At 41.3% G+C, this 54,888-nt stretch overlaps 1 protein-coding gene across 1 annotated transcript; it reads left to right on the top strand.

The window, feature by feature from the left end:
* The first annotated feature begins 16,443 nt into the window (after positions 1-16,443).
* On the top strand, positions 16,444-54,502 carry STEEP1 (STING1 ER exit protein 1). Its single transcript, XM_003414783.4, has 7 exons — positions 16,444-16,604; positions 21,763-21,880; positions 39,555-39,596; positions 41,588-41,726; positions 49,112-49,201; positions 49,771-49,863; positions 51,092-54,502. Exons 1-7 carry the CDS (start codon positions 16,481-16,483, stop codon positions 51,152-51,154), a joined length of 669 nt encoding a protein of 222 aa, XP_003414831.1. The 5' UTR covers positions 16,444-16,480; the 3' UTR covers positions 51,155-54,502.
* Positions 54,503-54,888: the final 386 nt, after the last annotated feature.

Below are 54,888 nucleotides of genomic sequence, written 5' to 3'. Positions count from 1 at the left end.
AACAGCCTTTTCCCCTTATCTAGGAATGAAATCAAGAAAAGCAAGAGCTCTGAAAGGAAGCTCATTAGTTTTCTCTTGCTGTACAACAAATAACCACAAGTTGTTGGCCAAATTCAGTTTCTTGCTGTTGTAGGGCTGAGGTCCCCATTTCCTTGCTGGCTGTCAACCGAGGGCCATTTGCAACTCCAGAGGCCACCCACATTCCTTGCCATCCAGCCCCCTCCATCTTCAAAGTCAGTAACAGAGAATTTCTCTCTTCTTGAATCCCTCTCACACTTTGATTCTCTTTCTTCAAAAAGAGCCCAGTTCTTTTTAAAGGCTTATCTGATTAGGTCAGGCCCACCCCTGGTAATCTCCTTATCTAAAATTGTCTGACCTGGAACCTTAATTGTTGTTGTGGTGTGCCTTCGAGTCAATTCTGACTCATAGAGACCCTATTAAAAAAAAACCCCATTGTCGTCAAGTCAATTCCAACTCATCGTGACCCTATAGGACAGAGTAGAACTGCCCCATACAGTTCCCTGGTGGATTTGAACTGCCAACCTTTTGGTTAAGCAGCCGTAGCTCTTAACTGTTATGCCATCAGGGTAGGGACCCCTAGTTACATCTGCTAAATTCCTTCACAGCTCCATCTAGGTTAGTGTTTGATTGAATAACTGGGAGAAAGTGTGTGTATACCAGGGGCTGGGCCAGGTAGAGAGAGAGAGAGAGAGAGAGAGAGTGTGTGTGTGTGTGTGTGTGTGTGTGTGTGTGTGTTGCGGGGGGATCTTAGACTTCTGCCTACAAGCAAGATACACTGTAGAAGCCTGTGAATCCACAAATGCTGAGCAATGGCACAGCAGATTAATCATAGTCTGGTGGGGTCAGGACAAGTTTCCTGAAACAGGTCTATTTGAATTTTGTTTCAGAAGAGTTGAAAGCAGGGATTCAGAGAGGAACTCAGGTAGTTTGTATGATAGGGCCATGGCATGAGCAAGGACATAAAACTAAACCATGTTCTGGGGATGCTGACATTAGCTTGGCCAATGAAGAGGTTCTAAACTGGGAAATAATGAGACCTCTGCTTGCAAAAGAGAGAGCAATGGAAGTTGATTAAATGCGCTCAAATGCAAGGATGAGGAATTTAGGCTTAATAGGCAGTGTGATTCCAATCGCCAGTGATTATCAATGCATCTTGATTGCATGTTCAATCAATTTCCGACTGTAGCAGCTGATAAAAATCTATTTCTTCATCTTTGGCCCTAGTAGTTGGTGCGTAAATTTGAATAATAGTCGTATTAACTGGTCTTCCTTCCAGGTGTATGGATATTATCCTATCACTGACAGCGTTGTACTTCAGGATAGATCTTGAAACGTTCTTTTTGACGATGAATATGACACCAGTCCTCTTCAAGCTGTCATTCCCAGCATAGTAGACTCTATGATTGTCCGATTCAAAATGGCCAATACCAGTCCATTTCAGCTCACTAATGCCTAGGATATCAATGTTTATGCATTCCATTTCATTTTTGATGATTTCCAGTTTTCCTAGATTCATACTTCGTACATTACAGGTTCTGATTATTAATGGATGCTTGCAGCTGTTTCTTCTCATTTTGAGTCGTGCCACGTCAGCAAATGAAGGTCCCAAAAGCTTGACTCCATCCACCTCATTAAGGTCGACTCTACTTTGAGGAAGCAGCTCTTCCCCAGTCATCTTTTGAGTGTCTTCCAACCTGGGAGGCTCATCTTCCAGCACTATATAAGACAACGTTCCGCAGCTATTCATAAGGTTTTCAACGGCTAATACTTTTCAGAACTAGACTGCTGGGTCCTTCTTCCTAGTCTGTCTTAATCTGGAAGCTCAGCTGAAGTGACCCTGCTGGTATCTGAACACCGGTGGCATAGCTTTCAGCATCACAGCAACGCGCGAGCCCCCACAGTATGACAAACTGACAGACACGTGGGGCTCCAGGAATTGATGGAATATCAATTGAGATGTTTCAACAAACAGATGCAGCGCTGGAGGTGCTCACTCGTCTATGCCAAGATATATAGAAGACAGCTTCCTGACCAACTGACTGGAAGAGATCCATATTTGTGCCCATTCCCAAGAAAGGTGATCCAACCAAACGTGCAAATTATAGAACAATATCATTAATATCACACCCAAGCAAAATTCTGCTGAAGATCATTCAAAAACAGATGCAGCAGTATATCGACAGGGAACTGCCAGAAATTCAGGCTGGTTTCAGAAGAGGATGTGGAACCAGGGATATCATTGCTGATGTCAGATGGATCCTGGCTGAAAGCAGAGAATACCAGAAGGATGTTTACCTGTGTTTCATGGACTATGCAAAGGCATTCAACTGTGTGGATCATAACAAACTATGGATAACGTTGCGAAGGATGGGAACTCCAGAACACTTAATTGTGCTCATGAGGAACCTTTACATAGATCAAGAGGCGGTTGTTCAGACAGAACAAGGGGATACTGAGTGGTTTATTGTCAGGAAAGCTGTGCGTCAGGGTTGTATTCTTTCACCATACCTATTCAATCTGCATGCTGAGCAAATAATACGAGAAGCTGGACTATATGAAGAAGAATGGGGCATCAGGATTGGAGAAAGACTCATTAACAACTAGCGTTATGCAGATGACACAACCTTGCTTGCTGAAAGTGAAGAGGACTTGAAGCACTTACTAATGAAGATCAAAGATCACAGCCTTCGGTATGGATTACACCTCAACATAAAGAAAACAAAAATCCTCACAACTGAACCAATGAGCAACATCATGATAAATGGAGAAAAGATGGAAGTTGTCAAGGGTTTCATTTTACTTGGATCCACAATCAACAGCCATGGAAGCAGCAGTCAAGAAATCAAAAGATGCGTTGCATTGGGTAAATCTGCTGCAAAGGACCTCTTCAAAGCGTTGTGGAACAAAGATGTCATCTTGAAGACTAAGGTGCACCTGACCCAAGCCATGGTATTTTCAATCGCATCATATGCATGTGAAAGCTGGACAATGTATAAGGAAGAGTGAAGAAGAATTGATGCCTTTGAACTGTGGTGTTGGTGAAGAATATTGAATATACCATGGACTGCCAAAAGAACAAACAAATCTGTCTTAGAAGGAGTACAGCCAGAATGCTTCTTTAAGGCAAGCATGTTGAGACTGCATCTTACATACTTTGGACATGTTGTCAGGAGGGATCAGTCCCTGGAGAAGGACATCATGCTTGGCAGAGTACAGGGTCAGCAGAAAAGAGGAAGACCCTCAATGAGGTCTATTGACACAGTGGCTGCAACAATGAGCTCAAGCATTACAACGATTGTAAGGATGGCACAGGACTGGGCAGTGTTTTGTTCTGTTGTGCTTAGGGTCGCTATGAGTCGGAACCGACTCGACGGCACCTAACAACAACAACAACAACAACAAGGCAGTGTGATGGTTAAGGTTATGTGTCAACTTGGCTAGGCCATGATTTCCAGTGGTTTGGCAGAATTATGTAATCATCCTCCATTCTGTGATCTGATGGGAGCAGCCAATCAGTTGAAAGGGTAGTTTCCTTGGGGGCGTGGCCTGCATCCAATACATATGGATATTCTTGCAAAGCTCGCCCTCTCTGGATACTGCATCTGACTTATCATCCTCTGACCTCTGGTTCTTGGGATGTGAGCCAGCAGCCTGGCATCTGACCTGCTGATTTTGGGTTTATCAGCCCCTGCAACCTCATGAGTCAGGACAATCCTCCAGCCTGATGTCTGACCCCATGGATTTGGGACTTGCCAGCTGTCACAACTGCACAAGCCATTTCCTTAAAATAATTCTCTCTCTCTCCACACACACAAACACACACACAACCACGCAATCGCCTCATATGCATGTGAAAGCTGGATGATGCATAAGGAAGACCAAAGAAGAATTGATGCTTTTGAATCGTGGTGTTGGTGAAGAATATTGAATATACCATGGACTGCCAAAAAAATGAACAAATCTGTCTTGGAAGAGGTACTACTGGAATGCTCCTTAGAAGCAAGGATGGCAAGACTACGTCTCACATACAGCGGGCATATTATCATCAAGAGAGATCAGTCCCTGGAGAAGGACGTCGTGTGAAAAAGAGGAAGACCCTCAACAAGATGAATTGACACAGTGGCTGCAACAATAGGCTCAAGCATGACAACAATTGTGAGGATGGCACAGAACCAGGCAATGTTTCGTTCTGTTGTACATAGGGTGACTATGAGTAAGAACCAGCTCAACAGCACCTAACAACAGCATATACACACATATTAAGGCTTCACTGATTTTGCTCCTCTGGAGAACCCAGCCTAGCTTTATAGGTCTTTGAGCATGAGATGTAAATGTCTGCAATGCAATGAAAGATGTGGATGTGTTTGAGTTTGTTGGGGTTGTCTGTGTTCCAAAATCCCTTTTCTCTTCCTTCCTTGGATGACTCAATCAAGAAAACTCAAGAGCATGAACCAAAGCAGTTTGGAAGCCCCATGAAACCTTTATGGGGATAGCATACCCTGACTTCAGAATGGAATTGCATTGCAGGAGCTCTGTGCCCCCCACATTCCTCATCAGACACAGGGGTGTCATAGCAAGCAGGAATACAGAAGACCATTCTCCAGCACAGACAATTATCAGGCTAGAACATACTAACTGTGGCACAACTGGCCAAGGATTCCCTCCATCCCCTCCGCATCTTGACATCTTGAAGAAATAACCCTCTTCACAGCTAAGCACCCCCTTAAGAGCAGGAATCAAGAAATGAGAGGTCCTTTTCTATTTAAAGAAAAGGGTATTGGCGATGCATCTGTGCATTTTAATAGGTCTTGGGAAACCCAGGGAAGATACGAAATTCCAAATTGTCCATAGGCAAAGAGTTGATAATTGTCCTAAAAGGGAGGACTATGAAATATGGGAAAATAGACGAAGGAAGTTGTGGAATTTTATTCATGAAGATTTCAAAATGCAGAATAGATTCTGATTTTCTGGAACTATTTTGAGTTGGGGGGAGAGACTGAATAAACTATCATTTCCTGCCTTATGAGACTGTAAGTTTGTATTTCTGTTACCCAGTGAAGGCAAAAGAATTTTACTTTCCTATAGTTTCCACTTTTATTGATAAAATTTAGTAGAAATGGCAACTGTGATCATTAAGGTTGTGTGTCAACTTGGCTGAGCCATAATCCTCAGTGGTTTGGTAGTTATGTAATGATGTCATTTGACAGTTATGTAATGGCGTAATTTGGAAATTGTGTAATGATGTAATCATTCTCCATGACATGATCTTATGTGATCAGCCAATCAGTTTTATATGAAGTTTTCTTAGGGATATGGCCTGTATCTAATATATATATGGATGTTGTGGCAAAGCTCACTTGTTATGGATCCTGCATTCAGCTCACTATCTGACCTCTGGTTCTTGGGACTTGAGCCAGCAGCCTACCATAATGCCTGCTGATCTTGGATTTGTCAACCTCTGTAGCCCGTGAGCCAGCAACCTGCTGTCTGACCTGCCCATCTTGGGTTTGTCAGTCCCTGCAGCTACAGGAGTCAGGAAAAGCCTCCAGCCTGACATCTGAACCATGGACTCGAGACTTGCTAGCCTCTACAGCCATGTTAGCCATTTCCTTGAGATAAATCTCTCTCTCTATATATATATATATATTTGTACAGTTAAGAGTTCAGCTGCTAACCAAAAGGTAAGCAGTAGGAATCCACCAGCCTCTCCTCGGAAACCCTATTGGGCAGTTCTACTCTGTCCTTTAGGGTTGCTATGAGCTGGAGTCGACGCAATGGCATGGGTTTGGTTTGTTTGTATATATATATATATTTATTTACTTATACATATATATATATCTCTTAGGCTGGGTTCTCTAGGGAAGCAAAGCCAGTAAAGCTTATAAATACATAGAAAGAGAGAGAGAGAGAGATTTATATCAAGGAAACAGCTCACGCGATTATGGAGGTTGGAATGTCCCAAGCCCCTGGATCAGGATAGAGGCCTCTCCCAATTCATGCAGCTGTAGAAGCTGGCGAACCCAGGATCAGCAGGTCGGAGAGCGGGGCTCCCCCTCACAGGCTATGAAGGTTGAGGAATTCCAAGATTGCAGGCAAGACCGTGAGGTTTCTCCTGATTCACGTAGCTGCAGGAGCTGGTGAACCCAAGATTGGCAGGTTGGGGAGCAGGCAGGCTGTGAAGATTGATGAATCCCAAGATCAACAGGTAAGCTGCTAGCTCAAGTTCCAAGAACTAGAGGCCAAACAAAAGGTAGCTGCTGGATCCAGAACAAGCCAAAAACCTTGGCAAGGCAGAAGCAGGAAGGAAGTAGGCAGCGGAGGGTGGAGAGATGAAGGCTGAGGGGGCAGTGAGCCGCCACAGACCCCCGCCCCACCAGTACCACTCAGTAGATTCCATCATGGGGATGGTCACATACCAGATTTCAACCGGGAAGTGGTCACACCATTATACAACTGCCATGAACTTAGAATCATGGCCCAGCCAAGTTGACACACAATCTTAAGCATCTATACATATATATATATTCACTGGTTTTGCTTCTCTAGAGAACTCAGCCTAAGAAAATTGGTACTGAGAGTGGTTCTAGAGAAACAAAATTGTAAGGAAGAGTTTTCTAAATTGGTTCTCAATCCGACTAGTCTTAAAGGTGCTGAAGACTATGCTTCAGTAGTAAAGAGGGCACTGCTAATCCATGGCATGAGATGGCAATATTAATATGCAAAGTATCACCACCAATAGATCAAGTATTGGTGAGAAACGAGGCTCTGGATGACTGCATGTTTGATACTTTTCTATAGTTTTTTCAGAATGAGAAGTATAGGGAAGCTGGATGGTTGGTCCTACTTTCGCTAGACAAAGAAAGAAAGAGATGAGCTCAGGGCTTCAGAGTCACAGCTCAAGCACTACATAAAGACTGCAAAGTTGCCACTTGTGCCCTGAAAGAAAACCTTATTACTTGTAGTAAGAGAGCTGGAGAGTCTTATTGTTAAGAGTAGCTGAATTACAACATCAATGAATTCCCAACATCAACGGTGTCTGAAGTTAAAGTGAGGGCATTGATTGGGAAGAAATGGGATACTGAAACTTGGGATGGGGACATATGGGCAGATAATCAGGAAGCTGTGGACACTGAGGCCCTAAATTCTGTTGAATCAATCCTGCCAAAAGAACCAGTCCACTTACTCCCATCTGAAGAAATCACTCCATTTTTTTCTGCTGAGCCACCCTCACCAGTAAAACCATTATCCCTTTGACCTCCATCTGATGGGATTAACCCAGCTGTACCTGAAGAGTCTTTGTCTGAACTATCACCTGAGGCGGTGTGTGAGTCATCACCTGGGGCGGCATCCGAGTCATTGCCTGGGTCATCGCTTGGGGTAGATGCTTTATAAGACATTGAATGTTCACAGGACCCAGCCCCACCACACGTTCTTGCTTCTAGACCTAGAAATAGACTAAATCACGGAGAGCCCCAAAAGGTGAAGTACAAAGTGTGACCCAGGAGGAGGTATATTACAGTCCAAAAGAACTGCTTTACTTTTCTAATATGTACAAACAGAAACCTGAGGAATATGTGTGGGAATGGCTGTTAAGGGTGTGGGATAATGGTGAAAGGAACATAAAGTTGGATCAGTCTGAGTTTATTGATAGGAGCTCACTAAGCACAGATTCTTCATTCAATGTTTCAACTAAAGAGGTTAGAAAAGGATCTAATGGTTTATTTGGTTGGTTCACTGAAGCACGGATTATGAGGTGGCATACACTAAATCAACTGAAGTACCAGACCTGCCTTGCTATACTGTAGAAGAAGGTATCCAAAGGCTTAGGGGATTGGCATCCTAGAGCAGATTAATCAGGTTAGACCCACAGACCCATACATAGAGTGCCCAGAGGACACAACTTTTACCAGAATGGTGAGGAACAAATTTATGAAGGGAGCCCCAGCATCCTTGAAGACTGCCGTGATTGCTTTTTTATATAAGTCAGATTTGGCAGTGGGAACTGCCCTAACTGAATTAAGACACCTAACTACAGTGGGGCTGATTGGATCCCATGGTGGTAGGGGCCAAGTGGAGGCACTCAATCAGTGAAGACAAGGTGGGCATGGATACCATAATGGACAGCAGAGTCAAAGCAGTAATCAGAGTAGTCTGACTTGTATGGATTTATGGTGTTGGCTACTTAGTCATGGTGTTCCTAGGAGTGAAATAGAAGGGAAATCTACTAAATATTTGCTTGATCTGTACAAGCAGAAGAATTCTAGGTCAAGTGAATGGCCGTCTAACTAGAATCACCAGAATAGAGAGTCACAGCCCCTCAATCAGTCCCCAGATTCGAGCCAGTTTACAGACCCACAACCCCTTAAATGAAGAGGAGGCTGGGTCTTCTTGAGAAAGGACCCCAGTACACTGCCAAATATTTATACTGTTAATCTGTTAATCTTTCTCCCAGTCTTCCCCAAAGGGATCTGTGGCCTTTTATAAGAGTGACTATTCATTGGGAAAAGGAAATAATCAGACTTTTGGGGGATTATTGGATACTGGCTCTGAACTGACACTAATTCCAGGAGACCAAAAACATCACTGTGGCCCACCAGTCAGAGTGGGGGTATATGGAGGTCAGGTTATTTTATGGAGTCTTAGCTCAGGTTTGGCTCACAGTGGGTCCAGTGGGTTCCTGAACCCATCCTGTAGTGATTTCTCCAGCTCCAGAATGCATAATTGGAATAGATATGCTCAGCAACTGGCAGAACCCCCACATTGGAACCCTGACAAGTGGAGTAAGGGCTATTATGGTAGGAAAAACTAAATGGAAGCCATTAGAACTGCCCCTACCTAGGAAAATAGTAAACCAAAAGCAACACCACATTCCTGGAGGGATTGCAGAGATTACTGCCACCATCAAAGACTTGAAGGATGCAGGGGTGGTGATTCCCACCACATTCCCATTCAACTCGCCTATTTGGCCTGTGCAAAAAACAGATGGATCTTGGAGAAGAACAGTGGCTGATTTCAGTTAACATAATGTTTTCAAGATTGATCCATATTGTGGCATGCTTCAGAACTTCATTTCTCTTTACAACTGCATAATATTCCATTGTATGCATATACTACATTGTGTTTAACCATTCATCTTTTGATGGGCATTTAGATTGTTTCCACCTCTTGGCTATTGTGAATAGTGCTGCTAGGAACATTTGTGTACAAGTATTTGAATACCTGTTTTCAATTTTCTTGGGTAAAAAAAAAAAAATTTTTTTTATGTACCTAGGAGTATAATTGCTGGGTCAGATGGTAGTTCTATATTTAACTTTTTAAGAATCCTCCAAAATGTTTTTCACCATTGTTGCACCATTTTACATTTCCACTAGCAATGTATGAGTGTTCTATTTTCTCTACATTCTCGGTAAAGCATTTTGTTTTTTATTACTAGTGCATACTCATCATGTCAAAACTAGCAAAGAAAAGTGGACTTTGAATATCATGCTTTTAAGGAAAAGTAGAGTGTGGATTATTTTGTAATTGTTGTTGTTGTTGTTGTTAGGTGCCGTCGAGTGGGTTCCGACTCATAGCGACCCTATGCACAACAGAACGAAACACTGCCCAGTCCCGAGCCATCCTTACAATCATTGTTATGCTTGAGCCCATTGTTGCAGCCACTGTGTCAATCCACCTCGTTGAGAGTCTTCCTCTTTTCCGCTGACCCTGTACTCTGCCAAGCATGATGTCCTTCTCCAGGGATTGATCCCTCTTGATAACATGTCCAAAGTATGTCAGACGCAGTCTTGCCATCCTTGTCTCTAAGGAGCATTCTGGCCGCAGTTCTTCCAAGACAGATTTGTTCGTTCTTTTGGGAGTCCATGGTATATTCAATATTCTTCGCCAACACCAGAATTCAAAGGCGTCAACTCTTCTTCGATCTTCCTTATTCATTGTCCAGCTTTCACACGCATATGATGTGATTGAAAATACCATGGCCTGGGTCAGGCGCACCTTAGTCTTCAGGGTGACATCTTTGCTCTTCAACGCTTTGAAGAGGTCCTTTGCAGCAGATTTGCCCAACGCAATGTGTCTTTTGATTTCTTGACTGCTGTTTCCGTGGCTGTTGATTGTGGATTCAAGTAAAATGAAATCCTTGACAACTTTGATCTTTTCTCCGTTTAATCATGATGTTGCTCATTGGTCCAGTTGTGAGGATTTTTGTTTTATTTATGTTGAGCTGTAATTCATACTGAAGACTGTGATCTTTGATCTTCATTAGTAAGTATTTCAAGTCCTCTTCACTTTCAGCAAGCAAGGTTGTGTCACCTGCATAACGCAGGTTGTTAATGAGTCTTCCTCCAATCCTGATGCCCCGTTCTTCTTCATATAGTCCAGTTTCTCGGATTAATTGTTCAGCATACAGATTGAATAGGTATGGTGAAAGAATACAACCCTGACGCACACCTTTCCTGACTTTAAACCAATCAGTATCCCCTTGTTCTGTCCAAACAACTGCCTCTTGATCTATGTAAAGGTTCCTTATGAGCACAATTAAGTGTTCTGGAATTCCCACTCTTCGCAGTGTTATCCATAGTTTGTTATGATCCACACAGTCGAATGCCTTTGCATAGTCCATGAAACACAGGCAAACATCCTTCTGGTATTCTCTGCTTTCAGCCAGGATCCATCTGACATCAGCAATGATATCCCTGGTTCCACATCCTCTTCTGAAACCAGCCTGAATTTCTGGCAGGTCCCTGTTGATATACTGCTGCATCTGTTTTTGAATGATCTTCAGCAGAATTTTGCTTGGGTGTGATATTAATGATATTGTTCTATAATTTCCACATTCGGTTGGATCACCTTTCTTGGGAATAGGCATAAATATGGATCTTTTGCAGTCAGTTGGCCAGGAAGCTGTCTTCCATATTTCTTGGAAGGATCAGTATTTGGAAAATACGGCCTTGGTGATAGAAACAATGCCGGAGATCGAATGATAGAATTTTATGAGACCAATGACTTCTTCATTGCAAATACCTTCTTTCAGCAACATAAACGGCAACTATACACATGGACCTCGCCAGATGGAACACACAGAAATCAAATCGACTACATCTGTGGAAAGAGACGATGGAAAAGCTCAATATCATCAGTCAGAACAAGGCCAGGGGCCGACTGTGGAACAGACCATCAATTCCTTATATGCAAGTTCAAGCTGAAATTGAGGAAACTCAGAGCAAGTCCACAAGAGCCAAAATATGACCTTGAGGATATCCCACCTGAATTTAGAGACCATCTCAAGAATGGATTTGATGCATTGAACACTAGTGACCGAAGACCAGATGAGTTGTGGAATGACATCAAGGACATCATCCATGAAGAAAGCAAGAGGTCACTGAAAAGACAGGAAAGAAAGAAAAGACCAAGATGGATGTCAGAGGAGACTCTGAAACTTGCTCTTGAACGTCGAGCAGCTAAAGCGAAAGGAAGAATTGATGAAGTTAAAGAACTGAACAGAAGATTTCAAAGGGCCTCTCGAGAAGACAAAGTATTATAATGACATGTGCAAAGAGCTGGAGATGGAAAACCAAAAGGGAAGAACACGCTCAGTATTTCTCAAGCTGAAAGAGCTGAAGAAAAAATTCAAGCCTCGAGTTGCAATAGTGAAGGATTCTCTGGGGAAGATATTAAACGATGCAGGAACAATGAAAAGAAGATGGAAGGAGTACACAGAGTCATTATACCAAAAAGAATTAGTTGATATTCAACCGTTTCAAGAGGTGGCATATGATCAGGAACCGATGGTACTGAAGGAAGAAGTCCAAGCTGCTCTGAAGGCATTGGCGAAAAGCAAGGCTCCAGGAATTGATGGAATATCAGTTGAGATGTTTCAACAAACAGATGCACTGCTGGAGGTGCTCACTGGTCTATGCCAAGAAATGTGGAAGACAGCTTCCTGGCCAACTGACTGGAAGAGATCCATATTTATGCCTATTTTGTAATTAGAGAGCAAAAAATTGTGTTTATTACCCAGTGGTGCTATATCTCTGCTAAAAGAATACAATATATATCACATTACCAGACTAAGTGCTCATCATTATATTTCCAACTCACAGGAAAGCAGTGGTCAAAAAACAAGAATATTTGAAAGAGATTATCTTATCCCAGCAGAATTCTTCGCAAAAATAAAAAAGGAAAATGAGGCTACAACCAAAGTAAGTTTCTGACTGGCTTATTTTTTAGCCAAGCAAGGAAAGCCATTCACTGATGGCAAGTTAATTAAAGCATATTTGACTGCAGCACCCAAAGAAATGTGCCCACGGAAAACAAACTTGTTTAAGACTATTAGCCTTTTTGCTGAGAACAATAGCTCAAAGAGTTGAGGAGATTGGAAGCAATATCAGTAGTTTAAAAACAAGGCAAATTATTTCAAGTAGTTTTCCTTGGCTCTTGACGAGTTGACAGATGTTACTAATACTGCTCAGTTGTCATTGTTTTACTTAAGGACTCAATGCAGAGTTTAAAGTGACTGAAGAATTGACCTCTTTGTAAAATTTTGTATGGTCTGTGTGGAATAACTACAGATGAGAATATTTTCAAAGAAGTTGGAAAATACTAATTCAGAACAACCTGAAGTAGAATCTGCTAAGATGTGTCACAAATATTTATGGAGTAGAAAAAGGCTGAGCTGGACAAATGTACAAAGCTTGTAAAAATGTAAGTTGTTTGAATCCTATGCTTATTCACTGTATTAGTAATCAGGCAGTATTTTGCAGGGAAATATTTGAATCTATCATGGGCTATTGAACCAGTAGTGTCAGTACTGAACTTCATTTTTCTCATGGATTTAGCCTTGTCGGTTCCGTGCATTTTTGTCAGAAATAGAAGCTGAATATTCTGACCTGCCCTACCAATAGTAGTTCAGTGGCTTAGCAGCAGTAAAGTTTTATTGAGATTTTTAAAAACTCAGGGCTGAGTTTGACATTTTTCTGAATGAGAAGAACCACTGTCAATCACTATTATTGAACAGTGAATGGCTTTTACAATTAGCTTTTGCTGCAGACTTGACAATGTTTTGTAATGAATTGAACCTAAAATTATAAGACAAACAGCATTTATATGTGAAACGTACACTGGGATAAAGTCATTTTGATGACTACTGACATTTGAATCGCAAGTGATGTCACCCTGCTTTAATCGCTTCCAAGGCTGCCAAAAGTTAAAACAAAAAACAAGATTACAATTCCCACATAAATTTGCAATGGATATATTTTCTGAGCTCAAACTACATACAGTTCAAACAACATTTTTTGGACCTTGATGAAAGTGCAAAGGAAATTTCTAGATTTCAAAATCAATTTAACTGTGTAATTGAGGAGCTTCCACCAAAAGTTCAACTGGAAATACTTAACCTGCAATGTAATAACATGCTAAAAGACAAATATCAAGAGAAGAATCTAAAAGCATTCTATAAATGCCTTCCAAGAGATGAATGTGCTCAACTTAAATCATATGCTTGTGGAATGATATCATTATTTGTTAGTACTTGTCTGTGAGAAAAAACATTTTCAAAGATGAAATACACGTCATTACAGATCAACGTTAACAGATGAATATTTGCAACAAATTTTAATGATAGGGAACATTCACTTTGAACCCCAATTAAGTAAAATTGAATGCCATTCCTCTCATTACTGGACCTGTAGTATAAAAAATTGTGCTCAGTTATTAATATTATATTTCAAAATTTATCAATAAAACATTTGTGGAAATTTGTTTTCTTGTTACATAACAAAAAAAAATTTTTTCTTTATTTAAGTACCTATATAATATCCTTGATTTTGTTTCTTGGCTCGAAAATCCTAAGATATTTACTTTCTGAACCTTTACAGAAAATTTTGTCCACCCCCGCACTAGACTAAACCACATGAAGGATGAGACTACGTTTAGCTCATTATTATAAACCAGGATATACCATAGTATAAAACCCGATGCTCTCGAGTCCATTCTGACTCATAGCAACACTATAGGACAGAGTAGACCTGCCCCGTAGAGTTTCCAAGGAGTGCCTGGTGGATTTGAACTGCTGACCTTTTGGTTAAGCAGCTGTAGCACTTAACCACTATGCCACCAGGGTTTCCATACCATACCGTACCGTACCATACCGTACCGTACCATACCATACCATAGTATAGTCTGTCTATCATCTATCTATCTATCTATCTATCTATCTATCTATCTATCTATCTATCTATCTATCTATCTATCTATCTATCCATCTATCATCTATCTATCCATCTATCCATCCATCTATCCATCTATCATCTATCCTCTATCCATCTATCCTCTATCCATCTATCATCTATCCGTCTATCATCCATCTATCTATCATCCATCTATCTATGTATCATCCATCTATCTATCATCTATCTATCTATATCATCTATCATCATTCAATCTATCTATCTATCATCTATCTATCTATATCATCTATCATCTATCAATCTATCTATCATCTATCTATGTATTTATCTATCTATCTATATTAAATCAAGAAATATCAAATAATATAGAATTATAGGGATGACATTGGACTAAGACCTAAGGAATAAACACTGTGGTTTTCTAAGACTTATATTGATATTTCTTTTATATTTTACTTAATTTATGTTCATTCAAGGGCTGACAGATTGCCTTAAACTTTACAACATGTGTATCTTGAACATTACACTTCTTCCAGCCAACCTGTCCATTTCTTAGTCATAAGGCTTGCTGTCTTCAGTTAGTTCTCTGTTAGAAAACTAGTCTTTTGGCACCATCACTTGGATTATTGAAGTTATCCAATATAAACTGTCTCACTTGTTCTGGATTGCCCCAGGCTCCTGTCCTCCACAAAGAGCATTCTGGGAGAGTTCCTGGGTTGGAGAAGGAAAGGTGGAAGATACTCCCTTATACCTGTGGCAAACAGAATCATTACAATGCTTCTACTTGCAAATCATTGAACTGAAATGTGTCCAGTATCCAGAATATATAAAGAACTTTTACAACTCAACAATAAAAGGACAAACAACCCAATTTAAAATTGGCAAAGGATTTGAATAGGCATTTCCCCAATGAAGATATACAAATGGCCGACAAGCACATGAAAAGATGCGCGACATTATTTGTCATCATTAGTCATCTTCCCTGACGTAAATCAAAATCGAGATGAAATACCATTTCACATCCACTACAATGTCTAGAATAAAAATAAACAACAAGTGTTGGCAAGCAGAAATTGCTGGTGGGACTGTAAAACGGTGTAGCCGCTTTGGAAAACAGTCTGGCGGTTCCTCAAAAGATTAAACATAGAGTTACCATATAACCCAGGAATTCCATTCCTAGGTTTATATGCAAAAGAACTGAAAACAACTGTTATCACAAAAACTTGTATAGGAATGTTCATAGCAGCATTTTTATAATATCCCAAAAGTGGAAACAATCCAAATGGTCACCAGCTGATGAATGGATAAACAAAATGTGGTACATCCATTCAATGGAATATTATTCAGACATAAAAAGGAATGAAGTACTGATACATGCTATATGGAAGAACCTTGAAAACATCATGCTAAGTGAAGACATTCACAAAAGACCACATATTGTATTATTCCATTTATATGCAGTGTCCAGAGTAGGCAAATCCATAGAGGCAGAACTACATTAGTGGTTGCCAGGGGTAGGGAAAGTGGAGATGGGAGTGACTGCTAATGGTTCTGGAATTTCTTTCTGTGGTGATGAAATGTTCTGGAATAAAAACCAGTGAATTACACACTTTAAAAAGGTGAATTTTATGTTATGTTAATTATATCTCAGTTAAAAAAAAAAAGATGCCTCTACTTCATTAGGCACTCATCCTGAAGACAGCCATTAAAATAAAAATCATATTTAGAGGTACACCTGAGGCTTGAATATGTATGTAATGTGTAATAACGGCCCTTTGTTATACCTGGGCATACATATAAACCAAAAAAACCAAACTTGTTACCATGGAGTCGATTCTGACTCATGGCGACCCTAGAGGTCAGAGTAGAACTCTCCCATAGGGTTTCCAAGGAGCGCTGGTGGATTCGAACTGCTGACTTTTTGGTTAGCAGCTGATGAGTTTAACCACCGCACCACCAGGGCTCCATATATACATATACATATACACATTCACATATACATACAGACACACACTCACAAATATTTATACATAAATAATATTAAGAGTGCCCCAAGTAAAACAGTCCCAGTTAACTCAAGCCAAGGCAAAGGAGATTCTAGTTTGCTCAAGGCGACCCCCGTGCCTTTTAGCCTAACGGGACCTTCCGGAAGCCCCTATGGCCACTACTAACACGTGACCAGAATAACAAGGGAAGGGCGCAAAGCGCGCTTGTGACGTCATTTTTGTGCGTCCCTTATTCTTGGGCATTGAGTTTCCGGGCTTCTTTGAACTATGCCCAAAGTAGTGTCCAGATCCGTAGTCTGCTCCGACACCCGGGACAGGGAGGAATATGACGATGGCGAGAAGCCCCTCCACGTCTACTACTGTTTGTGCGGCCAGATGGTCCTGGTGCTGGGTAAGTAGTCGGGAACTGGGGAGCGTCTGCAAGGAGCGAAACTTCGGGTTCTTGAGGGCGAAATTCCTCTGGCTGGTATGTGGGAGCCAAGTCTTACTGAAGATTGGTGGTCTTTTCCTCTCCACGAGAATCCTCCGTACCATCCTCGCCCCACTCCTCTTTAACATCGTTCCTGTTTAACTTTGTGACTCTGTTATCCAGACTTCTACCCCCTCAAAACTAAGCTCCCTCTTTTGGAAAAAATATCCCGTATCTCCTTCTCCTCGCAAGCTTTTCAAAAACTACCTCCTCCGGAAACATTGTAACCTTTCTCTGGGATACAAGAATGCTGTAATAGTTTCATCTTAGATCAAAAGAACATAAAACCGTTCTCTGGTCCTACGTTTTTCTCCTGCTATAACCCCATTTCTTTGTTTTTATAGCAAAACTTCTCGAAAGAGTTGCCTATATTGGTTTTCTCTGCATTCTCACTTCCCATTCTCTCTTCAGCCCACTTCAGACAGGCCTGCCTTCCTACTTCACCATCTAAACCATACTTGTCAAGGTTACAAACTGAACTCCACATTGCCAGTTCCAATGGTCAGTTATCAATGCTCATGTTAATCTCCCTCTCTCAGTATTGATTGCTCCCTCCTCCTTGAAACACCTTTTTCTTTTGTTTCCAAGACTCCACTCTGTCCTGATTTTTCCTCCTACCTCAGATTTTACCCTTTCTCAGTGTCTGGGTTTTTCTTTTTCACATTTTAGGCATTGCAAGGCTCTGAGTCTCAGCCCTCTGATCTATTCACGATCTGAACTCATTCCCCAGGTCATCTCAACGAATTCCGAGCTTTAAATACCATCTGTGTCCTGATGACTCCCAAATGTTTATTTTTTTAAATAATTTTTATTGTTCTTTAAGTGAAAGTTTACAAATCCAGTCAGTCTCTCACATAAAAACTTATATACACCTTGGTACACACTCCCAATTGTTCTCCCCCTAATGAGACAACCCGCTCCCTCCCTCCACTCTCTCTTTTCGTGTCCATTTCTCCAGCTTCTAACCCCCTCCACCCTCTCATCTCCCCTCCAGGCAGGAGACGCCAACATAGTCTCAAGTGTCCACCTGATCCAAGAAGCTCACTCCTCACCACTATCCTTCTCCAACCCATTGTCCAGTCCAATGCATGTCTGAAGAGTTGGCCTCGGGAATGGTTCCTGTCCTGGGCCAACAGAAGGTCTGGGGGCCATGACCACCGGGGTCCTTCCAGTCTCAGTCAGACCATTAAGTCTGGTCTTATGAGAACCAAATGTTCATTTTTAACCTAGGCTTTTCCTCAAACTCTAATTGCCTGTTTAACATTTCCACTTGGATGTCTGATAGGTCTTTCAGATTTATCATGTTCAAAATTGAATTCATGATTTCCTACTCCCTGCCATCTAACTGCTCCTTTCATAGTCTTCCCTGTTGCAGTGAATGGTACCACTGTTCATACAGTTGTTGTTAGGTGCTGTCGAGTCGGTTCCAACTCATAGTGACCCTGTGTGCAACAGAACGAAACACTGCTGGGTCCTGTGCCATCCTCATGATCGTTGTTCATCTAGTAGCTCAGATCAAAAACCCGCAGTCATCTTTGACTCCTCTCTCTCTCATACCTTACATCCATCTAACCCATCAGCAAATTGTGCAGGTGCTTCCTTGAAAATCTATCCAGAATCTGACCACTTCTTACCACTTCCATTTCTACTACATAGTCCAAGCCACCATCATCTCTGACCTGGATTGGCATAGTAGTCTCTTGCTCTCCCTGCCTCCATTCTTGTCCCCTCTAGCCTATTTTCCACATAGCAGTCATAGTTACTTTCCTGTTCAAAACTAGTGGTTTCCTATAACATCTTTTTTTGAGTAGAACAAGATCTTTATTTATTTTTTAAATATTTTATTGTATTTTTGGTGAAAGTTTACACGGTAAATTAAGTTCCCATTTGACAGTTCTTTTACACATTGTTCTGTGACATTAGTTACATTTTTCACAGTGTGTCAGCATTCTCTTTAACTGCATTCTGGTTGTTTTGTTTCCAGTACTCTAGTTTCCCTGCCTCCCTATCTTCTTATCTTTGCTTTAGAGTAATTGTTGACCTTTTGGTCTCATAGTTTTTTTTTTTTTTTTTTTAGTAGAGCACCGTACTTACGGGTAATATCCTTTATTTTGTGTGCCACTCTGCTATTTTGCTAAAAGGTGATCTTGGGATATTTTTGGTTCAAGTTTTAAAGAGTATCTCAGGGCGATAGTCTCAGGGAGTCCTCTGGTCTCAGCTGCTCCAGTAAATCTGGACTTTTTGAGAATTTGAGTTCTGTTCCATGTTTTTCTCCCTTCTATCAGGGTCCACCTATTGTGGCCCTGATCAGAATACTTGGTAGTGGTAGCTGGGTACAATGTAGTTCTTCTGCTCTCAGGGTCCTAGAACATCTAGAATAAAACCAAAGTCCATACCAAGACCCTGTGTGATCAGGCCCCTAGCGACCTCTCAGACTTCATCTCCTGACAGTCTTCTCCTTGCTCACTGCGTTTTAGCCGCACAGGCCTTCCTGCTTTCTCTTTACCGTGTCGAAAATATTCCTGCCCCAGGAACTTTGTATTTCTTCTGCCTCAGACACTCTTCACTCAGTGCCCCTCATTTCATTTAGGCCTCTGCTTAAATGTCACTTCCTTAGAGAACACTTCCCCTGACTACCTTATCTAAAATAGCATCCCTGTTGCTCTCTGCCTGCTTGACCTGCCTAATTTTTCTTGGTAGCACTTATCACTATCTGAGATCACTATTTATCCTCTGACCCTGTCTGAATTTTTTGTTAACACTTATCACTGTCTGAAATCATACATTTCTTTTGTAAGTTTTTTGCCTCCGCTAGAATGAAGCCTTCATCAAGGCAGGAACTTTGTCTGCTTTCTTGTTTGTAAGTCACCAGTATGGTGTTAGACTAGTACATGGCACATAGAGGGCCCTCATATATTTATTGAATAAATGAATGAATGGCAAGGAGGTGTGGTGGGAAGAACATGGGCTTTGGATCATTTACATCTGGATCTGAATTCCTCTCCTGCTTCTTACTGGATGCAAATCTCTTACCTTTGTAACCATCAGTTCTCTCATCTCTAAAATAAGAATAAAAATGTGTACTTCAGCGGGTTGCCGTGAAGAGTAAATGAGCTAATGTGTAAACTGTCCAGTGCTTTCTCACTACTCTCTACCTCCTCCATTAACCTGAATCATTCTGGCCACTTTGTCTGTGACCCTTTAGGTACTTAGTTTGCATTATATCAATTTTCCATCTGCTTTATAACTGTAGCTAAATTAGTTTCCAGTAGGTTTTCATATTAAAACTCCAACTGAGGTGGGTCATTTGCATACAGTATGTATTATATCCTACCTGCCCTCTCTCTCCTGAGCACTTATCCACCTTTTCCAATGCTGCCCTCATACACATTGCAGTGTGCTTGATTGTCTCTGATTCTAATGCATTGTAACACCAACCAAGTATACCGTGATCACAGAAATATTCGTAGAAAGCTTGAATTGCAGTGCCGAGAAGGACTTTTAAGGTAATATAATCCACTTATGCTTCAAATAGGAGTCCCTGGGTAGCACAAAAGGTTAAGCACTCAACTACAAGCCAAAAGATTGGCAATTTGAACCCACCCAGAGGTGCCTTGGGAGACTAGCCTGGTGATGTGCTTTTGAAAGCTCACGGTCTTAAAAACCCTATGGAACAGTTCTACTCTCAACACATGAGGTCGCCATGAGTCAGAATTGACTCCACGGCAACTAACAGCAATAGTCTTTCAAATGAGGGGAGGACTAAGAAAGAGGAAATGATTTGCCAAAGATCACAAGGGTAGTGACAGAGCTGGAACCAAAATCCAGGTCTCCAGTTCCAACCAGGGACCCAATAGATGGTCCCAGATGGAACGGGAGAAAGATGTAGAACAAAACTCAAATTCCTGAAAAAAGGCCAGACTTACTGAACCGGTAGAGACTAGAAGAACTCCCAATGACTAGCCCTGGAGATACTCTTTAAGCTTGGAACTCAAACCACTCCCAGAGGTCACCTTTCAGCCAAATGACAGATTGGCCCATAAAATAAATATTATCACCCGTGAGTACTGTGCTTCTCAAAATAATCATCTAGATGAAACCAAATGGTTAACATTTACTCTAGACCAAAGATGAGAAGGCTACGGGGGATAGGGAAGCTGGATTAATGAAACAGAACAACCAAAATGGAACTAACAAGAATGCTGATATATTGTGAAGAATGTAACCAGTGTCACTGAAAAATATGTGTAGAAATTGTTAAATGAGAACTGTCTTAGTCATCTAGTGCTGCTATAACAGAAATACCACAAGTGGATGACTTTAACAAAGAGAAATTTATACTCTCACAGTTTAGTAAGCTAGAAGTCCAAATTCAGGGCATCAACTCCAGAGGAAGGCTTTCTCTATCAGCTCTGGAGGAAGGTCTTTGTCATCAGTCTTCCCCTGGTTGAGGAGTTTCTCAGGTTAAGGGACCCCAGATCCAAAGGATAAGCTCTGCTCCCAGCACTGCTTTCTTGGTAGTATGAGGTCCCACTCTCTCTACTTCCTTCCCTTTCCTTTTGTCTCTTGAGAGGTAAAAGGTGGTGCAGGCCACACCCCAGGGAAACTCCCTTTACTTGTTGGATCAGGGATGTGACCTTAGCCAGGGTGTTACAATTCCACCCTAAACCTCTTTAACATAATCTAATCTTGTCTCGTTAACCACAGGCAGAGATTAGGATTTACAACACTTGTAAGAAAATTATATCAATCACAAAATGGAGGACAGACATACAATACTGGGAATTATGGCCCAGCCAAATTGGTACACATATTTTGGGGAGACACAATTCAATCCATGACAGGAACTTAATTTCCTATGTAAAGTTTCCAAAAAAATGCAATAAAATATTAAAAGAAAAACCCAGGTCTCCTGACACCAAGTCATTTTTAGTTGGCAAATTCAATGCTAGGCTTCAATGTGTATAACAATTATAGTGGAAAAAAAAATTAGACTGCTAAGGGCCCCACAGAAAGCTTCTGATTGTCCCAGGATATTTTTTGGTGGCTCTAGTGACCAAATCTTTCTCCATTCCTTCAGACTGTCAGTTAGAGAAGTTACCCATGAGGCCCCGGGATCGATCTCGTGTGATTGATGCTGCCAAACATGCCCATAAGTTTTGTAATACAGAAGATGAGGAAACTGTGTACCTCCGGAGGTAAGAGGTTGACACTGTCAGTCTAGGATTTCCCTATTGTGTTGGGGTCTAGATCTGAGGACTATAAATCCCCGTGCAGTGTTGAGCATGTCATCCAGTTGGGCCCAATCCTTTGATGTTTCTGGTAGTTCTCTAACTTCTTAGTGCAGCAATACCCTTATTGTGCTTTGTTGAAATGGTGCTAAGGTGTGATTCTATTTTTTGCAAGTAGGATCAGTTCAAACAACCTGTAATCCTTTGGAGCATACCATGTGCCAGGCACTGAGCTAGGGGCTGGATCTGTGAAGATGAATAAGCTATGGTTCCTATCATTAAAGAGCTCACAGCACAGTGAAGACATAGACTACCTATTGTGACATGAGGGGAGCCCTGGTGGTGCAGTAGTTAAAGCATTCAGCCGACCTTTAGGTCAGCAGTTCAAACCTACCAGCTGCTTCCCGGGAGAAAGATGTGGCAGTCTGCTTCCGTAAAGATTTACAGTCTTGGAAACCCTATACGGCGGTTCTGCTCTGTCCTACAGAGTCCCTATGAATTAGAATCCACTCGACAGCAGTGGGTTTGTTGTGATATGATAGACTACTGGGGTGTGAACAAAAGGTGTGGGAAAACAGGGGGGAGTAGGTCATTCTGTCTGAATGAAGGTCAGGAAAGACTTCAAAAGGAGGTGGCATTTATTTTGGGCCTTGAACTAGGATTGCACCAAGTAGCTGAGGGGGTGAGGAATACTCCAGGTAGAGCAAATATGGAAGCATTAAAAAGACCAAGCATGGAGGGCTTGGGAAAATTGAAGTCACCTGGGGATGGCGCACAGGTTACTTTATAGGAACGGGTTTATGTGTACTGGGATGGGAAAAGTAAAGTGCTGAAGTAGACCAGCTTGGACTTTATCTGTAGGCAATGGAGAGGCATCACTGATTTTTAAGCAGGAAAGTGACATGGTTAGATCTGTTTTAGATTTGGAGGTCCTTGGTGTATATGAGAAATTGAAACCTGGGAAGGGACAAAGTTACATAGAGAGTGTAGAGCAAGAGAGGGGGCTGAAAATGCAATCTTGGGAAACACTGGCATGTAAAAAGCAGACAAAATAATTGGAACAGAATCAGGAGAACCTGGTAGTTTGGAAGACGAGAGGAGAGAGTTTTAAGACGTGTGGGGGGCGGGGGCGGGGAGCAGAGGGTTTTTCCTCGACAGGTTGCCAAATGCCACGAAGAAATCAATCCTGAGGAATTCAAAAGTCCATCCATTTATTCAGCAAATATTTACTGAGTTGCTACTGTGTGCCAGGTACTGTCTTAGGAGCCTGGGAATACAAGCAAAAAGCCTTGCCCTTATGGAGCTTATATTCTAGAGTCGAAGCAGAAAAAGCTACGGGTTGACAGCTAGCTGTTTATTTAAGAAACCAAACTGTTGTCAGCCCACACTAATGAAAAGAGTTAGAAACCATTTCTGGATAACTTTCAGCAGTAAATCAGGTATCAAGCACCATTGTAACAACTGGGCATTTAGAATTGTGCAGCTGAAGAGAAAATTGGTTATCTATGGGATACAACTAGGAGTGCAGATTATAAAACAAAAATCACAAAGCAATGCCCACCAGAAAATATCATGAAAATACTCCATTATGGTATTGTCTTAGTCATCTAGTGCTGCTATAACAGAAATACCACAAGTGGGTGTCTTTAACAAAGAGAAATTTATTCTCTCACAGTCCAGTAGGCTGCAAGTCCAAACTCAGGGCATCAGCTCCAGAGGAGTGCTTACTCTGTCTGCTCCTTGTCATCAATCTCCCCCTGAACTAGGAGTTTCTCCACACAGGGACTCCTGATCCAAAGGACACACTATGCTGTGATGCTTCTTTTTTGGTGGTATGAGGTCCCCAACTCTCTGCTCGCTTCCCTTTCCTTTTATCCCTTGTAAGATAAAAGGTGGTTGGTATGGATTGAATTATATCCCCCCCCCGCCCCCCAAAATGTGTGTATCAACTTGGTTAGGCCATGTGTGGTTGTCCTCCATTTTGTGATTGTAATTTTATGTTGAGAGGTTTAGGGTGGGATTGTAACACCACCCTTACTCAGGTCACCTCCCTGATCCAAGGTAAAGAGAGTTTCCCTGGGGTGCAGCCTGCATCACCTTTTATCTCTCAAGAGATAAAAGGAAAGGGAAGCAAGCAGAGAGTTGGGGACCTCATACCACCAAGAAAGCAGCACCAGGAGCAGAGCGCGTCCTTTGGATACGGGGTCCCTGTGCCTGAGAAGCTCCTTGACCAGGGGGACATTGAGGACAAGGACCTTCCTCCAGAGCTGACAAAGAGAAAAAGGCTTCCTCTGGAGCCAACGCCATGAATTTGGACTTCTAGCCTACTAGACTGTGAGAAAATAAATTTCTCTTTGTTAAGGCCATCCCCTTGTGGTATTTCTGTTATGGCAGCACTAGATGACTAAGACAGTGGTGCAGGCCACAGCCCAGGGAAACTCCCTTTACAGTGGATCAAGGATGTGACCTGAGCAAGGGTGTTACATCCCAACCTAATCCTCTCTAACCACAGGCAGAGATTATGATTTATAACAGTTAGGAAAATTGTAAAATTGAGGACAGCCACATAATACTGGGAATCATGGCCTAACCAAGTTGATGCTTATTTTGGGGGGACAGAGTTCAATCCATTACAGGTATATAGGAAGGTTTATAAATAACGTGTTTTATCTAGGGCTAATCCATTCTCTTGTGGTTAGTCTCCTTCCATTAACCTTTATTTAGGTTTCTGATTTTGAAAATTATCATCTTTGGGATCGTTTAAAAATATTTATTAGGGTCTTCAGTTAATACAAAAAGTATCTAACAACACAACTAGGCTGCAAGCTTCTGTGGTGCTATAAGACAGATGCCATCACCTCTAAGCCAGAAAACTGCTGGGTGGCCCTAGGCCGAAGTAGAAACCCCAGGCTCCAATCAGCTTGATCCTGGAGGTGAGTCAGGTATTACCCAGGTTGGTGGCCTCTGGTTAAATGAGTCTGTTGGGCCACAGAGTTCTTAGAATTTCATGGTAAACTTCCCCATCAGTTGACACAGTTCCTGTTCTAATCATGAATAGTTGTTCCAAGGGTCCACTCTGGTGTGCTTCCTGTTGACCAAGGTGGAATTTCGGTCTGCTCTTACCTGTCCTGTTCTTCTAGCTGAGTATGGGAAGCACCGGTTACTGCCCAGTGCGTACCCTGGAGCCCATCACTTTCCACCTCCAAGCCTCTTCATGCTATCATGATACTATCATTCCCTAGTACTCTCTTTCCCTTCATTCACCACTCCCCCAATTGTGAATCCAGTGGGTGCTTTTCTGTCCATGTCTTTCTTAACCATGCCTGCCTTGATGCACTCTCCTGCTTTGATTTTTGTGAAGCTGCCCTTGTGTGGTTCCTCATCTTCTTTGGACTTCTCCATCTTCTGGATTCTTACTATTCTGTCTGTCCCTTAAATGTTGGTATTCTCCAGGGTTCTTACCTTAATTTTGTCCCCTCTTTTATACTCTCGTTGGGCATTCTCATCACTGCACATAGCATCAGTTACACTTATATACTGATGAGTCTCAAAATCTAGATCTGCCTGCATTTCTCTCTTGCTTTCCAGAACTGTATATCTAACTGCCTATTCTACCTCTTTGCCTGGATTGCATGTCCTACCTCAGACCCAACATGACCAAGGCCAAACTCATTGTTTCTCCACTGTGGAGAATAGTGCACATGGATTCACTCAATAGTACTCCAACACTCCTCAATTATACCTTCCTATTTTTTGTTTTATTTTATACACTAGTGTCTGTAAGGTTAGAGTCCATACTCCAGCTCTCTCTACCCCCAACAGCTAAGGTTATACATGTGACTTAGCTTTTGCCAAGTGAAATGAATGTATGTAGAAGTTGTTGAACAGGGTTTCCAAGGAAAGCCCTTTTTTGCTCTTTTATCCTTCCTGCCTTTTGGAAAGTGTACATAATTGGAATACCAGCAACCATCCTAGAAGCAGGAAGGAAAAGTCACAAAATTTGCAGAGCTTTTGCCCTGCTGTCCTTGAGTCTCTGAATCATTGCCTGGAACTGCCTTCCTCTGGACTCCTTTTACATGAGAGAACAAACTCTTGTGTTTAAGCTACTGCGGTTAGGTTTCTTACTATCAACACAATTCCTTGCTTTTCCTCCTCTAATGATGCATGAAAGAAGTGGTTAAGGTACTTGGCTGCTAACTGAAAGGTCGGTGGTTCAAACCCACCAGCTGTTCTGCGAGAGAAAAGACCTGGCGATTTGCTCCCATAAAGATTTCAGCCTAGGAAACCCTATGGGGTGGTTCTACTCTGTCCTATAGGGTCACTATGAGTCAGAGTCGACTCCACAGCACACAGCAACACCAACAACAGCATGATGAATGATACCACCATTGGTGTGATATGGTGGCCCACGCTAGAAATCTGGGAGTCGCTCCTTGCTTTGTCTCACCCATTCCCCCACCATTCCTGTACACATCCAGTCACTCCCCTTGTACTACTGACTCTGCCTTCACTCTGTCTGCTACTGACTGAATTATTTTCTTTATCTAAAGTGCACATCATGTCAGTCCCCTGCTTAAAACCTTTCTGTGGCTCTTTATCACCTACAGCAGCTTTCAAACATTTGTAGAGAACATATCCTTTCTTCAAATGTTATCCAGAAGTATAGACAAATAAGACCGGTAAGCAGGAAGCTGCTCTGATTAGCAAGAGTCGTGCCCAGTTGTTAAGGACCCCCCCTCCCTATCCTACAGGGGTCAGTGATGCACAATTTGGAAACCCTGGTGGCATACCTGCTAACCAAAATGATCTGCTAACCAAAAGGTCAGCAATTCACATCTACCAGGTGCTCCTTGGAAACTCTGTGGAACAGTTCTACTCTGTCCTATAGGGTCGCTATGACTCGGAATCGACTCGATGGCAACAGGTTTGATTTTTGGTTTTTGGTTCACAATTTAAAATCTAAGCCTGGAGGCCATCTCTGGTCTGGCATTGGCTTACCCATTCATCCTCATCTCCTGGTACTCCCTTGATTTTTTCTTTTTTTAACAGCAACAAGTATTTAATATTTTTTTAAACAAAAGTGTTTCACATAGTTTCTGTGAATCAGGAATTCAGAAGCAGCTTAGCTGGATGGTTCTAATCTCAAGTCTCTTATGGGGCTGTGGTCAAGATGTTGGCATGAGTGTAGTCATCTGAAGGCATGATTAGGGCTGAAGGATCTACTTCCAGGGGGGCCTAGTCACTTAGCTGGCAACTTAACGCTAACTATCGGCAAGAAGCCTCAGTTCCTCTGCACAATGATCTTCCCATAGGGCTGCTTCCAAAGAGCAGTCCAAGAGAGAGCAAGGTGGGAGCTGCAATGTCTTTTGTGACCTAGCCTCAGGAGTTGCACACCATTTCTGCGATGTCCTATTGGTATCACAGGTCAGCCTTACTCATTGTGGGAGGGGACTCCACAAGGGTGTGAATACCAGGGGGCAAGGATCATTTAGATCCATTAGAGGCTGGCTATCAGATCCAGGGAGACTGTTTTGCTTTGTTTTTGGTCACAACGCACTCCCTATCTCATCGATTACTAGAGTTTCTTGGGATAGGAAAGAAATGTCAAGGTCAATTAGTCCAGTCATCCAGCTTATGTTAGTGACTTCTTAATAATTATATCACTTATAAACCTTGTCTTACTTACATTGTTGTTGTTGTGTGTCATCAAATCAATTCTGACTCATAGCGACCCATTTTGACAGAACTGCCCCATAGGGTTTCCTGGGCTGTAATCTTTACAGGGGAACCCTGGGTGGTGCAGTGGTTAAGGGCTGTGGCCGCTAACCGAAAGGTTGGTGGTTTGAATCTACCAGCCACTCCTTGGAAACACTATGGGGGCCGTTCTACTCTGTCCTGTAGGGTCACTGTGAGTAGGAATCGATTCAATGGCAACAGGTTTAATCTTTACGGGAGGAGATTGCCAGGTCTTTTCTCCCATGGAGCGGCTGGTGGGCTCAAACTGTTGACTTTTCAGTTAGCCACTGAGTGCTTAACCATTGCACCACCAGGGTCCTTTCGTTTACATTAGAGTCTCAATATCTCAATAAGGTGACCTTTTTAGAGCAGGAACCCTGTTATACTTCTGAGACCCTTAGGACGTCTTGCCTGTTTCTTGATGCGTAGTGAGGAATAGATACATTTTTGTAAACTTGATAAATTCCCACTTGGCAATTGGCATTTGAAGATTAACTCATTGGTAAATATTCAGGCCCCCTTGATTTGATGCTTTCTGTGTTTCAAAAGCTCGGGTTTATGGGATTAGCTAACTCCAGGATTCTAGGAGAAATCAGCTGTATGGTGATTCTCTCCCTTTGGGCTGAAGTTGAATTTAGATTTCCAGTAGAAACCAGATGGGGTATGTTGTTGTTTTTAGGTTCCATCGAGTCAATTCCAACTCATAGCAACCCCATATGACAGAGTAGAACTGCCCCATAGGGTTTTCTAGGCTGTAATCTTTACAGGAGATTGCCAGGTTTTTCTCTTGTGGAGCTGCTGGGTAGGTTCGAACCACCAACCTGGTAGTTAGCAGCCAAACACTAAACCATTACACCACTGTTGTTGTTGTGTGCTTTCGAGTCAATTCTGACTCATAGCGACCCTATAGGACAGAATAGAACTGCCCCATAGGATTTCCAAGGAGCAGCTGGTGGATTCAAACTGCTCATCTTTTGGTTATCAGCCTGAGCTCTTAACCACTGTGGCACCAGGGCTCCATTGGACCACTAGGGCTCCTTATATGTAGTATAAACTAAACCAAACCCACTGCTGTTGAGTCAATTCCAACTCATAGGGACCCCATAGGGTTCTCAAGGCTGTAAATCTCTATGGAAGCAGACTGCCTCATGTTCCTCTGCAGAGTCGCTGATGGTTTCGAACCGTCAGCCTTTCGGTTAGCAGCTGATTGCTTTAACTACTGCACCATCAGGGCTTCTATATATGGAGTATACAGAACTGAAAATATCTCTGGTGCCCTAGTCCAGTAATGTTGGTGAGTCGAAGCACATTTGACAGGAGTAACTTGTAAAGGGAGAGGCAGAAGGTCAAAGGTGGCGGAGAGCACAGGCTTTGGAGCAGCCCAGCAGCACCACTTTGTAACCCTGGGCAGGTCACCTAACCTCTCTGAGCTCCAGTTTCCATTTCCTTCAATGGGGGTAATAATACTCATGTCTTGTTAAAGGGCAACTGGTACTCTCCTACAGTACCTGAAGAACCACAAATAGTAATCATCGTGTTGGAAAGCACTTCGGCAGCGTTAGGTATAGCTAAAGATGCACTTAATATACACCTCAGCAATTCTGCTCTTGGTGTGTGCCTTAGAGAAGTGGTGCTCAGCCTTGGCTGTGTTAGAACCACCTGGAGGAATTTTTGTTTTTTTAATCCTGATGCTTCAGCTTAACCCTCATATATTTAGTTCTTTTTTAGAATGGGATATGATTCACACACCGTAAAACTCAACATTTTAAAGTGTACAATTCAGCAGTTTTTAGTATATTCATAAGGTTGTGCAAACATTGTAACTATTTAACTTCGAAACATTTTCATCACTCCAAACAGAACCCCTATTCCTATTAGCAGTTGTTCCCCACTCCCCTCTTTCCCCAGCCCTGACAACCACTAATCTACTTTCTGTCTCTATGGATTTGCCTATTCTGAACATTTCGTATAAATGGAATCATACGCTATGTGGTCATTTGCAACCGCCTTCTTTCACGGAGCATAATGTTTTCAGTACTTCTTTCCTTTTTGTGGCTGAGTAATATTCCATTGTATGGCTATACCACATTTTGTTTATCCATTCATCAGTTGATGGAAATTTGGGTTGTTTCTACTTTTTAACTATTCTGACTAATGCTGCCATGAACATTCACGTACAAGTCTTTGTGAGGACATGTGTTTTCAGTTCTTTTGCATATGTACCTAGAAATGGAATTGCTGGGTCATGGCAATGGGTTTGGTTTTTTTTTTTTTGGTATGGTAACTCTTATGTTTAACCTTTTGAGGAACTGCCATATTGTTTTCCAAAGTGGCTATACCATTTTACATTTCTACCAGCAGTGTGTGAGGGTTCTGATTTCTCCACATCTTTGCCAACACTTGTTATTTTCTGTTGCTTGATTGTAGTCATCCTGGTGGGTGTGAAGTGGTATTTCATTGTGACTTTGATTTTGCATCAGGGAAAATGGGTAATGATGACTAATGATGTTGAACATGTTTTCATATGCTTATTGGCCATTTGTGTATCTTTGGAGAAATGTCTATTCAAATTCTTTGCCCATTTTAAATTGGGTTATTTGTGTTTTTATCGTTGAGTTGTCAGAGTACCTTATATGTTCTAGATACTAGTACCTTATCAAGAGGCCCTGGTGGTGCAGTGGTTAAGCGCTCAGCTGCTAACCGAAAGGTTGGCGGTTCGAACCCACCAGCTGCTCCATAGGGGAAAGATGTGACAGTATGCTTCGTTAAAGATTACAGCCCTGGAAACCCTATGGGGCAGTTCTGTTGTATCCTATACGGTCACTGTGAGTCAGAATGGACTTGATGGCGATGTTTTTTTTTTTTTGTTTTTAGTACCTTATCAAATATTTGATTTGGAAATTTTTCTCCCAGTCTGTGAATTGTCTTTTCACTTTATTGATGGTATCCTTTGAAACACAAGTTTTTAAAGTTTCATCAAGTCCAATTTATCTATTTTTTCTTTGGGTGCTTGTACTTTAGATGTCATTTCTAAGAAACCATTACCTAATCCAAGGCCAGGAAGATGTACACCTATGTTTTCTTCAAAGAGTTTTATAATTTTAGTTCTTACATTTAGGGCTTTGATCTGTTTTGAGTTAATTTAAGTATATATATGGTGTGTCTTAGGGGCTGGGTTCTCCAGAGAAGCAAAACCAGTGAACCAAGCTACTCCTTAGAAACCCTATGGGGCAATTCTACTCTGTCCTGTAGGGTTGCTATGAGCTGGAATTGACTCGATGGCAAAAAAAAAAAAATTGTAACCTCAACCATTACATGGTGTGATGTGAAGGTCTAAAATTATTATTTAGCATGTGGATATCCAGCTGTTCTGGCACCATTTGTTGAAAAGACTATTCTTTCCTCACTGACTGGTTTTGGCACCTTTGTAAAAATCAATTCATTGTAGATGTATGGGTTTATTTCTGGACTCTTGAATTCTGTTCCATTGATCTCTATATCTGTATGCCAATATCACACTGTCTTGATTGCTGTAGCTTTGTAGTAAGTTTTGGAATTGGGAGATATGAGCCCTAAAATGTTGTTCTCTTTCAAATTGTTTTGGCTATTCTGGGTCCCTTGCATTTCGAAATGAATCTTAGAATTACCTTGTCGATTGCTGCAGAAAAGGCAACTGGGGTTTTAATGGGGATTGTGTTGAATTTGTAGATGAATTCGGTGACTCTTGCCATCTTAACAATATTAAGTCTTGAACATAATATTCTTGAACATGGAATGTCTTTCCATTTTATTTTGGTCTTTTAAAATTTCTTTCAACAATGTTTTATAGTTTTCTGCGTATAAGTTTTGCACCTTTTTTGTTAACTTTATTCCTGAGTATTTTATTGTTTTTGATACTATTGAAAATAGAATTTTTAAATTTCACTTTCAGTTTCCTCATTCCTACTATATAGAAATCCAATTGATTTTTGTATATTACTCTTGAATCCTGCAAACTTGCTGAACTCATTTGTTAGGTCTCACATTTTGTGTGGATTCTTTAGGGTTTTCTGTATATAAGATCATCTCATCTGCAAATGGAGTCGGTTTTATTCTTCTTTTCTCATCCGGATGCCTTTTCCCTGTCCTGGCTAGAACCTCCAGTACAGTGTTGGATAGAAATGGTGAGAGGGAACATCATTGCCTTGTTCCTGATTTTAGAGGGAAAGCTTTCAGTCTTTCATACCATTAACCAAAACAAACAAACAAAAAATCTAAACCCATTGCCCTGGAGTCAATTCCAACTCATAGTGACCCTATAGGGCGGGGTAGAACTGCCACATAGAGTTTACGAGGAGTGCCTGGTGGACTTCAACTGCTGACCTTTTGGTTAGCAACCATAGCACTTAAACACTATGCCACCAGGGTTTCGTACCATTAACTGTGAGTTTTTTGTAGATACCCTTTATCAGGTTGAAGAAGATCCCTTCTATTCCTAATTTCTTGAGTGTTTTTTTAAATCATGAAAGGGCGTTGGATTTTGTCAGGTACTTTTTTGTGTCTATTGAAATGATCATGGAGTTTTTTTCCCCTTTATTTTATTAATATGGTATATAACAGTGATTAATTTTTCTATGTTGAACCAACCTTGGAACCCAACCCAGAATAAATTCCAAATGGTCATGGTGTATAATCCTTTTAATATGCTGCTAGATTCAGTTTGTTAGTACTTTGTTGGGGCTCTGGTTGAGAGCCCGAGTGCTAACCAAAAGGTCAGCAGTTTGAATCTACCACCGACTCCTTGGAAACCCTATGAGGCAGTTCTACTCTGTCCTAAAGGGTTGCTATGAGTCAGAATCGACTCGACCGCAAGTTTTTTTTTTTTTTTTAGTATTTTGTTGAGGATTTTCACATCATCTATATTCATTTTTTTATATTCATAAGGGATACTGGTCTGTCTTGTGGTGTCTTTGGCTTTGGTAAGAGTGTTATGTGGCCCCCTAGGATTAATTGGAGGATTAGTGATAATCTTTCTTTAATCATTTGGTAAAATTCAGCAAGAAGCCATCTGATCCTGGGCTTTCTTTGTGGGAAGTTTTTTGATTACTAATTTAATCTCATTTTTACAGGTCTATTCAGATTTCTGCTTCCTCTTGAGTTAGTTTTTGGAGTCTTTGTCTTTCTGGGAATTCGTCCATTTCATCTAGGTTATCTAATTTGTTAACATACAGTTGTTCATGCTGTTCTCTTATAATCCTTTTTTATTTGTGTAAGTTTGATAGTACTCTGTTGATTTGATTTTTTAAAAAATTTTTTGTGGTAAAAATTATGTAACACAAACAGCAAAAAGATGGAAGCAACCAAGGTGCCCATCAATGGATGAATGGATAAATAAATTATGGTATAGTCACACAATGGAATACTACGCATTGATAAAGAACAGTGAGGAATCTGTGAAACATTTCATAACATGGAGGAACCTGGAAGGAATTAATGCTGAGTGAAATCAGTCAGTTGCAAAAGGACAAATATTGTATAAGGCCACTATTATAAGAACTTGAAAAATAGTTTAAACTGAGAAGAAAACATTCTTTTGTGGTTACGAGAGCGGGGAGGGAGGGAGGCTGGGAGAGGAGCATTCACTAATTAGATAGTAGATAAGAACTACTTTAGGTGAAGGGAAAGACAGCACACAATACGGGAGGGTCAGCACAATTGGACTAAACCAAAATCAAAGAAGTTTCCTGAATAAACTGAATTCTTTGAAGGCCAGTGTAGCATGGGCACAGGTTTGCGGACCATGGTTTCAGGGGACATCTAAGTCAAGTGGCATAATAAAATCTATGAAGAAAACATTCTGCATCCCGCTTTGAAGAGTGGCATCTGGGGTCTTAAACGCTAGCAAGCAGCCATCTAAGATGCATCAATTGGTCTCAACCCACCTGGATCAAAGGAGAATGAAGAACACCAAGGACGCGAGGCAATTACGAGCCCAAGACAGAAAGGGCCACATGAACCAGCGACTACATCATCCTGAGACCAGAAGAACTAGATGGTGCCCGGCTACAATCGATGACTGCCCTGGCAGGGAGCACAACAGAGAACCCCTGAGGGAGCAGAACAGCAGTGAGATGCAGACCCCAAATTCTCATAAGACCAGACTTCATGATCTTACTGAGACTAGAAGGACCCTGGTGGCCATGGCCCCCAGACTTCTGTTGGCCCAGGACAGGAACTGTTCCCAAAGTCAACTTTTCAGACATGGATTGGAGTGGACAATGGGTTGGAGAGGGATGCTGGTGAGGAGTGAGCTTCTTGGATCAGGTGGACACTTGAGACTATGTTGGCATCTCCTGCCTGGAGGGGAGATGAGAGGGTGGAGAGGGTTAGAAGCTGGGGCGAAATGGACATGAAAAGAGAGAGTAGAGGGAGAGAGCACAATAAAAATTATTTAAAAAATTATGTAACACAAAATTGGCCATTTTAACCATTTTTTTATTTTTATAATTTTTATTGTGCTTTAAGTGAAAGTTTACAAATCAAGTCAGTCTCTCACAGAAAAACCCATATACACTTTGCTACATACTCGCAATTACTCTCCCCTTAATGAGACAGCCTGCTCTCTCCCTCCACTCTCTCTTTTCATGTCCATTTCGCCAGCTTCTAACCCCCTCCACCCTCTCATCTCCCCTCCAGGCAGGAGATGCCAACATAGTCTCAAGTGTCCACCAGATCCAAGAAGCTCACTCCTCACCAGCATCCCTCTCCAAACCATTGTCCAGTCCAATCCATATCTGAAGAGTTGGCTTCAGGAACGGTTCCTGTCCTGGGCCAACAGAAGGCCTGGGAGCCATGACCACCGGGGTCCCTCTAGTCTCAGTCAGACCATTAAGAATGGTCTTACGAGAATTTGGGGTCTGCATCCCACTGCTCTCCTGCTCCCTCAGGGGTTCTCTGTTGTGTTCCCTGTCAGGGCAGTCATCGGTTGTAGCCGGGCACCATCTAGTTCTTCTGGTCTCAGGATGATGTAGTCGCTGGTTCATGTGGCCCTTTCTGTCTCTTGGGCTCGTAATTGCCTCGTGTCCTTGGTGTTCTTCATTCTCCTTTGATCCAGGTGGGTTGAGACCAATTGATGCATCTTAGATGGCTGCTTGCTAGCATTTTAAGACCCCAGACGCCACTCTTTAAAGCGGGATGCAGAATGTTTTCTTCATAGATTTTATTATGCCACTTGACTTAGATGTCCCCTGAAACCATGGTCCGCAAACCCGTGCCCCTGCTACACTGGCCTTCAAAGTATTCAGTTTATTCAGGAAACTTCTTTGGTTTTGGTTTAGTCCAATTGTGCTGACCCCCCCGTATTGTGTGCTGTCTTTCCCTTCACCTAAAGTAGTTCTTATCTACTGTCTAATTATTGAATACCCCTTTCCCAGCCTCCCTCCCTCCCCGCTCTCATAACCACAAAAGAATGTTTTCTTCTCAGTTTAAACTATTTTTCAAGTTCTTATAATAGTGGCCTTATATGATATTTGTCCTTTTGCAACTAATTTCACTCAGCACAATGCCTTCCAGGTTCCTCCATGTTATGAAATTTTTCACAGGTTCCTCACTGTTCTTTATCAATGCGTAGTATTCCATTGTGTGACTATACCAAAATTTATTTATCCATTAGGTTGCTTCCATCTTTTTGCTATTGTAAACAGTGCTGCAATAAACATGGGTGTGCATATATCTGTTCGTGTAAAGGCTCTTATTTCTCTAGGATATATTCCAAGGAGTGAGATTGCTGGATCGTGCGATAGTTCCATTTCTAACTTTTTAAGGAAGCGCCAAATTGATTTCCAAAGTGGTTGTACCATTTGACATTCCCACCAGCAGTGTAGAAGTGTTCCAATCTCTCCACAGCCTCTCCAACATTTATTATTTTGTGTTTTTTGGATTAATGCCACCCTTGTTTTTTTTGTTGGAGTGAGATGAAATATCATTGTAGTTTTGATCTGCATTTCTCTAATGGCTAATGATCCATTTTAACCATTTTTAAGTGTACAGTTCAGTGATCTTAATTATTTTCACCATGTGGTACAACCATCCCCACTATCCATTTCTAAATTTTTTCATCACTGCAAACAGTAACTCAGTACCCCTCAAGCAGTAACTCCCCACACCATCCTCACGACTCTGTTAATGTTTAGGTTCTAATAACATTAGAGTATTTGAAATTCCCTGAGTATCCTGTGCTGTTTTGACTTTGCACATAGTATTCCCTCAGCCTTAAATACCATTTTTATCAGGAGTGTTGGCTTGAACATCACCTCCTCGTGCTGCCTTGCCTGACTGCCTCAGACAGACTTTGGTGCTCCCACCTCAGTGTTCCCATTACCTTTATACAGTAAAACCTGCAAAAGCCTGAAACTGTGTAAGGTGGAAACCTGTTAGAGAAGGAAGACCTAAATATTTTCCAGTAAAAGGAATGATAGAAAAGTTGTGACTGTACCCTGTCAAAGGTGGAAAACTTGCAAGATCCAGAAAAACAAGGCAGTCCCATTGAGTTCCAGCTCTCACAGGCTTCACATACATTCCTACATTTCAGAACTTACCTCCTTGATTATATAACTTTTCCTTACCAAACTGAATTCTTGGAAGAATTCATTCAACCGTATTTATTACACATCTACTTTGTTTTCAGGACTTTGCTCAGCTCTGGGGTTAGAGTGGTGAAACACAGACACGGTCTCTGGTCTCATGGAACTTACAGTGTAGTGGGGTGACGGACAGAAAATTAGTAAAGAGAAAAATAAAATAATTGCAGTTGTAGAAAGTGATGTAAATGAAACAAAGAGTCGATATAGAGAATCACGTGAAAACCTCTTAGAAAGTATGGTCAGGGAAGTCCTCTCTGACTAGGTGATATTTGAACAGAGACCAAAAAAAGATGAGAAGGGGTGGCCATGGCGAAGTGGTGAGAAGAACATTCCGGACAGAGAGAAGAGCATGTATGAAGGCTTAGAGGTAGGAACGTGCTTGTTCAAAGAACAGAAGAAAGAGTGGTGTGGCCAGAGCATAGTGAGGGAAGGAAAGAATGTCTGAGATGAGGCAGGGACCTGGTTATGTACTCAGTTGGTACCTGGTAGGCCATGGTAAGGAGCTTGGATTTTATTCTAAGTGTCTTGGAAAGCTGTTAAAGGGTTTTAAGCAGATGCGAGTGACATGATACAGCTTATATTTTAAGGCCACTCTTACTTCTATTTGGAAACCCTGGTGGCACAGTGGTTAAGTACTGCGTCTGCCAACCAAAAGGTCGGCAGTTCACATCTACCAAGCACTCCTTGGAAACTCTATGGGGCAGTTCTACTCTGTCCTGTAGGGTCGCTATGAGTTGGAATCAACTCAATGGCAACGGGCTTGGTTGGGTTTTACCTCTATTTAGAGAATCGTTTGGAATGGAATGGTTGTGGAAGCGGGTTATAGAATAAGTAATCAAATTAAAAAAAATGAATTTGGAGTAGGGAAGGCGTAGCTAAGTGTGATACAAACTTGGAAGCCATTAAAAACAAACCAAAAAAGGATCTGACCACACAAGAATATAAAATTTATGCAGTGGGTAAAAAGTATTTGCCAAAAGGAAAAAAAAAAAAAAAACCAAACCCATCGCTGTCCAGTTGATTCTAACTCATAACCTATAGAACAGAGTAGGAAACCCAGGTGGTATAGTGGCTAAGAGCTACGGATGCTGACCAAAAGGTCGGTAGTTCAAAGCCACCAGGCATTCCTTGAAAACCCTATGGGGCAGTTCTCCCCTGTCCTATAGGGTTGCTATGAGTCAGAATCAACTTTATGGCAGTGGGTTTGTTTTATTTTGGTTAGGACAGAGTAGTACTGCCCCATAGGGTTTCCAAGGCTGAAATTATTACAGAAGCAGCCTGCCACATCTTTCTCCTGCAGAGGGGCTGGTGGGTTTGAACCGCTGACCTTTCAATTAGCAGCTGAGTGCTTAATCACTGTGCCATCAGGCACCTTAGTATTTGCAAGTCTCCTTAATGTAAAATAAAATTGATAAGAACCAACTGTTTGCGAAAAGAAAATACAAATGGCTATTAAATATATGAAAAGATGTTTATTAACTTCAATCTTAAAAAAGAAATGGTAATTAAGAGGTCCCGTTTTTCACACGTCAGATTGGCAGTGATACAATTTAATAACATACTGTGTTGGTGAGACTTAGGGAAACAGGCATTCTCAGTACATTGATGATGAGAATGTAAATTGGTTGAACTTCTGTACAGAGTAATTTGGCGATATCTACCAGAATTTAAAATGTACACAGGGCTCAGAATTTATCCAACAGATGAAAGACATTTTGGTTCATCCATATGAAGGAATACAATGCAGCCCTTTGGAAGAATGAAGCAACTCTTCATCTAGTGGTAGGGAAAGATCACTAAGAGATATATATAAACCCAGTTTATATATATATATATAGACACATATGTATATATAAACCAAAGTATATTTTAAGTGCAAAAAAGGACAGTACACAGTATGCTACATTTGTATTTAAAAAAGGAAAAAATAGATTTTCTTTATGTATCAATAAGGACTCTTTTCTTCTATATGTAGACTGTCTCTGGGAGGAATACAAGAAGAAACCAGAAACAGCATTTGCCTCTGGGGAAGAGAACTGGGGAAAGGGGGGTGGAAGATCAGGTGGGGTGAATATTAACTTTTCATTTTAGGCTCTTAGGTACGCCATGTGCATGTCTTATCTGTTAAAAAATGGAAACAAACAAGATAGGGGAAGTGAGGAGAGCAGTTAGGAAGCGATTATAGGAGTTGAGGGAAGAGATACTGGCGGCCTAGGCAAAGGTGGTGGCAGGGGAAGTGGAGAAAAGTAGATTTAAGGTCTGTTTTGGAAATAAAACCCACAGGATTGGTGATGAAGTAGTGTGGGAGATGAGGGAAAGAGAAGTATCAAGAATGAATCCCAGGTTTCTGTTAAGCAACTGTGTGGGTGGAATTGGGTCTTTTTATATATGGGTTGGCTGTATTGTGTGTGCTCTTGAGCTTGACTGCCTGGGCTTGAATTCTACCTACTGTACTCCCTAACTCTGCGACCTTCTGTAATTGCTTTGTGCTTAGGTTCCCTCGTCTGTAAAATGAGAATAATAATAGCACTTATACCTGATGGGGCCCCGGTGGCATAGTGGTTAAGAGCTACGGCTGCTAACCAAATGGTTGGCAGTTCAAATCCACCAGGGGCTCCTTGGAAACCCTACGGGGCAGTTCTGCTGTATCCTGTAGGGTCACTATGAATTGAAATTGACTCGATGGCAGTGGGCTTTATACCTCATAGGGTTATTGTGAGGATTAAATGAATTAATATGTGTACATTTTAGGATAGCTCCTGGCACATAGTAACAGCCATGTAAGTGTCTGCTGCTATTATGACTACAGATACTATCATTACTATTATAACCATTATGACTACAACTTTGACTATTAGCTGAAACGTTGGGAGTTTGAACCCATCCAGAGGCTCCTCGGAAGTCAGGCTTGGCGATCTGCTTCCAAAAGGTTACAGCCTTGAAAATCCTCTGGAGCAGTTCTACTCTGAGACACATGGGGTCAGGGTGAGTCGGAATCGACTCCACAGCAACTACCAACAACAATGACTCCTCTTTCTCCTCCTCCTCCTCCTCCTCTGTCAGGGAGACGCCTGGCCCACATTAGGGGGTCAGTAAATGTTTCCTGAGGGGAGGAAGGAAGGAATGCTAGAACTTTTATAATTAATAGATGTTTAACTAACCAGTTGATTGATGAGAACTTTTGAAAGGCCTTGTTGGCATTTGGAGAAATGAGATGGTGAGGATGGTAGCTTATGAGATTTGTTTATATCTTTTTTTTATAAAAACTTCTATTTTTTGTGCAGGCCTGAAGGCATTGAACGACAGTACCGGAAGAAGTGTGCAAAGTAAGTATTAACAGTGTGGGTTTCTCCAAGCTTATAAGCACATGGAAGCGTACTATGTTAGGAAAATAATTGTTTGCGTACAATTCTGTTAATGTCCTCATCCTTATAATCTCAACTGCCTTCAAACTTCAACTATACAAATGCCAATACCCTCCCCCAAGAGACTAGTCAGAAGTTTCATCCCTGACCAGCTGGCCACAAAAATGTGTTTTTAGCATAGTATAATATGTAAAAGTTGAAATGTAATTTACATACAGTAAAATATGCCAATTTTAAGTGTATAATATGATGAGTTTTGATAAAAGCATACAGTCATGTAACACCACCACCATCACTATACAGAACATTTCCAACATCCCGTTTGCCCTTTGCAGTCAATCCCCTCCCCTGCCCCCTCTTCTCACAACCACTGTTCTGCTTTCTGTCTCTATAGTTTTGCCTTTTCTCAAATTTTATGTAAATTCTATAATATGTATTCTACCCTGGTGGTGCAGTGGCTGAGCATGCGGCTGCTAACTGAAAGGTCAGTTGTTCAGACCCACCAGCAGCTCAGTGCGAGAAGGCTGTGGCAGTCTGCTTCTGTAGAGATTACAGCCTTGGAAACCCTGTGGGGCAGTTCTACTCTGTCCTAAAGGGTTGGTAAGAGTTGGAACTGACGTGACAGCAGTGGGTTTTTGGCCTACAATGCATGCTCTTGTGTTCTTTCACTTAGTACATTGCATTTGGGATTTATTCAAGTTGTTGCATGTGTCAGTAGTTCTGTACTGCTCAATAGTGTGCCATTGTATGGTTGTACCATAGTTTGTTTAACCGCTTACCCATTGAAGGACATTTGGGTTGTTGCCATTTTGGGCTATTACGAATGAAGCTTCTATGAACATTCTAGTATAAAAATTGGCAGGGATGTATGTTTTCTTTTGGAACAGGATTGCTGGGTCATATGGTAAATGGAACACAGTGTAATTTAATCCAGACCTGTTAATAAAGTTTATTATAGGATCACAGACCTAAGAACCTTAGTTTAGAGAATAATATTTAAAGCAAAAAAAAAAAATTATTTCTAGCCTTATGCTATTAATGGTGAGAATATTAAACTATAGTAGTTCAGTCTTTCCACAGGTACATCAGAGGATTTGGACTAGAAGAATTAAGTAGGGGAAAATGGATAAGAAGCCATTTTAGCTCACAGTCATACTGGATTGGTTAAACTGGTTTTTATCATATCTTATTTTAAAAAACAGCAGTTGCTGTTGAGTCACTTCTGACTCATGGGGACCTCTCATATGTCAGAGTAGGACTGTGCTGCATAGAGTATTCAGTGGCTGATTTTTAGAAATTAGGTTGCCAGGCCTTTGTTTCAAGGCACCTCTGGATGGACTCAAACCTCCAACTTTTCAGTTAGCGGTCAAGAGCGTTAACTGTTTGCTATACCCCAAGACTGCATCATATCTTATAGGTCTACTTTATTTAGCTCAAAAAAATATAATATGGGTCAGCCAAAGAAAGTAGTATGGAAACTACTACAGGGATTATTTTGCAGACCACTGCAGTGGAGCCTTTGCACTCCCTCTTCACGCTGCAAAAACAAAACACACATGCACACACAGAAAAAGCTAGACAAAACCCCCAAACTGGTTACCCAGATGCCTGGGAAGAACGGTAGCAGTTTTGACTGGAAAAAATCAACAGTATGAGCCAGTGTTTCCCAAACTTGTCTAATGATAAGAAACCCCTGGGATGCTGATTAAAATGACAAGTCCCAGATCTCACCGCTCAGATTTGCTGAATCAGGACCTTATGGGGAGGTTCCTAGGCATCTGATGGGCAACTTTAACAAGCACCCTACGTGATTCTTGCCAAGTAGTTTGGGGAAACATTGGGAAGGGCTAATCATGTTTATGCCACAACAAGAATATTTCCAGAGTCCAAGCATACTTTGTGAGTTGCTGTTTTGGGGATTTGGATGCTGAGATTCACTGTGCTGTTTGCAGGTGTGGACTACCACTCTTCTACCAGTCCCAGCCCAAGAACGCTCCCGTCACCTTCATTGTGGATGGAGCAGTGGTCAAGTTTGGCCAGGGTTTTGGGAAAACGAATATATACACTCAGAAACAAGAGCCTCCCAAGAAGGTAATTATCATCGAAGGAAACCAGCTGGTTTAATATAGCTACAGATTTAGGCCTGCATTTTAAAATAAGATTATAGTGCATGAGAAACTCTCCTTTATGGATACATTCTTTATAAAGAATGCTATTTTTGTGTATAAGCAGATGTTAAAGAATCGTAACATATGTTATCTGCCCTCTTTCCTACAGTTGCCCTGTAAGGTTAGAAATTGTATGTTGTTTTTTTTTTAAACATTTTGTTGTGTTTTAGGTGAAAGTTTACATAACAAATTAGTTTTCCATTCAACAATTCATATACAAATTGTTTTGTGACGTTGGTTGCTCTCCCTACAATATGTCAGCCCTCTCCCCATTTCCACCCCGCCTTCCACGTTTCCATCCCTCCGGTTTCCCTGCCCCTCCTTGCCATCTCGTCTTTGCTTTTGGGCAAATGTTGCTCATTTGGTCTTTAGTTGATTGTTCTAAGGAGCACATTCCTCGTGGGTATTATTGTTTATTTTATAGGCCAATCTATTATTTACCTGAAAGGTGACCTCCAGAATAGCCTCAGTTCCAGGTTAAAAGGGTATCTTAGAGTGATAGTTCCAGGAGTTCCTCTATCTCTATCCTTCCAGTAAGCCTGCTCTTTTTTATGAATTTGAGTTTTGTTCTACATTTTTCTCCCATTCTAACCAGGACCCTCTATTGTGTCCCTGGTCAGAGCTATCAGTAGTGGCAGCTGGGCACCATCTAGTTCTGGTCTCAGGCTAGAGGAGGCTGTGGTTCATATAGGCCATTAGTCTTTTGGAATAATTTCTTCCTTGAGTCTTTGGTTTCCTTTACTCTTCTTTGCTCCAGATGAGAAGAGACCAATAGTTGTATCTTAGGTGGCTGCTCACAAGCTTTTAAGACCCCAGATGCTACTCACTAAACTGGGATGTAGAACATTATCTTTATGAACTGTACTATGCCAATTCAGCTAGATGTCCCCTGAGACTATGGTCCTTAGCCTTCAAGCCCACTAACTCAGTCCCACGAGGTGTTTGGAGATGTCTAAGAAGTTTCCATAACTGTGTCCACTATGTGCTCTACATGTAGCACATACAAATACGTATATACAGTTACACACAACTGAAGGGTCTCTCTGAGATATTTCAACAAACGGATACAGCTCTGGAAGTGCTCACTTGTCTTTGCCAAGAAATTTGGAAGACAGCTACCTGGCCAACTGACTGGAAGAGATCTGTGTTTATGTCCATTCCCAAGAAAGGTGATCCAACGGAATGCAGAAATTATCAAACAATATCATCAGTACCACATGGAAGCAAAATTTTGCTGAAGATCATTCAAAAGCGGCTACAGCAGTACATCAACAGCAAACTATCAGAAATTCAAGCCAGATTTCGAAGAGGACATAGAACCGGAGATATCACTGCTGATGTCAGATGGATCCTGACTGACAGCAGAGAATACCAGAAGGATGTTTACCTGTGTTTTATTGACTATGCAAAGGCATTCAACTGTGTGGATCATAACAAATTATGGATAACATTGCAAAGAATGGGAATTCCAGAACACTTAATTGTGCTCATGAGGAACTTGTTCATAGATCAAGAGGCAGTCGTTCGGACAGAACAAGGGGATACTGATTGGTTTAAGGTCAGGAAAGGTGTGCGTCAGGGTTGTATCCTTTTACCATATCTATTCAATCTGTATGCTGAGCAAATAATCTGAGAAGCTGGACTGTATGAAGAAGAACAGGGCATTAGGATTGGAGGAAGACTAACATCCTGCGTTATGCAGATGACACAACCTTGCTTGCTGAAAGCCTTCAGTGTGAATTATACCTCAACATAAAGAAAACAAAAATCCTCACAACTGGACCAATGAGCAACATCATGATAAACGGAGAAAAGATTGACGTTGTCAAGGATTTCATTTTACTTGGACCCACAATCAACACCCGTGGAAGCAGCACTCAAGAAATCAAAGGATGGCATAACTGGATATCTATCTGTAAAAACATGAAACAAGACCCATGCCTCATACCAGGCACAAAAACTAACTCAAAATGGATCAAAAACCTAAAGATAAAATCTAAAACGATAAAGATCATGGAAGAAAAAATAGGGACAACGCTAGGAACCCTAATACATGGCATAAATTGTATATAAAACATTATTAGCAGTGCAGAATAGAAACTAAATAACTGGGAGCTCGTAAAAATCAAACACCTATGCTCATCCAAAGGCTTCACCAAAAGAGTAAAAAGACTACCTACAGACTGGGAAAAAGTTTTTATCTATGACGTTTCTGATCAGTGCCTGATCTCTGAAATCTACATGATACTGCAAAAACTCAACTGCAAAAAGACAAATAACCCAATTAAAAAATGGGCAAAAGATATGAATAGACACTTCACTAAAGAAGACATTCAGGTAGCTAACAGATACATGAGGAAATGTTCACGATCATTAGCCATTAGAAAAATGCAGATCAAAACTACAATGAGATTTCATCTCACTCCAACAAGGCTGGCATTAATCCAGAAAACACAAAAGAATAAATGTTGGAGAGGCTGTGGAGAGATTGGAACACTTCTACGCTGCTGGTGGGAATGTCAAATGGTACAACCACTTTGGAAATTGATTTGGCGCTTCCTTAAAAAGCTAGAAATAGAACTACCTTACGATCCAGCAATCCCACTCCTTGGAATATATCCTAGAGAAATAAGAGCCTTTACACAAACAGCTATATGCACACCCATGTTCATTGCAGCACTGTTTACAATAGCAAAAAGATGGAACCAACCAAGGTGCCCATCAACGGATGAATGGATAAATTATGGTATATTCACAAAATGGAATACTATGCATCAATAAAGAACAATGATGAATCCATGAAACATTTCATAACATGAAGAAATCTGGAAGGCATTATGCTGAGTGAAATTAGTCAGTTGCAAAAGGACAAATATTGTATGAGACCACTATTATAAGAACTCAAGAAATAATTTAAACAGAGAAGAAAATACTCTTTGATGGTTAGGAGAGTGGGGAGGGAGGGAGGGAGGAGGAGAGAGCGGTATTCACTAATTAGGTAAGAGACAAGAACTATTTTAGGTGAAGGGAAAGACAATACAGTACGGGGGAGGTCAGCACAACTGGACTAAAGCAAAAGCAGAGAAGTTTCCTGAATAAACCGAATGCTTCGAAGGCAAGAGTAGCAGGGGCAGGGGTTTGGGAACCATGGTTTCAGGGAACATCTGGGTCAATTGGCATAATAAAATCTATTAGAAAACATTCTGCATCCCACTTCGGAGAGTGGCATCTATGGTCTTACACGCTAGCAAGAGACCATCTAAGATGCATCAATTGGTCTTGGCCCACATGGAGCAAAGGAAAATGAAGAACTCCAAAGACACAAGGTAATTATGAGCCCAAGAGACAGAAAGGGCCACATAAACCAGAGACTACATTAGCCTGAGACCAGACAACTAGATAGTGCCTGGCTACAACCAATGACTGCCTGACAGGGAACACAGCAGAGAACCCCTGATGGAGTAGGAGAGCAGTGGGAAGCAGACCTCAGATTCTCATACAAAGACCAGACTTAATGGTCTGACTGAGAATAGAAGGACCCTGGAGGTCATGGTCCCTAGACCTTCTGTTAGGCCAAGACTGGAACCATTCCCAAAGCCAACTCTTCAGACAGGGATTGGATTGGATTTTTTATAGGATAGAAAATGATACTGGTGAGGAGTGAGCTTCTTGGCTCAAATAGACACATGAGACTATGAGGTCAGCTTTTGTCTGGAGGGAAGATGAGAAGGCAGAGGGGGACAGAGCTGGCTGAATGGACACAGGAATACAAGGTGTAGTGAAGGAGCGTGCTGTCTCATTAGGGGGAGAGCAACTAGGAGTATATAGCAAGGTGTATATAAATTTTTGGATGAGAGACTGACTTGATTTGTAAACTTTCACTTAAAGCACAATTAAAAAGAAAACCCTATGGAACAAAAAAAAATCAAAAGACACATTGCATCGTGCAAATCCGCTGCAAGAGATCTCTTTAAAGTGTTGAAGAGCAAAGATGTCACCTAGAGGAGTAGGGTGCACCTGACCCAAGCCTTGGTGTTTTTGATTGCCTCATATGCATGCGAAAGCTGGGCAGTGAATAAGGAAGACTGAAGAGGAATTGATGCCTTTGAATTATGGTGTTGGTGAACAATATTAAATATACCATGGACTGCCAAAAGAACAAACAAATCTGTCTTGGAAGAAGTAAAACCTGAATGCTCCTTGGAAACAAGGATGGCGAGACTGAGTCTCGTATACTTTGGACATGTTGTCAGTAGGGATCCGTCCCTGGAGAAGGAAATCGTGCTTGGTAAGGTAGAGGGTCAGCGAAAAAGATGAAGACCCTCAGCAAGATGGATTGACACAGTGGCTCCAACAATGGGCTCAGGCATAGCAACAAATGTGAGGATGGCACAGGACTGGGCAGTGTTTCGTTCGGTTGTGCATAGGGCCTCCATGAGTCAGAACCAACTCCACGGCACCTAATAACAACATAGGGTCTCTATGAGCCACAATTAACTCAACAGCAAGGGTTTTTTTTGGTTAATGGCTAATGATTGCGAGCATCTCTTTATGTGTTTGTTAGCCACCTGAATGTCTTTGGTAAAGTGTTTATTCATATCCTTTGCCCATTTTTTGATTGGATTGTCTGTCTTTTTGTTTTTGAGGCTTTGAAATTTTCTATATATTTTAGAGATTAAACCCTTGTCTGATATGTCATTGCCAAAATATTTTTCCCAGTCTGTGGGTTATCTTTTTACTCTTTTGGTAAAGTCTTTTCATGAACATTAAGTATTTAATTTTTAGGAGGCCCCAGATATCTAGTTTATCTTCTGTTGTTTGTGCATTTTTAGTTATGTTTGATAGTCTATGCCATTAATTAGCTTTGTTCCTATGTTATCTTTCAGAAGCTTTATAGTTTTAAGTTTAACGTTTAGGTCTTTGATCCATTTCGAGTTAGTTTTTGTGTATGGTTTGAGGTACGGATCCTATTTCATTTTCCTGCAAGTGGATATCTAGTTTTGTCAGCACCATTTATTAAAGAGACTGTTTCTTCCCCCACTGAATGGACCTTGACCATTTGTCAAAGGTCAGCTGTCCATAGCTGGATAGTTTTACTTCTGGGTTCTCAATTCTGTTCCATTGGTCTGTGTGTCTGTCGTTGTACCAGTACCAGGCTGTTTTGATTACCATGGCTGTATAGTACATTTTGAGATCAGGGAGTGTGAGGTTCCCTACTATGTTCTTCTTCAAGAATGCTTTGGCTATTCGGGGCCTCTTTCCTTTCTATATAAAGTTGGAGATTACTTTTTTCCATTTCATTAAAGAATGTTGTTGGAATTTGGATCAGGATTGCATTATGTCTATAGATCGCTTTGGGTAGTATTGACATTTTCACAGTGTTAAGTCGTCCAATCCATGAGCATGGTATGTTTTTCCATATATGTAAGTCTCTTGATTTCTTGCGGTAGTATTTTGTAGTTTTCTTTGTATAAAGTCTTTTACATCTCTGGTTAGATTTATTCCTATATATTTTATCTTTTTGGGGACTACTGTAAATGGTATTGTTTTCTTGATTTCCTTTTCAGAATTCTCCTTAATTTTGTTTGTTGATCTCGCACCCTGCCACTTCGCTGCACCCTTCTATTAGTTCTAATAACTTTCTTGTAGAGTCTCTGGAATTTTCTATATATAGGATCTTGGCGTATGTGAATGGGGATAGTTTAACTTCTTCCTTACCAATTTGGATGCCCTTTATTTGTCTTTCTTGCCTTATGACTCTGGCTAGGACTTCCAGTACAATATTGAATAGGAGTGGTGATCATGGGCATCCTTGTCTCATTCCCGTTCTCAAGGGGATTGCTTTCAATCTCTCTCTGTTGAGAATAATGTTGGCTTTTGGTTTTGAATATATGCCCTTAATTATGTTGAGGAATTTCTCTTTTATTTATATTTTGCTGAGAGTTTTTATCAGGAAGGGGTGTTGGATTTTATCAAATGCCTTTTCTGCAGCAATTAAGATGGTCATGTGATTCTTCTCCTTTGTTTTATTTATGTGGTGAATTACATTGATTGATTTTCTAATGTTGAACCATCCTTGCATCCCTGGTATGAATCCCACTTGATCATGATGTATTATTTTTTTTAAATATGCTGCTGAATTCTATTTGCTAGAATTTTTTGAAGTATTTTTTGTGGCTATATTCATGAGGGATATGGGTCTGTTATTTTCATTTTAGTGGTGTCTTTTTTTTTTTTTTTGCCTGATTTTGATATCAGGATTATACTGGCCTCATAGAATGAGTTAGGGAGTATTGCTTCCTTTTCTATTTTCTGGAATAGTTTGAATAGAGTGGGGGAGGGAGAGTATGCTCCTGTGGTCACCAGGTGACGGTACCTGGGCACTTCCTGTTGGCTACAGCCAGCTATCAGGACCTGGCCCAAACAAATGTGTAGGGGGAGCTGCCTGGGGTTCAGTCGGGTGGGGGACCTCCTGCTGATATTCTATGGATCTATTAGTCTGTGCACGCCGCCTGCCCTAATGGTCAGGGACCGCTGCTGCTGAGTTGCCCTTTCTCTGGATCCTGGCTCCCTGTCTGTTCTGTGGATGCTGGGGTCCCTGGATCTTTTGCCTTCCTTCCTGTATTTTTTCTCTTTAGTTCCAGTTCATGGCCTGCTCACCTTGCTTCACTCGGGGTATATCTATGCAGTTTCTCTTGTCTCCTGTTTGGAATTCTGGAAGTTGCTTTCCTGCGCTCCTCACCTGGGATCACTGCTAGCTTTGTCTCAAGATGGGCACACTGTGCCAGGCCAGCGGGCAGGGCGCCTCCACTCTGTATCTCTCCTTGTTCGCTGTTTTTGTTCAGTTTCTTCTTCCAGTTGGTGTTCGATCTAATTTTTTATCCTTTCATTTGATGGTCAGTGTTCCAGGATTGTCACCTGTATCTGTTTCATTTGGTTTCTAGGGCCTTTGCTGTAAAGGGATGGCATGGTGTGTCTGACTAAACAGCCATCTTGGCTCCCCTGTTCCAGAGATTGTATGTTTTTTTATTCACATTTATTTCCTTCACATGTCTTCTTTGTCCGGTGTGAATGATTAAGAATGGAATGAATTAGGCCAATTTTCTAGGCTAATTTTTATATGTAGTTTAAAAACTCTTGATGGCAAATGTTTGAAAAATATTATGTAAATAAAAATATTGGTGCTTTACAATCAGCCAGCTTGTCCCGAAGAGGTAGTTGTACCCCCTCCAAATACACACACATACACACACGGCTCACGGATCCTCTTGCGGTGAACTAGACTAATTCTTCTTCCTGATATTTCAGGTGATGATGACCAAACGGACTAAAGACATGGGGAAGTTCAGCTCTGTCACTGTGTCTACTATTGATGAAGAGGAAGAGGAGATTGAGGCTGTAAGTGCTTCTGTCTTCATAGGAATTGGAATTCAAGGAGAGATGGGGTGAAAGGAAAGGAGACTGTGGAGCATTTGAGTAGCAGAATAATTAGAGACCTTGCTTTTAGACCTTGCTAGTGAGAAACTGTGTAACGCTGGGCTAGTCTCTGTTCTTCTCCATCTGAGGGATATGTGGAAACTGAAAATGAAGGAGTTGGACTAGATCAGTGATTTTCATACTTTAGGGGACAAAGCCCCCTTCCCTCTTCAGTTTAAAAACGATTGGACTAAATTATTTTAGGTCCAGGTCTGATGGTGGGTGAGTCTATCCTTAGCAGTAGTAGCAATTTCCGTTATCGTACTTCGGTATGGTGATATTTAGGGAGAGATGTTATCTGTTATTTTAAAAATGGTTTCAGGTGAAACCTGAACTCTTTTGGATTATTTAAAAGATAAAGAGTTGGAAGAGAGCAGAGTTCTACCATTTCTGCAGTGATTTCATAATTTGAGTAGTGGAAACTGTTTCTTATATTCTTTGTTATTCATCGATGAGACTGCTGATTGAAGGACGCTTCTTGTTTCCCTCAGAGGGAAGTTGCTGACTCCTATGCACAGAATGCCAAAGTGATTGAGAAGCAGCTGGAACGCAAAGGCATGAGCAAGAGGCGGCTGCAAGAGCTGGTGAGTAGCATGGAGTGGAAAGGGACTGGGTTTGATGATTTGGATTTCTTGGTCTGAGAGCCCCTCCACCAGGCAGGGAAATCCTTTAAGAAGTCTACTGGGGGTTACTGGTATAGGTGGCTGCCATGCTTCTATCTCTGGGCTTTGGCCACGTGACTGTCTGTGTACCCTGACCTGTAGCAGTAACCATAAGATCTACCCTCTAAATTATAATACTTGTTAGAGAGCCCTAACTGGAATAATACTTTAATCTGCTACTTGTGACCCAAGGGGAGGAGTAAAAAGTCAGAGTTTATGTATGCTCTCCTAGGGTTTAATGACGTGCGATGGTGCTACTTTGGCGGTACCAGCACTGGGGCTGGTCATTGCTGCTTAAAGCACCCGTGCTGGTTTTCTGCGTTATTCATGGGCTCATGTTAGAGGATTCACATCTATATATGATGTTGCTGACATTTTTGGTTTTGGATAATAATTTACTTACGATAATTCATTAAAACCAGACATCGTTGCATTGATGCCTCATCAAAAGGCAACTTGTCTATTTTAATGACTGTAGAGGGTTTTTTGGTGGCAGAGGTGCTAGGTCCCAGGAGCTTTTTTGCCTTGCCATCATGGTCTAGAGCAATACTTATGAAACTTTCTGAGGTGAAGGACCAGTGCTTTTTTTTTAATTCTCTGTCATGAACAGATTTGTAATTTGTAAATATAATAAAAACAAATTGGCCCCAATTTTTATTATTAGATTATTTTATTATGACTCTTGTCAAATTCTATTTTTTTTTCTAAATGCTTAGTCTCAGTTCTTGTACATGTCATGCATGGACCAGTAATAGACAGCTCACAGACTTGTGACAGTTCGCAGACCAGACAACTTTGCGTGACACTGTTCTAGGGCAGTGTTTTTCTTCTTGTTCTTCCAAGAATAGGATACTAGTATGCCACAATATTATTCCCTTGCCCTTGGGGGGCGTTGAGGCTGCTGGAATCCCTGCACCAGTTGCCTTTGGGCCACAGCCTTGTATATTTAACCCCACTTTGTCATAGAAATATTTTCATTTTCTGTGGTTAGAAAGCAGTTGCTAGAGATTCCTAATGATTCCAGAACCACTATTCGTATTTATATTCTAAATGAACATTCAGGGATAGTGTTTGGGGCAATTAGAAACAAGGAAGGAAAATCAGAATTTTGTATCATGGATCAGGACTTGTCATTTTTCTTCTTCTCCAGGCTGAACTGGAAGCTAAGAAAGCTAAGATGAAGGGGACCTTGATTGACAACCAGTTCAAGTGACCAGGGACTTTCTCCAAGCTCAGACTGAAGACAGGCACTTAGGGCAGGAGGAAAAAGCGCTTTTTCTTGACGACATGGACTGGTTCCTACTTTTCATGCCCCAGCCGAAGGCTTCACTGTGCTTTCTGTTGTTTCTTCTCCAGTCCGTGAGGTCTTCAGCTGAGTCCATTTGACCTGCTTGCAGCTAGAGAGGGTGGGTGAGAGTACAATTCCAGGAGATGGCTTTTTCTAAATCTTTCTGTATATAGGTTTTCTGTACTGTTTTATGGAAAGCATGGTGGTATAGTGGTTAAGTGCTACGGCTGCTAACCAAAAGGTCGGCAGTTCGAATCCACCAGGCGCTCCTTGGAAACTCTGTGGGGCAGCTCTCTGTCCTATAGGGTCACTATGATTCGGAATCAACTCGAGGGCAGTGGGCTGGGTACTGTTTTGTCTACTGCGCATTTGATTTAAACTTCAACCATGTAAAAACTATATGTTTGAATGCTTTAGTTTCTAAAGTGGCTGATTTTATTCCTTCTTAAAAATTAATAAAGTAATGATTTTTGAAAAGAACACTCTGGCATATCAGAGAAAAGCAGCATGCATTATATTTAAAGTTATAGCAAGTCATCCTTTTAAGTGACTTTGTATCTCTTTGTTGTTAGTATGGCAAACACTGGCTATGGTTAATTGAATATTTCCGCAATCAGGAAATCCAGGAACATCCAGATTCCATAAAAATCCGGAATCTGCATAAAACTTTCTTTACTTCAAACTGTAAAGCTGTAGGTAAACCAGCCCCTGTCATACCTTAGGAAAACCAGATTGGAGGAGATTGGGAGTAGGATAGCTCAGCTCTGAATGAAAATAGGGTCTCAATAAGCAACCCAAGGGAGCTGCCTTCCTGTCACACAACTAAGAGTGCTGCTTCCATATGTGGGTACGGGGGAGGGCGATATTACAGATTACAAAATGAGACTGAGATAAGCAAAGGATCTGTCGGGAGTCTTTTATTTCGCATTTGCTATTCATGGAGAAGTGTTGTATATATAAATATTTTATGTCGCTCTGCATCAGTGATATCAATATGTAGTTTATATTCATGTTTTCATCTGTCCACCTGTATTACAGGGTGTTGGGACAGGAAGAGTGATTTAACCTCCTTGGATTATGTACAGTGGTTTGCATGTAGTACGTGCCCAATGCATGTTTGTAAGGTGCTGCTGGGAAACAGTACAGCATTTTTATGATTTCCTTATTTGAAAGGAAAAGTGGTTAGAGTAGGGGTAGGTGTAAGGTAGCGAGAACTGGGAAAAAGGAGGGTGGGGGTCCTGGAAAGGCCCAGGGTGGGACTGTGTCACCACCTTCTCACTTATCCTCCTGCATTCAATGAGGTCTTTGCACCTGAAGGTTCCTCTTCACCTCGTTTCCTGTCATTCTGACAGATAATTGACCATTATGTGGATGACCAACCATTGTCGATGTTGTTAGGTGCCATTATGGATTGAATTGTGTCCCCCCAAAATGTGTGTCAGCTTGGCCAGGCCATTATTCTTGTATTATGTGGTTGTCCTCCATTTTATGATCTGGTGCAATTATCCTATGTGTTATAAATCCTAGCCTCTATGCCTGTGGTTGTGATCCGACTTGGGAGTGAGCTGTCTGTTATATTAATGAGGCAGGATTAGAGGCAGTTCGGTTAATGAGGCAGGACACAATATACAGGATTATGTTGTATTTTGAGTCAATCTTTTTTGAGATATAAAAGAGAGATGTGATCACAGAGGAGAGGGACCTCATGCCACCAAGAAAGAAGTGGTGGGAGTGGAGCAAATCCTTTGGACCCAGGGTCCCTGTACTGGGAAGTTCCTAGACCAGGGGAAGACTGATGACAAGGACCTTCCCCCAGAGCTGACAGAGAGAGAAAGGATTTCCCAGGAGCTGGTGCCCTGAATTAGGACTTCTAGCCTCCTTGATGGTAAGAGAATAAATTTCTGTTTGTGAAAGTCATCCACTTGTGGTATTTCTACTATAGCAGCACTAGATGACTAAGACAGGTGCCTTCGAGTTGGTTCCAACTCAGAGCGACCCTATGTGCAACAGAACGAAACACTGCCTGGTCCTGCACCATCCTCACAATCACTGCTGTGTTTGAGCCCATTGTTCCAGCCACTGTGTCAATCCACTCATCTGTCAGTTTGTCGTACTGTGATGGCTTGTGTGTTTCGGTGATGCTGGAAGCTATGCCACCAGTATCTCAAATACCAGCAGAATCACCCATGGTGGACAGGTTTCAGCAGAGCTTCCAGACTAAGACAGACTAGGAAGGAGGACCTGGCGATCTACTTCCAAAAAAAATTGGCCAGTGAAAACCTTATGACCAGCTATTAACCTCCTCACAATTCCTTAACCTCAGCTCCAGTGACCTTTACCATCACTCTGCTTTAGCCCAAAACTCCTGTAACCACAGCCTAGATCTCGTCTACATTACCTCTGAAATCCAATATTCTGTTCCCTGACCGCAACCTTCTATCTTTGCTTCTCTTGTACTCTCACTTCCACTAGACCTTTTCTGTTGTTTTTTATTTTCAAGAGTGGCTATTTCACTGGTAGTGATAAAAAATAGTCGTAGCAATAACATCAGTAATAATCCTGGCTGCTTTTTAATGAGAACTTACTATGTGTTAAGTGCTGGACAAAGTACAGGGATTATCTTAATCTAAACAATGTGATAGTCCTATGAAATAGGTTTAACTGTTTTCATTCTCACTTTGTAAATGTGGACTCTAAGGCCTAGAGCTTAAGCTTCCTAAGATCCCATAGCCAGTAAGTGATAAAGCCAAAAATCTGACTATAGAACCTGAGCTCATAACCACTGTACTGAACTGCCTCTTTGTGTGGGATTTTAAAAATATGTATTACTGAGAACAGATCACAGTTTTGATTTGAGAAACCAAGTAAAATGCAATATAAAGACACTTGCATAGAGGTTACCTTTGTACATATTTTCTGAAATATTTGTCCTTAGATACTAATCCTGAACTATTTCAACTTCTGGCTTAGATTATGCATTTTGCTTCATCTACAGAACTGCAAAATATGATGTCATTAGCACCAAACAAGCATGTGTGCTCTTCATTCTGTTTTCTTCATATTGAAATAGTTATTAAAATAACATGATAGTTTCTGTCAATGTATTGTTTTATTGTTAGTATAAAGAGCTGTATTGAAATTTTGGAGTCTTATTATTTTTCTTTTGTTTGTACAAATTATCAACTGTGATAAAATATTAAAATGTTGTAAAATGTTCCCACTGTAATAAAGTTACACTTCAAATGTCATCAGTCTTTGTTTAAGAGAAATCGAAAAGCTTTTTAAAAATTAACTTGCCTTGACCATTTTCAGATCCTCAACATTGTAAATGATCTCTTTTTTAAGGAAAAATCTTCCCTTATTTCTTTGATGATTTATTCTGGTTCTGCATCTCTGACTGCACCTCTCATTCACTCAGTTTTAACACAGTTGTCTTTCAAAACACAACCCATTACATTTGAGCTTTTAACATTTTATAGTCCATTGCATAAAATAGAAAGTATCCCCTGTGATGGACGAAAGCTGATTTTAAACTTCATAGAACCTCGATCCTCCCATTTTCTTCCAGTATTACAGTTCCATCACCATTTCACTGCCGTTTGACCCAGTCTGATCCTGTGATTCATTACCATAGTTTTTCACAAATAACGCATACTTTA

This window comes from Loxodonta africana, chromosome X (assembly GCF_030014295.1).
Source record: "Loxodonta africana isolate mLoxAfr1 chromosome X, mLoxAfr1.hap2, whole genome shotgun sequence".
Taxonomy (NCBI): domain Eukaryota; kingdom Metazoa; phylum Chordata; class Mammalia; order Proboscidea; family Elephantidae; genus Loxodonta; species Loxodonta africana.
Note: the sequence above shows the minus strand (reverse complement) of the source record. Positions and strands in the feature narration are given on the sequence as shown.

Excerpts from the sequence above, each read along its gene's own strand:
- STEEP1 (XM_003414783.4), top strand. The coding sequence starts at position 16,481 with ATGCCCAAAGTAGTGTCCAGATCCGTAGTCTGCTCCGACACCCGGGAC. Across the intron at positions 41,727-49,111 it reads AACAAGAGCCTCCCAAGAAG|GTGATGATGACCAAACGGAC; the intron begins GTAATTATCATC and ends CTGATATTTCAG. Across the intron at positions 49,202-49,770 it reads AGGAAGAGGAGATTGAGGCT|AGGGAAGTTGCTGACTCCTA; the intron begins GTAAGTGCTTCT and ends TGTTTCCCTCAG.